Source organism: Adiantum capillus-veneris, chromosome 19 (assembly GCF_014529385.1).
Source record: "Adiantum capillus-veneris isolate H3 chromosome 19, ASM1452938v2, whole genome shotgun sequence".
NCBI lineage: Eukaryota > Viridiplantae > Streptophyta > Polypodiopsida > Polypodiales > Pteridaceae > Adiantum > Adiantum capillus-veneris.
In genome coordinates, this window is record NC_140949.1 from 28077697 (window position 1) to 28149785 (window position 72089).

A 72089-nucleotide genomic window follows, 5' to 3' on the forward strand; every position below is an offset into this window, starting at 1 on the left:
TTGTAGTCAAGTTACCCTACACCAAAGACCAGATCATTTTTTCAAGACTCACCACAAGGGAAGCACCCGAAGGAGTAGACGATGATTTGCCAAATGCATATCAGTTCTCTGTGGAAATGATTCCGAGATGGTCAAAAGATCTTGTATCCTTAACGAACATAGCACAAGTAGATTCCCAAACACCAATCCGTATTACACCATGATTAATTAAGTAATCTACCCTATATCAATTGCTAGATATCTAGAAGATTGTATTGCAAAAACAAAGATGGAATCCTACTTTTTGTGCATTAATCCTGAGGAGCAAGATGCCTACTTGAGTCCATTAGTAAGAAGATGGGGTGTAGGAGGGCCTCTTTATTTGCCATGAGCTTATGGAGGTGATTAACATTTTGACAAATAGGTATACGCCATGTGTGAAAAAATGGTGGGTGTGTAAGAGATGTGTAAGAGTGCTCAAAGGATGCACTTTCCCCCCAAAAAGGACGTGGAAAGTTTTATGATCTTCGTCCCTCCATAATCCCATGTACGATCTCCAATTTGAGCGGAGATCATAGATCTACAATCTACGCTTTGATCTCTTTCCATAGATATGCTACATGATATGGTTTTACCCGCTAGATTTTAAATTCCATTTTGTGGGGAAACTTTGAATTCAAATAAACTAGCCGTTTTGTCTGTTTGAATTCAAAAATTGTCCTTTAAATACTTTCTTAATACAAAAGGTTTGACTTCCTTAAATTTCCAAATAAAGAGGCCCTCTTAGACCCCATTCTCTTCTTAATGCAAGCACATACCACGATAGTAGGTCTGCATTTTGCACGAGATCAATCCTTATGCGATCTAACTTGGTTGGGAGTTCCATGGTCTACCATGAAGAGAGACGTTCATCATACAAGAATGATTTCTCTCAATATAAAGAAAGAGCCACCATACCCCATGCCACCTTATTTTAGATTTTAGTGACACCACAGTGGAGTAGATATTTGGTGGACTATTTGACTAAAAGAATATTCCCAAAAGACATGAGTAAAAAATGAAGAAGGGCAATAGATGAAGCAGCCAACTATACAATGATTGGGAATCAACTCTATTGATGAGGGAAAGACCAACGACTTAGACTTTGTGCAAATGAAGATGAGTATCAACCTATCTTAGAACAAGCACATGCAAGTCTAGCAGGGGGTCACTTTTGTTATGAAACCACAATCAAAGCTATATTGATGGCATATATCTGGTGGCCAACTTTTTTTGCCAATGCAAAAAAAATTGTTCGAGAATGTGATTCATCTTAAAAATCAAAGATACCAACACAAATTGATAGCACGACATTGCGACCTATGATGGGAGCATGCACATTTGGACTTTGTGGGTCTGATACAACCACCGGCATACAAAACTCACGTGCAATATATTATTGTGGCCAAGGATTACTTAACCAAATGGGTTGAGGTGTGAGCCACTAGGAAGAATGACGCATATTCACTAGATATGGGCTTCCTATTGACCTTGTAAGTGATCGGGGATCGCATTTGCTCTCGGGGGGTTCACTATGTGTAAAACTACTATATCACGTGCGTTCAAGACATGTTTGTAAAACCCCTTATTTGTGAATTTTGTTAGGAATAGAATGTACCTTTTTCTTTTAAAATCTGTGAGTTTTTTTCAAATTTGAAAAAATAATGCCCTTATGTATATATATTTATGTAAGTTTCAAGAACTTTAAATACCCTTCTGTTGAACTCACGTGATAGGTTACATTTTTATTAGGTGACCTCCCCGGGCATTTGCTCAATGAGGTGATAGAACACTTGCTAAATGAGTTCATGGTAATACATAACAAATCCTCAGCCTATCATTCTCAAGAAAATGGTGAAGCAGAACATACAAATAAGATCTTAAGTTTGATGGTGACCAAAATTGTAAGTTCAAGGAGAATGGATTGGGAAATGCATCGTCATTTTGCCTTGTGGGCTTATCGAGTTTCATTCAAATCTACTTTGGACACGAATCCTTTTAATTTGGTCTATGGATTGGATACAATACTTCCAATGGAGTCCTTATTACCCACTCTTAGAGTTTCACAAGAGTTGGAGTGTAAAGGACATGAGTTGTTGGAATGACTTGAAGACTTAGAATGCCTAGATCTGGTGATGAACAATGGCACGGATTAGAAATTACAAGGGTAATTAATGTGTGTCATGCTAAGATGAAGAGGGCATATGTATGAATCTCTCCACAAGTCTTAGGTTGACGAGTGTAGCCCTCATATTTCTATGTAGTAATAACAATAATGTGTGTCATGCTAAGATGAAGAGGGCATATGTATGAATCTCTCCACAAGTCTTAGGTTGACGAGTGTAGCCCTCATATTTCTATGTTGTAATAACAATAATGTGTGTCATGCTAAGATGAAGAGGGCATATGTATGAATCTCTCCACAAGTCTTAGGTTGACGAGTGTAGCCCTCATCTTTCTACGTAGTAATAACAAAAATGTGACCTGATCTAATCCCTGATAAAGTGTGTGGAACTCACAACACAACTATTAAAAAACAGCCTTACAAAGGCTTAGGTACATGCTAGACATTGTATGTATCTACATCCAAGACAACATCAATTCATCTAGTGATAAACAATGACGTGTCTATGGATTCTAAAGCACAAGGGTAGCTAGTGCGTCACACAAATATAAAGAGGGCATGAAGTATGCATCTCTCTACTCCATGTTTCACAAGCACTCTTGTGTTTCTATGTAGTACGAATGATGATGTGTCTTGATCTAAAATTGAGAATTTTATAGGTGATTGTGAAGTGAGAGGTGTAGCATCATGCCTACCGCACTCCACGAGTCGGCCACTAAGTTCTGTAAGGTGTGATCTTTGTCTTAAAGTACTATAGTTTGAGTCAAGGAGAGGAAAGGTGGATTTATCCCACATGCAATGGTGCAAAGATGTAGAGCTACTTAAAGCTCATTTCATGAATGAAGAAACCACATTTATTTTGCATTACATCTCTCTTGTTTATGGTGAGCTTGTTATGGCTTAGCAGCAACTCAAGATCGTGTTTATACGTCCAAGTTGATTGTGTGCACGATGTTTCTCTTTCATCCACCCTAGCTAGCACGATCCCACTCCCTTCAAGTGGTATCAGAGAATGGGTATGTTAGCGAGGTTCACTATTATGCATTTGTGTATTAATATGATTAGCATTCTTGGATCATCACTAGCTACTCTCCTATTGCATATCTCATGCCAAATTAGTGTTCCATTGGCTAGCATGATCATGTTCTTGAGTTAAAGACTCTTGGGCCACTACTTATTGGCTAATTGGAAGCCTAATTAGCATTATATTTCATTAATTTGCCATTAGGAACTTGCACTTGCAATCAACAGTTGTTCCTCACTTTAGCAATGGCGTTTTGCAATTCGTGTGTGTGCATAGTCCGGCTTGAGAGTTTCAATCAAGCCCATCTACACCAACTTTGAGTTGAGCTTTGTCAATTAATTCTTTGAACAAACCTCAAGCTTGCCAAGATCCATTCTTTGTTTTTCTTGCACTTCTGAAGCTAAAAAAATTGTGTCTGTGTGTATGTGTGTGCATGTGTGTACCTAAAGCTCAAAAAATTGTGTCTGTGTGTATGTGTGTGCGTGTGTGTACCTAAAGGCATTTAATGCGCATTGCATCCTTGTGAAAAAAGAGCTCCAACTAGATCTAAGGAAAGTCCTACCCGTGGTGGAAATATCCCTTTTTTAGGGTTGACCATTCCCTTTTTGAGGGGCCACACACAAAGGATACCCCAAGTTGGCTACCACTTGGCAGACGTAGGCAGGCCCTATTAATTGTATTGGAGTCTTCCTACACAGGTCCGCGATCGGACAAAACCGATCGAACGCACCTGTAGAAATTCAGCTCCTGGGGCCAGTTGGTTCCGATCGACTACAACAATTGGCCACACCAAATGAACGCCATCACCGTCCGCTCCCCGTCGACTGTCATATGTGCCAAGTCTTTGCAGTTGGCGCTCCCACGTGGTCTCTGGTCATGGCCTCGTTCATCTAAAGTCCCTAAACCTTTTAGGAGACGTTTCCACAACACCTTCAAGAATGTTTTTGGAGACACTTGTGGTCAAGGGAGAGTACCCACTGCCAGAAGAATCAAGCGGCCTACAAAGGGCTGATTCTCGCCTATAGACAGAGCTAAAAGTGCACTCAAATTCCCCACAACATCTGATGCCACTTTTTTGGTTCAGAATCAGCGCTATGTTTTGTTTAGATTATGCTCACACCAATCAAGGCAATCAAAGCCCAAGGCCTTTAAAGACCACTCCCACTAAACTACAACAAATCCATAAAGGCTTCAAGTTGGTTTGGAACATTGAAGCACTTCCACATCAAGCCTTTTCCATTTGTGAAGAGGTACAAGTACTAACACAAGCTATGGGTGCACAAAATCAAGCCAAGGATGAGCATGCATTAGGAATCATAATCATTGCACTACATGACCCTTATTGATGATTGTGATACCTTATTAGCTACATGGAAGCACTAGAAAAAAAAATTGGAGCTAGGAAAAAAAGAGCAAAGTGAGCTTAAAGAAAGATCTATACAATTTTCAAATGGAACATAACGAAGATATTGCAAGCTTGGTCAATTGACTCAAAAGCATGACCACACAACTAGCTTATGTAAATAGTACTAGAGAAGGACAAAATCGCAGTTCTTCTAGCAACCTTACCACCTAGCTTTGACCACATACTGACCATCATTGAGTAAAAGGGTCCAACGCCAGATTTTCAAGATGTCATCAACTCGTTAATGTCTGAGGAGAAGAAGCAAGGGAGGAATGCTACTTCAAGGGGAGGAGCTTTTGCAGTTAGCTCTAGTAACAAAACTTGTTTCAAATGTGGCCTAGATTACTAGAATATGAGTCAAGGAGAGGAAAGGTGGATTTATCTTACATGCAGTGATGCAAGGTTGTAGATCTACTTAAAGATCATTTCATGAATGAATAAAACAAGTCTATTTTGCATTACATCTCTCTTGTTTATGGTGAGCTTGTGATGGCTTAGCAACAACTCAAGGTCATGTTTATGAGTCCAAGTTAATTAATCTTTGAACCTAATTTTCTTGAGTAATAATCTGACCAACAAACGCTCACTTGTGTGCACGATGTTTCTCTTTCATCCACCCTAGCTAGCACGATCCCATTTCCTTTAAATACTAACTCATCTTTGTGATGAGAGATAAACTATTGTACCACACGAGTGAGAATCTAAATTTGTCATAAAACCCTTCCTTGAAGTGAGCCATGTGGCTTCACAGCATGGGAAAAGAGGCTAAATTCTACTCACTTCTGGAGTGAGCCGTACGGCTCCACACCACGAAGTGGCCTTTAGCTTGCAAGCCAACTTTGTGGTGAGAGAGAAAATGCTACACTACATGAGTTTGGCACAACACAAAAAAATGAGTTAGTACAGATAATAAAGTGAAAAAATATACCTGAATAGTGCTCTGTCTATCGATGGTCACATTGTAGCTAAGTGACCTCTCCAACTGGTAGTCTCTTAAGATCTTACAATGCAAGAGGCAGTTCGATCAAAATTGATGACTGTTCGTTTTATAAGTAATTTCTTCAATCGAAGAATTTTTAGATTGACTATTCTTTTATTGAAATCTTCTTTGATCAAAAAATATTTTGATTGAAAAAGAAAATATAGGTATTTGAACATTATTGGGGATTATGAGGTATAATAGCACTTTATACATATAACTTTTTTAAAATGGGAATATAAATGCAACCTAGAGCATGCCATGGGGAACAAGGCAAGTGCCAATTCTTGATGAAAGGCTCCAAAGCATCCCATTTCAGATCCATAAATTTTGGAATGGGTGTGTCCATCACTATAAGAGGAAAGGCTAACTCTTGCTTGTAACATCAATTATATAAGATCATCTATATCCCAGCAATCCACCAACCAAAACTTTGTTTTGTAGTTGACGTAACACCTTGAGGGAGAACCTTTTTTGTCACTAATTGAAGTGGAAACCATCTTCAACCTGCTACCACCTATTACTTTGGAGGAGGGGGAGACAGAGGAGAGAGACATCGATGACTCAAGTCCCACAGCCACAAGTCTTAGCGAGGATGATTGTCATGATGATGATGATGACCAGATGGAGGATGACAAATTCGAATATGATGAAGCCAACACATCCACAAACGACAATTCTATTTCTCTCTTTATTGATTTAGGATCCATGGGCTTAGAATTGGATGATGTTTCTTGTCATAATAATCAATATCTAATTCTCCTAAATGATTTTCTCATATTAAACTGATCATTTAATGTGGGGAAGTGCCAAGGGAGAAAAAGCTAGAATATTGGTTAAGTTAGCAGACCGGCCACAGTAGGGATCCAAAGGAGGGAAAATAGGGATCCAAAGGGGGGGCCATCTGCAAAAGAGCCATGTGAAACAATGGGCTAAAAAGACCCTAAGGTTCAGCCCATTAAGACTTCCAAAATGCTAAGGTTCCAAAATTCAAAGGTTGTGTCCAAAGGTCAACCTTAGGGAAAATTGGATGCTTAGTGTGTGTGCCCAAAAAGTCTTCCTGCATCCCTACATGGGAGGGGGCGAGCCCCAAAGCTAGGGGATGAGAGAGAAAACCACACACACACACACAGGCTCCCTTTACACAAAGGGAATGAGGGACACATGTCAGCTCCCTAGGCCAGATGCCCACAAGGTGTGCCCAATTCCTATTGGAAGACCCTTGAAGTGGACCAATGAGAATTAAGCTAGAGTAAATCTAGTTTAATTAATTTAAAAAACATTTAATAAACGAAACCAATAAGAATTAAGTGTCCTAGAAGACTATTGGGCAGTCTCCCAAGGGGTCCAATGAGCATTCAGGAGCCCCATGGCTTGCCTGATTCCTATTGGCCAGGAGGCAAAGGGGTCCAATGAGAGTTTAGTTTAATTATTTAATTACCTAAAGCTCTCACAAAAGGGGAAAGGAGGACACATGTCAGAAGGCTATCACTTATGCTGCTTAATCCCTATTGGCTTGACCTGGGGAGGTCCAATGAGGCAAAACCCAGCCTAACTTAGCAGCTAGGGCTCGCCCAAGAGAGAGAGGGGGCTGATTTTTGCTTGGCATTCACTCTCAGACTCTCACACTTGACCATGTGTGAAGGGAAAAATACTCTATCTCCTCCCAAGCTTTAATGGAGAGCTCATCACCTACTCCAAGCTTGTGAGATAGAAGCCTACATCAACACTCTCTTGGCATGTCGATGCAAATCCAACCAAGAGCCAAGCTTCAATGCATGCTCATCTTCTCTACCAAGCTAATTACTAAGCTAAGCTATGCTAATATGAGTGATTATGTGAGGAGATGTACTTCTTTCTCGTAAGATACTTCTTTTTCCTCTCAATCTACTCTCATACCCTGCTAGCTCTCACCATCTTCGAAGGTGTGTGAGGTCTTGGGTCTGAGAACGGGGATAATTCAAGTTGTGTTTGATTAAGTGTTTTGCTTGGTGTATGAAGCTTCCATCTTCATTACACTAGCTAGTCTTGAAGGAACACAAAGAATTGTATTGTACAATGTCTCTCTTGAAGGGAGAAACCATAATACAAAGCCTTTTGGAGGGGGGACCGGCTCCATGCAAATCCGGTCCTCAACTGTTGTCAATAGTTTAATTACTCTCTCTTTTGAAAGTATTGTCGATGCTATCTAACTAGGTGTTATGCTTTTTGTTGCTCTCTCCACCCAAGCACTCTTGTAATTCTCATTAGGAATCAACTCTAATGAAATACCCACTATGTTCATGCTAAATTCCGCTACACAAAAGATTTTAGGCCATTAAATGTTACATTGGTATCAGAGCTCAAGGTTTCTCTTTTCTTGCTCAAGAAGGGAGGTCCTCAAGCTAGCTACAAATGGTTGGTATTATTAATTGCCTGTGAGTAAGTAGAATAGGGATTTTTCAGCCTTTCAGTGCGCCTGCCTTTGTGCAGTTAACGGGGCATCACCGTCGAGAGCTATGGTCTTAATAGTGGAGTCCTACGGGGCTTGCCTACGGCTTAACCACTATTGAGCTATTAGAAGCTTGACAGGAGCCGGTGCTGTTTTGGTGTCGAAAGACCCTCTCTTCTATTCCTTGCAATTAATGGTATTCGAGCCGCGGGTACAGTAGCTTGAGTGCTTTTTCTAAAGGGGTAAAGAGGAGTAGCAACTAGGGCTTGAAGTGCCAAAGTACACCTAAAAAGTTTACACCTAAAAATTGTTAGAATGGCTGACAATATTAAAGAGAGTGAAATTAATGTTGATAACTTTGATTTTGCTCATGAGCAAGCTACTAATGATGCTTCAATGCTTGTTAATTATCTTGTTTCTAGGCTTCAACAAGCCATGGGCAATCCATCTCTCCAAAGTGAAGTGCAACGGCAGCTCCGTGCTCACGGGATTCTCCAAGCTCATCACCATGACGAGAGAACACCTAGGAAGCCTCCTTGTGAGACTACCAAAAGAGGTCTCTCTCCGATTCGGGAAGAAGAAGAGAATCCATATGAAGGGCTCAAGAACTTACTTCTTGATGATGCATCTCCTTCCCAAAGGAGAACTCAAGAGCCTCCACCGAAGGAACGAGAAAGAAGCGAGTCTCCCGCCACCTCGGCGGAGATGGCTCCACGAAGACGGCGGGCTAAACGCTCTCCATCACCACCAAAGCGGAGAAGACCATCACACTCTTCTCCACGCCATAATTCAAAGAGGGATGATAAAAAGCAAGAGAAGAAAAAGGCGAGAAAGAGGACACCCTCTTCTCCATCTTCTTCATCCTCTTCCTCTTATGAAAGCTATGGTGAAGACGACAAAGATCAAGACAAGAAAAAGGCGAGAAAGAGGTCACCCTCTTCTCCACCTTCTTCAAATTCTTCATCTTCTGAAGAAAGTGATGGTGCAACTTTTGAACCATCAAAAAGAAGAGGCCATAGAAAATCCTATGCCGCATGGAAGAGGTCGTCCAAGCTGAAGAAATTCAAAGAGGGGGGAAGAGCATCTCTTTCCTTACCTATGATGGCACCTTCGGTGCTACAGACAAAGTTTTGGCCTTTATCCAGCAATTCGATGCGGCGTTTGGAGATGAGGGCTTCACGGAGTCCTCTAAGCTACGCCATGTAGCTATGCACTTTCAAAAGTCCGCCAGACAATGGTGGTCTAGCCTACGAGCCAACGGTGAAGCTCCACGAACATGGAAGGCTTTAAGAGCTTCCATTATGAAGCAGTTTTTGGCCACCGATGCCAAAGACAAAGTACTCACCGAATGGCGAAGCTTAAAGCTCTCTCCCAATGAATCCATCCACAAATATGTAGACAAGTTTTGGGACCTACAACTCAAAGCCACTGTCTTCAAAAAGTTGGATTTTGGAGAGCAAAAGCAACAATTTTGTGCGGGCTTAACCGAAGAAATGGCGGAGTATGTCAACTCCCAAAGGCCACGTACCATATCGGCGGTAATACACCATACTATGGTGGCCTCGCGAATCAATTTCCAAACGGGGGGTAAAAGAAATAATAAGCCCCCGGAAAACAAAAGTTCCAATGAGCCTAAGGGGAAGGACAATGTCCAAAAGTCTCCTAAGGGCAATCCAACAAAGCTAAAGAGAAGGGAGTTTACAAAGGAAAGAATAAACTCTCTCCTGAAGAGCTTGAGCGTTATCGTAAAGATAACCGGTGTTTCAAGTGCGGCGAACAAGGGCATGCGTACCGCGCTTGTCCCCAAAAGAACAACCGCCAAGATCCTCCTAGAGCTTCTTTGGTTGAAATCCAAGAGGAGGAGATTCACCAAACTCACCACAAAGGATCTCCTCTATGCCATGCTTGGGGAAAGGTAAGAGAACATGATGCTTTTATTCTCTTTGACCCTGGTTCTACTCACAATTTTATATCTATGGAGTTAGCCACCAAGCTAGGCATACAATCCTACGAGATGGGAGATATCCTACCCGCAGACAGTGCCTTCAAGGGGCAAGAAGCTTCAGTCACTCCCTTAATCGGGAAATTGAGGCTTCATGTCCAAGGCTATGTGGACAAAGAGGATTTCTTTATCTCTCCTCTCAAGCATGAGGATGTAATCCTAGGGGCACCATGGTTTGACCGTGTGGCTGCCCATGTTAAATTTCCTGAAAGGAGAATCTCCTTTAAGTTCAGGGAAAAGGACATGTATATAGATGCTAGGGAAATGGGTAACACCATCCCCATTGTACATACACCAGCTTTCAACAAGTCAATAAAGAGCTCTATTTCCGTGTACATGATTTTTGTTAAAGATTCTCAAAATGAACCTAATGCTTTAGCAAAAGAAAATAAAAGCAACCAAAAGGAATTAGAGTTATCCAATTTTCTCAAGGGGTTTCAAGATGTCTTTATTGACGACATCCCTTGTGAGCTACCTCCTAAACGAGGTAATGACGACCATGCAATTGAACTTCTTCCAGGAAGTTCACCGCCTAACAAACCTCCTTATAGAGTTTCTCAAGCTCAACAAGAGGAGATTATGCGGCAAGTGCATGAGTTAATTGAGAAGGGCATGGTTAGGCCTAGCTCATCTCCATTTTGCTCACCTGTGCTATTAGTGCAAAAGAAAGACGGCACATATCGTATGTGTGTCGACTATAGAGCACTAAATAGGATCACTATCAAGAATAGGTTTCCCGTTCCACGGGTAGAAGACCTATTTGATAAGCTACAAGGATCGACCTACTTCAGTAGGATTGACCTAAAAAGTGGCTATCATCAAATAAGGATAGTTGATCAAGACATTGTAAAGACCGCATTTCGTACTACATTTGGTCTTTACGAATACATTGTCATGCCTTTTGGCTTGACTAATGCACCAGCCACATTTAACCGCTTGATGGAGAAGCTGTTCAGGCCTCATCGAACCTTCACTGGAGTGTTCTTTGATGATATTATCATCTACTCTAATTCATTGGAGGAACACAAGCAACACCTCCAGGTAATATTTCAAGTTTTAAGAGAGAATAAACTTTATGTTAATCGAAAGAAAAGTGAATTTTTCTTGCAAGAGATTCAATATTTAGGTCACATTATCTCTCAAGATGGAATCCAAATGGATCCATCCAAGTTAGAGGTAATAAAAGGATGGCCTAAACCAAGGAATCTTCATGAACTAAGAAGCTTTATAGGTATGTGTGCATACTATAGACGCTTCATAGAAAAGTTCTCACAAATTGCGGGACCATTACATGACCTAACAAAGAAAAATGTTAGGTATACGTGGTCTGCTAAGAAGAACAATGCTTTCGAAAAGCTTAAAGAAAAGCTTATCTCTCAACCTGTGCTTACACTACCGGATCTCTCAAAACCATTTGAGGTCCAATGTGATGCTTGTGGTGATTGCCTTGGGGCTGTTTTGCTCCAAGAAGGGCACGCCATAGGCTATGAGAGTCGAAGGCTCGACCCTGTTGAGCAAGCTCTAGGCATATACGAAAAAGAACTCCTTGCAGTTCTACATGCCTTAGACTCATGAAAGCACTATTTATTGGGGACTCCTTTTATTCTGCGAACGGATCACCAAAGTCTTAAGTACTTCATGACGCAGACCAAGCTCTCCGACAAACAAATGAGGTGGGCAAATTTCCTTTCGCAATTTCATTTTCATATTGCTCACATTGCTGGCAAGCATAATCAAGTAGCCGATGCACTCTCAAGACGACCGAGAGTGAATGCGGTTTCCATAGCAACTCACAATGATCTATCTTCAATGATAGATGAGTATGCTATTGATCCCGATTTTAGAGATGTGATTTCAGCCCTTGCATTAGGGAAGAAAGAAGAACCATTTACTTTACAAGATGGTTATCTTCTCTATGGCAATAGACTATGCGTTACTAACTCACTACGTGAGAAAGTAATGTATGAATCTCATGCTCCCCCATATGCGGGGCATAGAGGGATTCAGTCTACCCTAAAGGGAATTGAAACATATTTCTATTGGCCTACCATGAAAGTGAACATACATGAGTATGTTTCCAAATGTGTGGTATGTCAAAAGACAAAATTTGATAGAGGGAAGCAACTTGGATTGCTTCAACCCTTGCCAATCCCTAATTCACCGTGGGAGAGCATATCCATGGATTTTATCTTTGGATTGCCTAAGTCTATCCATGGGAATACGGGAATATGGACGATAGTAGACAGGTTCAGTAAACAAGCTCATTTTATACCTGTCAAAAAGACTATCAAAGCCCATCAAATGGCAACCCTCTTCATTTCACAAATTTTCAAGTACCATGGCTTGCCAATGTCCATAGTGTCGGATAGAGATCCTAGAATGACCAGTAATTTCTGGAAGGGTCTCTTTGAGAATTTAGGAACAAGGCTAAACTTCTCTTCGGCCTATCATCCACAAACTGATGGCCAAAGTGAAATAGCTAACCTAACTATTCTCGATCTACTAAAAGCCTATGTAACGGAAGTAGATCAAAGATCCCAATGGGAGAAGTACTTACCCTTAGTAGAGTATGCTTACAATAACACTGTACATACTTCTACAGGAAAAGCACCTTTCGAGGTAATTGAGGGAAGATCAAAAAGTCCCTTGCTACTTAAGGTACATGGGAAGATCTTCGCTGCAGATGAGTATAGCCGAGACCTACAAGAATCTTTCCAAAAGATTAAGGATGCTATCTCTATCTCACAGCAAAGGCAAAAGGCTGCTGCTGACAAGCACAGAAGAGCCCAAGCCTTTAAAGAAAACGATTGGGTCTTGTTAAAGTTTCCCAAGGCTCGATTAAGGCACACGACGGGCAAGAATCCTACGGGCCACCAAAAGTACTATGCTAAACTAGCAAAAAGGTACTATGGTCCCTTCCAGATTCTTAGGCCAATCAATGAGATGGCCTATCAACTTAAGTTGCCCAATCATTGGCTCATACACAATGCTTTTCATGTGAGCCTCTTGAAGCCTTACAAAGGAGAGCCACCTCAAGAACCAACTATTGAAGACCCACCGGAGATCGAGGACCACGAGGAGGTGCTGCAGCCCGAGTCCATTCTCCGACATGAAGACAAGGTATTAAGAGGCGGTAAGACTATCAGACGATATCTTATTAAGTTTAAGAATTATCCTTTTGAAGATGCTAGATGGATGCAAGGCATACAATTAAAGGATAACCTAAACCTTGTCAATGCTTACAATGCTTCCCAAGAGTAAGCAAATGTACAAAATGTTAAAAATGAACAAAAATTTTTGTCTTATAAGACTCTCTTTTTCTTGATTTGTGCACAAAAATGAAGTAGTATGCATGCTTAGATCAAGTTTGCGGAGACGACGTCTCCCAACACCAAGTAGAGCTTGTCACTCTACTATGGAAGATTGATAAGACTAATGTGCAGACATGCTTGCGGCAGCCTCAGGCTCTCAAGCGCCAAATGGACTAGTCATCCATTATGGAATGATGTCGTAGGGTAACATAGGGATCCTCTACCCGCTAAGAAAAGGACTCATGCATATGCTTTATCTTCTCTACACCATAGTCGAGGACGACTATGATTTCAAGAGAGAGGTAATGTCATAATAATCAATATCTAATTCTCCTAAATGATTTTCTCATATTAAACTGATCATTTAATGTGGGGAAGTGCCAAGGGAGAAAAAGCTAGAATATTGGTTAAGTTAGCAGACCGGCCACAGTAGGGATCCAAAGGAGGGAAAATAGGGATCCAAAGGGGGGGCCATCTGCAAAAGAGCCATGTGAAACAATGGGCTAAAAAGACCCTAAGGTTCAGCCCATTAAGACTTCCAAAATGCTAAGGTTCCAAAATTCAAAGGTTGTGTCCAAAGGTCAACCTTAGGGAAAATTGGATGCTTAGTGTGTGTGCCCAAAAAGTCTTCCTGCATCCCTACATGGGAGGGGGCGAGCCCCAAAGCTAGGGGATGAGAGAGAAAACCACACACACACACACAGGCTCCCTTTACACAAAGGGAATGAGGGACACATGTCAGCTCCCTAGGCCAGATGCCCACAAGGTGTGCCCAATTCCTATTGGAAGACCCTTGAAGTGGACCAATGAGAATTAAGCTAGAGTAAATCTAGTTTAATTAATTTAAAAAACATTTAATAAAAGAAACCAATAAGAATTAAGTGTCCTAGAAGACTATTGGGCAGTCTCCCAAGGGGTCCAATGAGCATTCAGGAGCCCCATGGCTTGCCTGATTCCTATTGGCCAGGAGGCAAAGGGGTCCAATGAGAGTTTAGTTTAATTATTTAATTACCTAAAGCTCTCACAAAAGGGGAAAGGAGGACACATGTCAGAAGGCTATCACTTATGCTGCTTAATCCCTATTGGCTTGACCTGGGGAGGTCCAATGAGGCAAAACCCAGCCTAACTTAGCAGCTAGGGCTCGCCCAAGAGAGAGAGGGGGCTGATTTTTGCTTGGCATTCACTCTCAGACTCTCACACTTGACCATGTGTGAAGGGAAAAATACTCTATCTCCTCCCAAGCTTTAATGGAGAGCTCATCACCTACTCCAAGCTTGTGAGATAGAAGCCTACATCAACACTCTCTTGGCATGTCGATGCAAATCCAACCAAGAGCCAAGCTTCAATGCATGCTCATCTTCTCTACCAAGCTAATTACTAAGCTAAGCTATGCTAATATGAGTGATTATGTGAGGAGATGTACTTCTTTCTCGTAAGATACTTCTTTTTCCTCTCAATCTACTCTCATACCCTGCTAGCTCTCACCATCTTCGAAGGTGTGTGAGGTCTTGGGTCTGAGAACGGGGATAATTCAAGTTGTGTTTGATTAAGTGTTTTGCTTGGTGTATGAAGCTTCCATCTTCATTACACTAGCTAGTCTTGAAGGAACACAAAGAATTGTATTGTACAATGTCTCTCTTGAAGGGAGAAACCATAATACAAAGCCTTTTGGAGGGGGGACCGGCTCCATGCAAATCCGGTCCTCAACTGTTGTCAATAGTTTAATTACTCTCTCTTTTGAAAGTATTGTCGATGCTATCTAACTAGGTGTTATGCTTTTTGTTGCTCTCTCCACCCAAGCACTCTTGTAATTCTCATTAGGAATCAACTCTAATGAAATACCCACTATGTTCATGCTAAATTCCGCTACACAAAAGATTTTAGGCCATTAAATGTTACATTTCTTGTAGAGATCTTTTAGAAGAGGATTCATAAATATTTAGTATAGTTTAAGTTGTGAAAATTTATTTTTGTGCCGTTCATTTCCTCTCTCTCTCTCTCTCTCTCTCTCTCTCTCTCTCTCTCTCTAATTTTGTGAAGAATCCTAAATTAGGTTAATCAAGTGAGTGATTAATTTAATTGATAACAAAATATATTTAAAAATTTGAAACAATATTTATTTATGAAAAGTAACGAATGCTTTGCATTTTTTAAACGAGCATTGATATTATAAAGTGTTATGGGTGCAAGTGGAGCTAGCGTTTTGTTTTGTGCACATTGTTTTGCAAGATAGCGCTTGAAGAAACTAGCATAGGTGGTACCATCTAGTAAAATATGGGCACACTTCACTCTATCATCCCCATGCCTCGACAAAAGATGTCGTCCATGATTGGCTTCTCATCTGTGACAGTGCTTGCTTTACATGGAGGCGCCTGCATAACTTTAGCACCTAAAGAAACTAGCGTAGGTGCTACCATCTGGTAAAATGTGGGTACACTTCACTCTATCATCCCCTTGTTTCAACAAAATATATCATCCATGTTTGACTTCTCATCTCTCACAGTGCTTGTTTTACATGGAGGCTAAGGTGGAGCAAGCTTTTTGTAGTTTCATGTTAGCTATTGTTTTATGTTTAAATATAATTTTTCTCATATTATTGAAATTTTATATAGTGTTCTTTAATTTGTTTTCACAAGAAAAGTAGAGGGAAACACCAAAAAAAATTGAATATTTAAGTGAGCAATATGGTTATTGAAATTTTATATTGTGTTCTTTAATTTGTTTTCACAAGTAAAGTAGAGGAAAACACCATAATTTGAATGTTAAAGTGAGTAATCTGGGTTATTGAAGTTTTGTACTATGTTCTTTAATTTGTTTTCACAAGCAAAGTAGAGGGAAACACCAAAAATTGAATGTTTAAGTGCCTAATTTGGGCTAAGCAATGAATGCGATAATATCAAAGGCTATAATAGCGGTAATAGACACGGTAAAAAATGCAATAATATTTGAAATACCCCCCCCCCCCCCCTCTCTCTTCCCTGTCCAACCCATTTTGGACTCTCTCTCTCTCTACAAAACGCAGTAAAAAGCGTGGTAAACGTACTATTGAGATTTTTGCAGTGTATGCTCCTTAGGATGCACACCTTGATATGTAAAGTCGATCTCATTTTCTATAGCTTCGGTAGGAAGTACACTTTGGTCTACAATGTGGCAATTATAGTGTGTGCGTGATCATGTAGCCAAAGCGAGACATTTGAAAGTGGACCATACTAGATAGTAGAATGCATAATCTCTTCATTTGTGTGAAACTCAGGGGTCCATGGTATGACATACATGAATGACAATGCACCCCATACTCCTCCTTTTATTACCATATCCTGGACCGGCTGCTTCAATGCACAAACAACTTTGCCCATCACGGTAAAGTGTTGCAACTCATTCCTATTTTTGAGCATTGCAACTACCCAATTCCATAACCCTTGGGTTGTCATTCATTTGCCCATGAATTTTAGCACTATTGCTTTTGCACAACAAGACTACAAGCTTTGTAGAGAACGTGGTAATTAAAATCGTCTTGAAGAAAGCAACATCATCATCCTTACCTTGATTGAATACATTTACACCGTAAAATAACTCTTTTGTCATAGTGCACTCGCCAAAGGGGGTTGGCATGAAGGATTTCTCATGAACCGTGACATAAGAGCAATTGTTGGTGCCATATTTATGACCTTCCCAGACAAAAACAACGTCAGGTTCCATGTTAGGAGGCTCTATCCTCTGGTGCTCACCCTCTCAAATCAAGTCAAGCTCTACCAAGAGCAAATCAAGACTTGCCATCAACCATTGTATGTAGCCTCCGGATATCTTTTATACACAAAATAATCAGTTGTTGAAAAGCGATACTAATTGATGATAACTCCTTGTTGAGAAGCGATAATAATCTTTTGTTGCTTCATGAGGCCCGTGTCAATGGGTCACGACCCTTGCAGGTGCAGTGATGAACCATGACTCGCAAGCACTCACCAGGTCAATCCATCCCTCGCACCCCCCCCCCCCCCCCCCCACACACACACACCCAAAGTCCAAAATCTCAATCCTTAGCTCTGCAACGTGGGGGCGAACTCTCCACAGAAAACACACAGCAGATACTCTTGGCTTGTAGACAGACACACACTCTACTTGCACACAGAAGATACTCCCTCAAGAACCCTGCTTAGAGGGCGTCCACACGGTGAATTTCACAGTCTAGTGAAACTATCCCTCTTCGCATTCCCACTTAAACATCACATGGAAAGGTAAAAGGGCTTTTAAAAATAGTGATGAACTTGCCTTTCTCATCAAACATAGGGCTAAAATCTAGGAAACTACTCCAAGTATTTGAAATTTTTCATAATTGAAAAAGTATCCCAAACTCACCATTTCTCATTGTGAGAAGGTCCTCTTAGTCAACTTCAAACACACCCTGTGATGCCATCTTGATTCTAGTCCTACCATGTGTTTCTTAAACAAGAGATGATTATCATTGTGTTACCCCTAATAGGTTTCAAAATAGGACTTCCAAGCTCTTGACCAGTTTTCCCTGATAAGCTTGCAAAAGTAACTTTTTAATCCAAATGGCATTTCCTTCTTGCTTGTTTTTGGCCTGCCCCAAAGGGGGGAGGCCCTAGTGATGGTTCCCTTTTTGCTAATGAAAAAGAGAAGATTATTTTTAAAAAAATATAACATTTTAACTTACCCAAAATTAGAGAATCTCCTATTGGTAGATGGAAATGGAATGAAGTAAGTATCTATGCTTAAAGCTCACTTCCTTCACTTATGTTTTGCTACATCCCGAAGAGCATCCCTAATAACTCCCTATGCATAAAGGGATTGATTACAAGTATAAATGCACTATTTCCAAAAAAGAATTTTGAAAGCAAGGAATCGAAAGAAATCCCCTTTAGAGTTATTCTCTCGCTCTCTCTCACGAAGCTTCTGTGAGTGTAGACTCAACGAGCTCTCTCTCTCTCTCTCTCTCTCTCTCTCTCTCTCTGACATGCATGCATTGTGCCCTTGCTCTTTGCCTTGTGATTGTGAATGCACTATGTTTGTAGTCTCTCTCTCTCTCTCTCTCTCTCTCTCTCTCTCTCTCTCTCTCTCTCTCTCTCCGTAGGTGCGCACTGCGTAAGGAGAAGCCGGATAAAGTGCCGCTTGAATCTGCTCAGGTTTAAGCTTGCCCTACTCTAATAAGATCTAATATGTATGTTTTAACAACACTAGTGATCTGGCTTGTAAGGGCCTTCCACAACAACATTTTTGTACGCAACATGATCCTCGGATAGTTTGATCAGCTCGGTACCAAGCTTGGCAAAATGTAGAGCAACAACCTTCTCATCTAGATGCTTGGAAAAAACACATATTTGCTTGGCATATTCGCCAAACTTCCTTTCATTCCATAGCTCCAATTGAGCAATCACCTAATTTGTGAAGGAGCATGACATCAACACATCTCAAATTATAGAAAGTTAGATGAGGTTATTGTAGAAGTATTATATCTCTTATACAAATGACTTCATTGTACTCGTAAATTATGATTGTCTAGACTAGTCTATGCCAGTGTCCAAGTTTATGTAGTGAATCGTGCGCCTCAATTACCTTGCGTTAAGCCCTTCCACTATTTCAACACCATCCTTGGCTTTTCTTGACAACATAAGTATGTATGCATGGATGCAAGCATGTGGGTCATTTTGCAAGAGGATACCTTATTTTTAGTGGATGTTGAGGTCTATGGATAACTATTATCTTAGTAACATTGTTGTATTTTGAAACAGGCATGTTTTCAGTTAAGGTCTATGATGTCTACCTCGACAACTTTAAAGGTGACACAATAAGTTTTCACAGCCTAGAACTTAGTGACTTGGGAAAATAGGTGCCCCATTTATCCTTCAGTCCAACTAACAACTCAGTATCTAGGAAATTTTCTCATCTTCAAGTTGAAAGCAAATGGTACCATGCATGTATGTTCAAAGAGGGGTGCACATGTGTGTGCGCTTTGCGTAGCTTCGATCAATTACTGTTGATGCATGTGCCTAAAGTGTCTATGGTCTAAAGAGTAATGCCATCATTATTGGTCTTTCCCAATCTTAATTGTTGTGTTTGTTTTAAATGGATGGTGATAGCATGTCTGATGTTGATTGGAAAAATTTTGGGTTTAAAACAAGGGAAACAGACTAGATGTTCATCATGAAATGTGACATGGATGGAGAATGGCATAAGGGGCATCTAGAGACTTTTGGTGTCCTAGAAGTAAGCCCATCTGTTGAAGTGCTGAATTATGGACAAGTAAGTGTTGGGGTGTCTAGTTGCACATCTCAATTTCATCAATCTCCCTCTTCCAACACAATGATTCCCATCTTTGTTTCAAGGATGATCCAACACAATGATGCCCGTCTTTGTTTCAAAGAGGATCCAACAATCAGTTTGATGCTTGATGGTCTTCACACTTGGTCAAATCATGCATATCTATCTCATTATCAAAATGATCAACGTTGCAGACAATAGCGTTTTTCTTAATCTTTCTGATGTGGCTAACCATAATAATATCCTTATTTCCAGTAGTGGTTACAAAAATATCTACAACCATTGACCACATCCTCTAATTTCAAGACATGTAGACCCCCCCATGAGAGCTTGCAATCTTAGTGACTACTACTTGACCTCCATCAACCTTCATGGATGTAGCACAACCTTTACCAACATCAACATACCCACAGACAGCAACCACCTTCCCACCAATCATGACAGCTATAGCCCTCAAAGACGACCAGGCAGGGAATGATGACAACCATAAAGATTGTCAAACTTTCTTTTGGTCACTGAGTGATTCACATTAATTGTAGGGAATAGAGTTCTATTATCTTGCATCTAGTAAAGGTGGTGCACTTCAGTGGTCTCTTCAAAAGTACCCACAAGTGTGTCCATTTTGTGGTACTTCTTGGGGTCTTTCTTAATGGCATCTCAAATAATTGTGAGGACTATTTGAAACTCCTGGTTCCCAGTGGAGGGATCCGGCATGGTGTCATACTTTGCATTAGCTTCCTTTACCTTCATGCCCTCATAGATATGGACAGTGGCATCACTACCATAATCAACAATCAGATCTGTTCCACCACTAGGACCCCAGTCCAAGGCCCTCTCAGTTCACCACCAGTATTCTTGAAGATTATCTCCCTTCCAAGAAAAAAAAAATGCAGTATCATGAGAAATGGCCTCAATAGCATAATCTTGAGTAGAGAAGATGGTGTAAGAACATTGTTACCGGGTTGCCATGACGGACGTCTGCAGCATAACTCTTTTGTACTAACATAATGTCGATATGCAAGGGAGCGACTCGGGATGGTGCACGAAGACTTTGAGAGTGTCAATCTCACCAAAGTGAACTCAGGGCTACTCGTTCTATGACAAAAGCAAATCAACCACTTCCTAGTCAGACAATCAGTATGCGTCCAATCTCACCACTCTAGGTCATCACGCCTTTTCGGCATCCAAACAAAATTCGGAACGCAACAAAACTTAAGGAGAGGTATCACAACACTTAAGGGCTCAATCTTACCAAGTTATGTCACCATCTTGGAAGGTACATAAATCACAATCCATCACAAAAAATGTGCAAAAAACTGAAACAAGAGTACTTGGAAAGGTCCTCCTTAATCATAGAAACATTTATCCATGGTCAAAACATAAAAAAACAACCATTTTAACCTCCAAATCACTGCATTTAGCTCATAAACAATGCGTCGCGAACCACAACAAAATTGAAAATGATCACTCTTAGATTGTAGAGCAAGAGATAAGGAATGCAATGTGCTATTCAGAAACGAATTCTGATTACAAGTTCAGGAGAAAAGAAGATTACAATTTGTAGCACTAAGAGGCCTCCACAGTGCATGTTTTCTATTCTTCAAGCTAATGATAATTCTCCCCTCAAAACTAAGGGTTTTGACTTTAAAAGTGAAGGGGGCTTTCCCACGGCCATCCGGCCTCTTACAAGGGTGTAGACTTAGAGAAGTAGAGAGGGTATTGTCTAATTACATCACGGTTACAACTCATCCTAGGATCAATTACATGGCTTCTTCAAAAAAATAGAGTGTTTATAGGGTTTGGTGTGCATATGCCTATATATGCCTGTATCCATCAAACATTCCCACCTTCCTATTCATTGCACGTCCTCGTGCAAGTTGTCTTTGAGCGAGTCTACTATCTTCTTTGGAGCGTTGCAGTAAGATTTCTGAGTTTTTGAGCTCTTGTTTCAATCTCGACTTTGGTGGCCAGCTCTCTGAAGGGATTATTACTTAGGGGACTTTGGTAGGTGATGTGGCAGGCTGGCAGATCTTTTGTCATTGAATTGAATATGGAAGAGTCCACTTTGAAGAAGCCTGTCATGAAAGCCTCTTCAAAGGTCTGCATGTAATGAGAGGGCAGAAGCATGACTCTTGCATACAATCCCATGATGACATTCCTACTTGGGATTTATGTCTCCATATTCTAGCAAACGCCCCCGTACCTTCGACAAAAACTTGCCAGGGATGCTCTGTTGCTTCGATATCATGAAAAGTTGTAATGCATGTGATGAGCATTTTGGAAATCTTTACTAGCATCTGACAGGCGAGATCTAGGATCTCCTTCATGTTGATTACTCCTTTTAGAGTTTTAACCATGTATGGCTCAGATGGTGGGGTGTTATTAAGAGGTTTTGTGATTAGCGAGTAGTTTAGCATTGTCGGTCTTTTGCTTTGCCAAAAATAAAAATTGTCCCAGAATCATCGTCTATTGATGGGATAGTAAGTGGGATCAATCCTGAGATACTGGGGAGCGTTCCTGTAATAGATTTCATTGGTTGGTTGCTGATCAAACCAATTTTTCTACCAGAGGGTTTGATTGTCTATGATGGTCTGAATATGAAGGGCTGTAACAGGACCCTCTCTATAGTCCCCTCTGCTGTTTGGTACAAGCTCGAGGAGCATCTTTTGCTGCCATAATTTAACTTCTCGCCGCATCAATGGCAGTGTGATCATCTTGTGCCCGTGATTCTTTACTACCTCATCTAGAGTGATCATGAGGAGGGCAACCAATTCCAGCACCTTCAGTTCATATTGCATATAAGCTTTGTGTGAAGAGTCCTTAACATCTGAGATCCAGCGCTGAAGATCATCCCTTGTTGACTCCGAAGTGGATGCCGTGGCAAGATCTGTAGATTCATCCGTTCCTTTTTCCGTGCTGGTAGTGGACACCTATGTTTGATGAGCTTCAAATGTTCCTTGTTTAAATTCTTCTGCTTGCTCAAAGTCCCTTGGGGCCTACTGATATTTTTTCTGATCTGCTCTTAGAGCTGCTAAAATCCCCTCTTGCCTCGGCCAATTGCCTTTTTAAATCTTCGATTTCCTCATCCTTGGCCTGTTATAGGGCCCTATGACCAGTCGTCCTGATTTGTCTGTCATATTTCTCTTGATTCAGGGCTTCTTTCAACTCTTTGATTTCTTGACTCTAAGAGGTAGATCTTGTAGTCGTCATTGAGGAGGAGGGGGTCTCTTGTATGGCCAGTAGCTGAGCCAGAGATCTACTAACCACCGGATACCAGCCTTGTAGCTTCTCATTTTGTTCTCTTTCTCTGGTTAGCTCCTCCTCAAGGTGTTGCTGCTCGACCTCCCGGGGGATTCACCATGGTAAACTTACCACACCACGTAAGTGCAAGAGAGGGGGGTTTTTTTACAAGTTACATAAGCATATAAGTTAGGGGTAGGCCCCCATTAATTTATCTCCCAAGCTTAAAAATATGGGGGGGGGGGGGGGGGGGGGATGAGAAAAGAGAAAAAAGAGAGGAAGTTTTTGTGTTTCAAAATCATGGCTTCCAAAAAGAGTCTACCCTCGAACTTGCGAGTCAATCGCTACAAAGATACATGCAAGAACTAACACTGCTTTGTATCAATTGCTTGTTTTGTGATTATAGCTCATTTGAGAGGGATGAAAGCTCTAAAGAGTTTGTATAGATGCAATTTACACGGAGAACCTAACACAACTTAATAACCATGTTTTTTTGGAGAAATTTAGATGGGTCAAAATTGGACGAGTAGCTAGAGTGCAGGTTGAATGGGCACATAGCTTGAAAGTCAAACTACGACACATTGAGTGCACATCTAGCTATCATCATAAGTGGTTCCTTAGTACGTTGCCATTCACTATGCTACACGCTCTTTGACTAGTTTTACTCAGTTAGATCATGTGAGACCTAAATTTTATATGTAAGACAAGGGTATGATAGTTTTTTGCATTGATTGTTGTATAAGCGTGGAAAGGGGGGTCACTTTCCCTTATATGAGTTGTATATATGGGTTTTGTCAAAGTTGTTTGCTCGCAGGTGGCATCCCATTTTGTATATAGAGTGAATCCCCTGGGCTCGACCTGAAATGAAAAGCGTGGCTCGTTAAATTGTTGCACTTCCTTGTAATAGCAGGCTACATTCTCCTGTTCTCTTTGCAACTCCGATTGTGCCTAGAGTTGTGCCTTCTCTAGTGCTTCTATTTGTTGCTTTAGCTGCAAGGACTCTGTTGTTGTTTTAGATGCTTCCTTCTTGGTATCTTCTAACTCCAGCTCTCGGAGATTGTAAAGAGCCCTTTGACATTGAAACTGTAGCTTTATCTACTCTAAGTGAGCATCAATGTCAAAGGATTGGACTATCTCTACTCCTTCCTCCATGGTCGCTTGTGAGCGTGGTGATCTTGGCCTATGCTATCCTTTTTGGCCCTGATCCGATTGTTCAGCCGCCTCAGCTTGCTTTTCTCTTTGTTTCGAATCTTTTAGAGCAGAAGAAGTTGTGGCGGGCTTTCTTTGTGCGTACTCCGTTTCTTGATTTGTTTTGTGTTTCGTCTGCTTTTCCTCCACTCCTTGTTTTGGAAAGCCTGTAATTTTTCCTTCCTCTTTTTTCGAAGTCTCTGGAAGTACCTCAGCGTCCTTGGGAGAACCAAGGTCTTGACCTTGCTGTTCCTGTGTATCGTGTTGTTCCTCTCCTTGCAAGTGACTTTCCACTTTTTTTTCTTTGATTAGATTCAACCGATGATTCGAGATCATCGATGCGTATCTTCTTTGATTCTTCTTTTTTCCTTTTCTCCATCTTTCGCTTGAGTTCATTGTGAATGCACTGCCGCATGGCGCTGGCAATATCGCGTTTTTCTTTAGCTTCCTACCTCTTTTGTTGCTTGATCCTTTCTAAAGCTGTTGTTTGCCTGCGTAGCAACGGAATATTTTTTCCTTCATCCTCTTCTTTCTCATCATCCGCTTCTGTTCCTTGGGTTTGTTTCTGATCTTGCTTTTGTTGGCAGAGCCTTTCCCTCAATGCCTAAGCTTCTTCCATTGTTCTCCTGGCATGGTAATGGGAATAGCCTCTGTCACATGCAAAACTTTCTTTCATAATCATGTATATCCAAATGTGTATGGGCCATCATGCTCCTCCTCCAAAGACTCATACTCCGAAGGAGTGTCTTTTGGGTGGGACCCTTCTTCCTGTCTACTCCAAGCATCTGACTCGGTCTTCTCGCTATCAAAATCCTTTAATGGTGTGCTTTGCCTTATCTGTTTGACTTTTGGTTTTGGCCTTGTAGAAGGTCCTGCCACTGGTCTTACATCTCTTTTAGATCTCTGGATCAGATCTATCTGCGCTTCTGCGGGTGATAGATCCTTGATCATCCGTAGTGCCTGATAGGCTATACGTGTGAGCATTGGTCCCCCGTTCATGTAAGCTTTACTTCTTTGATTCTCTTTTAGGTTTGCTTCCACAATAGTGTCAAGAACATAGCTTTCAAAGTCACGACTGACCACCCTACCTTCAGCCAATCCTATTGCCATTACCACGGCCATGTGCAACAAAGGTTCGGTATATCTAGGTGGCTTCTGCACCTTGAAATGCTACGATATAAGGGGCAATGGCAGTTTAGTTTATGAGTAGACCAGGTTTTGATACGTGGAGCTTGTGGCCTCATTGCTTCAAAAAGGCTTTTTCATTGTCTATTCCCTTCGTCTTTTGCAAGAGATTGTTCGTCCCTTGCGGCAAGTGGAGGGCTTCATTGATAATTTTCGTTGTGATCTTTACCTTGACGACTGCCCCATCCTTGTCAATCCTTGTCCATTAGAGTTGCTTCCCCATTGTACTGAATTGAACTTATGATCTCGTGAGCTCGTTTGAAGTCCGTACCCCAAGGAGACAGTCGTAAGAAGTTGTCTAGCTGTAGGCACCTACCCCCTGCTTGCACTTCTGGCTTTTGGTGCAAAGTCCACATTTCCTGTGGAAGCCTTTACAATTTCTCCGTCTACTTCTTGAAACTTTCCAATGAAGATGTTCGCTGGTATTGCTTCAAGTACCTGTTTGATGATGTAAGCTTTCTCATTGGATGAGATATCGGTTATCTCATAGGGTGCCACGTTCCACTCCCTTTGTGCTTTCCTTTGAGGCATCCTGCTATCAACTCTAGCATTGAAAATAGGTTTGAGCCAATGATTAGAACTGCTAGAAAGTGTAAACTCGACCATAAAATGAAAGATGAGCATAACTTTGTCAAAACTACTCCAAATTTCACCAAATTTCACCAGTGCATCTAAGATTACTATAGGCACAGGAATGTAATGTAACAGATGAATTTTGACAAAAAGGAACATGGATCGCAATCCTTGTTGGGATGATTTTTGAAATTCTAACTTTGGGAAGTTATTCCTAGGCATATGGGGATGCTACTGAGCAATTTTCTCTGGATTTAGGGTTGAAGGTACATGGATCGCGATCCATGTTGGGCAACATTTTGGAAATTTGATGATACCATTTGGTAGGGTTCACCTAGATTATGCCTTGGTCCAAAAAAATTGAGATTTGGATCAATGGTTTGACACTTGGGCTAAATTTTAAAAACCTTTTGCAGACTTAAAGGTTTTTGGCATTTTGAAGTGGATTTTGGGATTCAAATGGCTTGAAACTCCATGGCTTGGCTTTCTTGAACATACTGAATCATATGGCATGGTTTTTATTTATATTGGGCAAAAAGGTACATGGATCGTGATCCATGTTGGACAAAATTTTGATACAGTTCTTATGCACAGTTTTTCCTATAGGATTTCCTAGTACACTGGTGAAATATTTTCAACTTTGGACATGTTTTTCCTTAGTTTGCCCCCCTTTTCTAGTTTATGACCATGTTTTTTTTGTTTTGACCATATTTGTTTTTGGCAACCATTGTTGGACTGATGTTTTGCCTGAGATCTATCTTTGTTTTGATTTCTAATGATTTTGGTCTATAGTTCATAGCTTTGCATAGCTCCTTAGAAAATTCTACCAGACATTGAATCCTTTTGAGACGACACAGTGAATCCTGCAATTTTCACCATTTTGCAAGTAAACCTTTGCTTAGTTTTGATTCTACCACCATCCTTAGGTTACATTTTCTTGTTGATAGACTTCGAGGAGAGTGTGAAGTCTCCCAATTGACTTTAGCATTAATTTGAAAACTTGTCAGGACTCTGTCTTTAGCCTTTCTTTATGGGTCTTGCTGGAATCCCAACATTTGACCTCATGAGTTTTTCTTTGGTATCCCACCTTTTTTTCCTGTAAAAATGACCAAAAGACCATTTGCAGACTGAAAGTAGCAATCCTAGAGGATTTGATGATCTTAAGAGAACTTCTTGTGATCATTTTGCAGCACCAGTACTATTTGTACATTGTCCAGCTACTGAGCCACTTTTACCCTGATTTTGGCAAAAAGGAACATGGATGACGATCCATATTGGGGTGCATTTTGAAAAACCAGTGATAGGATTTTGTTCCTTCCCAACTGTGGGTTCTCTTGAACAATTTTCTTTGATTTTAGGGTTTGGGGAACATGGATCATGATCCATGTTCCACCACTTTTCTCTGTACCCTGTCTAATCTTGTGAGCGAATTGGGGTCTACTGGTGAAATATTTTTGGTTTTTGATGGATTTTGGACTTCCTCAATGGCCCTGTTAGTTTGCCAATTTTGTGACTTTGTACTACTCTGATCTGTTGTTTTGGCATTGTTGATGCAGTATGGGACATACACACATGCTCTTGCAAGGTTACTCATCATACCTGTCAAATCTAGTGTAGTAAGATCCACCGAGGTGCTCACAGCGGGCAGAAACAACTCCGAAAACTATATGCTCATGTCTCTCTCTCTCTCTCTCTCTCTCTCTCTCTCTCTCTCTCTCTCTCTCTCTCTCTCTCTCTCTCTCTCTCTCTCTCTCTCTCTCTCTCCGAATGCAAATGAGCTTATGTTGCCCGATTTGACTATATGTTCATAGTCTACCCGGAATGCCCCATTTGTACTTAACTTCATTGATCATATCTTGTTGTTCATATCACCTGCTATTCAAACCGTTCGTCATTCTGACACTCGCTTTACAAATGGCATTTGATATGTAGTTTTGATCCTTCAAAAGTTGGCTCAAAATTCATCTTGTGTCAAATCTTTCCATATTTGCCATGTTCGAAGTCCTTGATTTGAAGTTTGGACGTTTGCTTTCAAAAGTCAATTCCGACTTTCCTGGCTTGACTTATCAATTTTTGTTTGATTATCTGTCGTTTTTCTTTTTTGTAAAAGAAATTTATTTAGAATGAGTATTAGTCGGCCAAAAATTAGCCAGAATTAGTGTCACCTCCCTTATATACATACTCTTATTTTGGTATTAGATGGTGACGGTATGGCTTATGATTATGCCAACTAAGAGTTTGTCAAGCTCTGAAAAGATTGTTTTTTAAAGAAAAAGAAAGGAAACAAAACGAAAAGAAGTAAGATGATAATAATAATATATACAAATGATAATCCTGCCACATTTTTCCCCCTTCCTAGAGTGACTCGTCCTCGACGTGTCAGAGTGCTTGGGAACAAAGCACGTGTCTATGCATAGCCGTATAGTGTAGCTCTAGGATGCTGATGGAAGATATGCATGGGGAAACAAAATGTTGTGCAAGAGAGAGATGCTGAATAATATGTTCAATGGCTGTTGGTGGAGAGGGTGCCTTGAAGCTGCGTGGGCCGAACAATAGTAATTGGAGAAGACGTGCTCTGTGTTTCACTGTGACATGCAAAAGTTTTGATGCCGATGGTTGGATTGTTTTTTGGCTTTGTTTTGGTCGCCACTGAAATTTCTTGGGTTTGCAGTCTCTAGAAGAGGAATGGTGCTGGCAAGTTTGTTTTTGTTGCCATACCCACTTGGTAGTGTTTGGTTGTCGAAGATAGTGGTCTATTGGCTTAGGTCGTGTGACAACAACGGTGGGCAATTTGTGGAGGAGGCAATGTAGACTAACATGTATTGGTTTGTCATTTTGGTATCCACAATTGCCTAGGCTTGGTTTCCATGACCGAATTTTTAACCCCGATATTTTCTTGACCATGGTTGTGGAATATCGTTGAGAGGGTGCATGTGGTGATGGTAGAGGTTCCCATAAATGGTCCGTTTGTACAAATGGTGTGGTGAAAGATTGGCCCTCGTGTTTGAGGAGTAAGGTATTCTCCTCCCAGTTTGGCGTGGCTTGATAAGTGCGCATCCACGGCACTCCTAGAATAACTTCTTTGTTAAGATGTTGATCTTCTACCACATGAAATTGATGTGGATAAACTGCTCCAGCAATGGTGATTGGTAAATTTATGTGGCCCAGACTGTCCATAATGCCTTTGTTTGCTACTTTGAACCCCATAGTGTTGGGCATTAGAGGTTCCCGCGTGATTTTTTTTAAAATGGAGTAGTTAACCACATTATCTCTAGCCATGTGTCCACTAAGGCTCTTTCGGTGATGCCATTGGCAAGTTGTAAATGAATGCGTAGATCCATTCTCCTAACCATGTATCTGTCGTTTGTATGGATGTTATCGAAGCAATCTCAACATTCTGTTGTGCTTTCCTCTGGAAGTTTGCTTACTGTTCTGCTTGTTCTCGAATGTTCTGTGCTTGATGTCGGTGCTGAGCTGCTGCATATAGTGTTGCGAGTTCTTCTGGTGTTAGCAAAAAAAGATATTTCTTTAATCTACAGCCACTCGTCCAGTTAGGCATCTCCTCTCTTGCTAATGTTGCAAGCTTGATGGCACCACTTTGCGATATATCATGTATTACAAAAGGCCCCATTCCTCGCTTTTTGAGTTTTTTGGAGTGCTGTTTGAGGGTATACATGAGAACGTAATCCCCTTTTTGGAATTCCTTTCCAATTACGTGTTGATCATGGAAATCTTTCATTTGTTTTTTGTGAGCATATATCCCAGCTATCGCTCTAACTCTGGTTCCATCTAATTGCTCCAGGCTGTCTAATCTCTTTGATAGCTCATGGCCCGTCCATCCTAATTGCGCTGCCACTCTTCGGGTTTTGATTAGGAATTCCAGTGGTAGGATTGCATTAATCCCAAATACCAAGTTAAAGGGAGTCGTTCCAATGGAGTCGTTCCAATGGAGTCGTTCCATAAGGCTGTGTGTAGCTTTTGATCCCAATCATTTCTTGAGTCGCTGACTATTTTGGTGAGTACGGTGCATAGGATCTTGTTTGTACTCTCTGCCTTCCCATTAGCTTGCGGATGATAGGGTGCCGATTTGTGATGGACCACCATGAATTCATCAAGGAGGCTTTCAATAACGACGTTTAAAAGGTGTGTTCCCCTATCACTCACTATTTTGATTGGTAGTCCATATCTTGTAAAGAATTTTTTGAAAAGGAGCTGAGTGTTCTTGCATCATTTTTTGGGGTTGCTTTTGCTTCCGCCCATTTCGTCACGTAGTCTGTTGCTACGATGATGTATTGTGCATGAGTACTATATCCTGGAGGTATAATGGGACCAATCAAGTCAATGCCCCATTTGGCACAAGCACGTACACCCATCATGGGCCTCAGTGGAATTTCATCTCTCCTTTGGGGCGGTTTTGTGCATTGACATTCATCACAACGTTTGACATATGTCTTTGCATCCATAAACAGGGTTTGCCACCATATGCCTGAGTGTAGCACGAGTCTTGCCGTTTTATCAGCCGAGAAATGGCCCCCTGGATGTCCTAAGTGTGCTTGATCTAGGATAACGTAATATTCGATTTCTGTAGCACACAACTGTAGTTGTTTTTCCTTTCCCCGCCTATATAGTTGGTAGGCAATGAGCAAATACTTTTTGGCCTCTTCTGCTACATTTTTCATTCTTGCTTTGCCCCATTCCTCTGGAAAGGTCTGATTTTTTAAGTACTCAACTATGTGAGCGCTCCATTTAGGTGCTTGTACTACTCGAAACAGGGTGGAATGTTCCATTGGTGGTTGTTTGTACAACTACCGCAGGATTTTACATATGTATGGACACTGTGTTCTATGTTTGGCCAGTAGACTCCTAGTCTCTATAGCCGTTGTTCAGTCTGTGTTTCACCATTGTGAAATCCCGTATTTTTTATATGAGCCTGTTTGAGGTAGTAGGTGGTATCTTCGGGTTGTACGCATAGTCGCAATATCTCATCCTTACCGTGTTTGTACAGTCATCCTGCTAAAATCTAGAGATTCCATGTTTGATGGATAATTGATGGTTGTCTTTCTATCTGCATTGAGCCAATTGTGAGTAGATGAATGACCTCTTCACTCCATCTCGACACAATTTTGATGTTAAATAGATGTGAATCAGGAAGGTCATCATCGACACCCTCCGGTTCTTCCCCATGAAATAGTTGTGAAAGATGATCTGCTCTTTTGTGTGTGGTCCCCTCAACAAACAATTCTTCCAGTGTTGCAAGGTTTGTTTACTCGATATAGCAGTGCTTGATGATCCACAAAGAAGACAAAATGTTTGCTAAAAGGTAGTGTCTAAATTTCTTGACAGCATAGATCATTCCCAGACCTTCTCTTTCCATAGTGGTATAATTTCTCTCTACGCTGTTTAGTTGCCAAGTAGAGTAGCAAATGGGAAAATCCATTTTCTTCTCTCGTGGTTGGGCTAATATGCACCCGATGGCATAGGCTGATGCATCCACATGGACATGAAATATTTTGCTCCAGTCAGGCGCTTGTAAAATTGGAGCCGAAACTAATTGCTGCTTAAACTTTTGGAAAGCCTGATCACATTCCTCCGTCCATTCAAGCTTAGCAATGAGGGCGTATAACGGCTTAGCTATTACCACGTACATATATATGAAACGCCTGTAGTACCCGCAATGCCCCATTAATGCTTGTACTTCTTTCATCTGCGTTGGTCTCGGAAGTGCATCAATTATTTGTACCTTTTCTTGATTAGTTGAAATTCCGTTTTTGGACACAATGTGGCCCAAAATTCTACATTGTCTTACCATGAAGATGCATTTTTTCGGGTTTAAGAAAATACGATACATTTTGCATTTTTCAAAGATGATACGTTCTACGTGGCTCATTAGTCTTTGAAATGTAGCCAGGGCATCGATCACGCCGGAAGGCATTACCCTATAGGCAAATATAACCCACTCTGTTGCAAAAGCTATCTTATATTGATCTTCCGCTTTAATCGTCATGTTTGTAGCCTGAGAATCCATCCAAGAAACTATTGTCCTCTTTCCCTGCTACCTTCTCAATAACATAATCTGTTATTGGTAGTGGATAGTTATCCCTGATGGTGGCTGTATTTACCTGTTTGAGGTTTACACAGACACACAGTTTGCCGTTCTTTTTGGGTACCACCATAATTGGGGACACCCAATCGGTGTATTCAATCTCGTAGATAAACTCGGCGTCCTTCAGTTTGTCTATCTCCTCCTTCAAAATTTCTCGGAAAAAGTTTTATTGTACGTGTAAGGACGTTGTCTGCGGGGTCTGGCATCACTCTTAAGGGGAATCGTGTGGTGACAGATCTCAGGATCTATCCCCTTTAGATCTTTGTATGACCATGCAAAGACATCTTTGTACCATCTGAGCATATCGACTAGAAGTTGCTCTTCTTTGTCAGTCTGGTCTGTGGCAATGTATGTCGTTTTAGGCTCCTCAGCTGGTTCTGCTAAGTCGATGCATTTTACGTTTTCAGGCCCATCATATGAAATTCCTGGTTCCTTCTCGTTTGGGTTTTTGCACCACGATTATCCTATCCTGAATGGTATACTTCTTATAGTGAGAAGGTGCATCAAATTTATCATCATTCGATTCCTCATCAATTTCCATTTCTGTTGTCTAAACTTCCTTCAAGGCTCGCTTCAACTCACTGCATTTGTTTTTGCGCTCCATTTTGGACAACTTAGTCAATTTTCTGGTATTACTCCCTTTTCCTGGTTTTTGTGTTGCCTTCTTCAATTTTGTTTTGGTTGAGTCAAGTTTCATGTATTTCTTTGATATCCTGTCCTTGAGGCAGTCAGCCGCTTCTACTAATCTTAAGTACTACGTTTCTTCACTTAATAGAGGATCACCCGTTGATCCTTCCGTTTGATGCTCTGACTCAAGCTATTAGATAGCTCATCATCCGCATTATCCTCTAGAATCTTATCAGTAGAGTCTTGAAAATCTTTTTCCTCCATTTGGTCAAGATCTCTTACAGAGATTTCATCCACTATGCGTCGGCACTTGGCAACCTCGTCCCAATCAGGGACTTCCCCCTCTGACTTAGGAGTTAGGCTAACACCCATCATCTGAATGGAATGGTATCATACCCTTCCTCATCATAGAATTCCGTGAGGGTCACCTCGTTTACACAAACATCAAGAGTGGCTAGTATTTGTTGCCATCCAAAGGTTCGAACATCTCTTCTGGGAAAGGCTCTGGTATATATGCCTCGTATTGAGCAGTCCTATCAGAGTGTAATTTTCCCTTTTTAGACTTCCACCTTTTGAAACTTCTTCTGCCCACTGGTGAGCTTTGTTTTGTAGCCATGCCGGTATTCCTCCTTCTTGGTCAATTGTGGAGTGAAAGTCTTCTCTTGGGGTTCTTTCTACGTCTCTATAGTTATGATCCATAAAACTAATTTTCGTAGTGACATCCTTGTTCCTTAGATATATTCATAACCCCAATCTTGCACCCTTTTGAGCTGACGCATGAATGGTCTTCCCAATATGATGTCAAAATTGTTGCTCTCATCAAAATTCATAATAGCAAAAGTGTGTTCATATGCAATGCCGCAAGAGGTTACCACAATCTGCTCTAAGATGCCATGGATCTTTCTAGATACCCATCTGCCAATTGAAGTTTCATTATCGTCTCTCGAAGAGCAGGTTTTCCCCATTTTCTACATTGCTTTGGTATCTATGGCTATTCCCGCACCACTATCCAATATTGCTATCAACTTGAACTCTTTGTACTCCACCTGTAGGGTAGTATTTCCTTCTTCACCTTCACAATAATCCCCTACTTTGTTACTGGTACTGGATCATGTTTAGTTTGTTTTGAGGGTTGCGTCTTAGTGTGTTTGGAGAAGCCTCGGGTGAAAGAATTACCAGCCCCATTTTTTCCCGACCTCATCTCAAAGATGCGGTCTAATATGCAGTAACTCTGACATAGTCAATGTACAATGGATAGGTATGACATCAGCTCGTGAAGAGATGTAGTATCTATCACCTTAGGATTGGCTTTCCATTAAGATGGTACTTTCCTTACCTCCAACCGAGTTTCATGGGCTACCAATAAATGAAGGCAAAGTCTTCAACAACTACGGTTTACTGTTTTTTGATATCGTTGTACCTGCATCACCATATAGTGATCTAATGTCGTTTGGATAGAGCTCATGTTCCAGGTGGATTTCTGGGATAGGAGCTGACACAAGTGTGGCACTTCCATATTTTCTATTCCTGATCTGTTCCCATAGCTCTTGAGGCCATTGTTCTTCTACCTCCAGAGTTGGCAGTGGTACTTGAGAATACGTTCCATCTATTGTATTGGCTACCACCCTCGTATACAATGGTGTTTCGTCTACAGGATTTGGTAGGTTATTCTTTTCAATTCCCCGCCCCTCTAACTCCTGAATCTTTTCTCGGATTAGTACCTGAGTTTTTGGAGCCGTAGGAACTGATGGTTCCATAAGCGCTTGAGCGGCTTGGATGAGCTCCTTGCACATCTTTAGCCTCTCTTTCTCATATCCTGGATGAGGGTACATTAACCACCTATCCTCTTGGGTTTGGTTAGGCTTTAGCCTTGCCTTGTAAGCTGTCAGAATTGTGTCCAAAGGTTCGAAAACCTTGTCTACCAAGATCGACCCTCCTGATGGTGGATCCGATGTTTTTTTTATCTTGTTGTTGCCCTTAAGATCTCTTTCCCTTTGAAGTTGTTCCTCTGTTTTCAGTAATTTGGTTTCCAATGCCGTTTTTTTCTTTTTTCTTTTGTCTTTCATCTTGTCTCATTTTGCCTTCTAGGATTTCCTAGGGGTTCGAGCAGACAAATTTTCTATCTCTGTTTGGTTGGCTGGGACGTTCCTTGCTGCCTCATGTGCTTGAGCTCTAGTGATTGCATTTATCAAAATGTTCGGTTCTATTTCTGATCCACTTGAGCTTGGCACAATCCCCATTTTATTCATGATTGATTTTTCTTTGTTTTCAAGGTTTTTTGGACAGTGTGGAATGAGATGGTCAATCGTGCATCCATCACAGAATCCAAAAAATTTCAACCGTTCTCCTTTGTTTGGACAAACTCTAGCCCAATGATCACTGCCACATTCATAGCATGGTCCTACAGGTGGTGGAGAAGCCTATGGATCCCCCATCGCTTGTCTTGTTCAGGAGGGTAGCCTCTAGGTTTGTAGCCCTAATTTGCCATGAACATGAGCATATTCTCATCAACCAAGTAATGGTTTTTATTTGTCTATGCTATGTATAAGGGCTTGGACATATCTTCAAGAATTATCCATGGATTATGTCTCTCTGGAGCATATACATTCCGATCAAATCTCCTCTCATAATTATTGTTTGAATCTCCCCGGTATGAGACTACTTGGACCATACTCTAATCAGAAGGCGGTTCTATGGGTTGAGGAATCCTTACCATAGCCCTATTTTCTTGGGGTAAGCGAGGTTGATGTCCCAACATAGGTTGAGATTTTCTTGCTTTAAGATTGCGTTATTTGGCCCTACTTGGTACCTTGGAGGGGGCGGAAGTTTTTGTCCTCCATGTGGTCCGTATTGTCTCTCTCTAACATAGTTCCAATTATAGAAACATTCGTGAGTTTCATGGTTGGTCCATTTTTGTTCTGTAGCACACCATTTCAATATTTTCTGTGCGTTTACTCCTCGCCTTTGTTGAAGGTTTCACCACTGGGTTGGATGATCTCCTCCACAAGTATCACATTTTTGGGTGGGCGGTTGTCGTGTGTTTGGGTTCGTCATGTTTCCTTGGTTTATCCTCCTGATCACTTCCTCGATCATTTGATCGACGTCCGACACAGTTGGGTTTTGCCCTCCCAATTTTGTCATGGACTTACTAGTGTTTGAAGAGGTGCTACTCATCCCCTAATCTGTGTCTTCACTCACCTCCCCATATGCCTTACAGTTATCTATAGGATACAACACCTCTTTTGTGACTTGCTCAAAAGTTACACATCCCTTGAAGTGCAAGTCCTTTTTGAGAGTGTCATTTCGCAATCCTTGTATGACAGATAGTCTTTCATCCTAAGGTAGTTCTCGAGCAGGCATCTTTCTATGTACTGCTTGAAATGAAGCGATGCTTCCTTCACTTTCTCCTTTTCCTTTTGCCTAAATGCATAGATCTGGGAAACAATGTTATGCTTGATCCCTCTTTTTGAGAATTCCTTAGCGAATTCACGGAGAAGTTGCTCAATACTTGGTAATTCCAAGTTGTTTAATGGTTGGAACCAAGTCAAGGCAGTACCTTCTAATGTCAACCCAAAATCTTCATATTGAGTGTAGAAATCAGTTACCCGTTCTGCTCTCAACACTTGTTTGAAGATTGACACATGGATATACGGCTCTCCAAATCCATTATGCTTTTTGGGTACGCATTTTTGCCACCTGAGATGGTCACATACGTCTGGTTTTTGCAACCATTCTAATAACTCCTAGTCCGCCTGGTGTGACTTCTCTAGGTTCATAATCTCCTCTTGGTACCAACAGTGGTATCCTATCTGCTATACGTTCAGCAAGTCGATCTTGTGTAATAGTCGGAGGGATTCCAGTGGTGTAAGTAATGTCAGGAATAGTACTGTCCCTATGTGTGCTTCATGGAAGCCCTAGAAGCCATGGATCCTAAAGGTTCGGTTTTTGGGACTCGTTCATGTCCATAAGAATCCTCCACCCTGGTTCTCAAGGGGCTCATGGCTATAGGCTTAGGTCTGGTGTGAGTAATCGTGGTTTTTACCTCTTTCAAATTTACATAGTATTGGTGGAGTGGTCCTCCAAAATATGTATATCTCTCTAATTCCTTACGATCCATTGGAGAGTACTTTTGGCCATACTTGTCCATTATGACCACCTGAATACTTTTGCCATCCGTGTACGTGTAAAAATACATTTTTTTTTGTCTATCAAATTTTTGATGCGAGGCTTGTTACATCTCTAATAGAGTGTTTGTTCTCCATTTTTGAACTTATAAAGTCCTAGATATGTGCTATCTGTGTTAAGGCGCTCTGTCTCATTGGTGCATCTGAGTACCACGTTTTATTTCTCCATTTTGGGTGGTTCATCGGCCACCTCATTACCTGTTAATTATGGAGCCTGATTTACCCTTGTAATTTTCTGTGGTAAAAGCGCACATTTGTAAGGCCCCCATTATGAGGATAAGCCATCGTGCGTAAAGGAAAATCACTCACCGGAATATTCCTTTTTGCTGGAATATTATGGCCGGACGGCGGCCGGAAAGTGGTCGGAAAACAACCATCGGTTGGCCGGTGGCCGATGGTCCGAAGTCAATGGCCGGTGGCCGAATTCAAAAGCGGATTTGTCTACACAAGGGCGGCCACACATGGGCGGATTGGAGGGTCCAATTTGGACTTATTCACACAAGGGCGGCTACACATGGCTGCCTCTCATAAGAGAGGGCAGCCCTTTTGGCCTATAAAAGGAAGCCATTTCTACACACATTTCATAGTGTGAAGTTGATGCAACAAGGTGAATGTGAGGTGGTGAGAGTGAAGCAAGGCGGGAGCTCCATTAAGGGTATAATCCCTTTGTAAACTACTTCTTGTTTTGAAGTACTAAAGCCATTGAGTGGCTGCTTTCCCATGGATGTAGCTCACATTGGGTGAACCACGTATATCGTGTGTACTCTCTCTCTCTCTCTCTACTCTATAATCTCTTGTGTGTGAAATCTATCTCTCTCCATTAAGTAATCTACTCAAATATCTATTTAGGTACGTCTTATTTCCTAACAACTGGTATCAGAGCAAGGTTTGCTCGTAGCTAAATTATCTCCAGGAAAGGATTCCTTGAATTGAGTGGGAGTTATGGTGGAGGAAGGGAAGCTCAAGATTGAGAAGTTCAACGACAAAAACTACCAACATTGGAAGATGCAGATTGAAGACTATCTCTACCAGAAGGACCTCTATTTTCCACTAGGCGGTCTTGCGAAGAAGCCCGCAACAATGGCAGATAAAGCATGGATTGTCCTTGATCGAAAGGCACTGGGAACAATCCGGTTAAGCTTGGCGTCAACGGTGGCCTTCAATGTTTCGGAGATGAAGACCACGGAGGACTTGATGAAGTCACTTGATGACTTCTACGAGAAACCATCGGTATCCAATAAGGTATTTCTTATGAAGCGCTTGTTCAATCTAAGGATGACAGAGAATGGTTCAGTTGCATAATACCTAAATGACTTTAACACAAACATAAGTCAACTTCGATCAGTGAAAAGCAATTTCGATGACAAAGTGTGAGCTCTCCTTATACTATCATCTCTACCGGATAGTTGGGACAGCCTTGTGATGGCTCTAAGTAATTCTATCTCTGGCACAAATACTCTTAAGTTTGATGATGTTGTGGGTGTTCTCCTAAGCGAGGAAATGCGATGGAGAAGCACAGGATAATCATCAAGTGCTGCACTATCAGTGGAAACAAGAGGAATGCCTAAGGAGAGGTTCAAAAGCCAAAAGGGTCGTGATCGCTCAAGGCGGAGCAAGTCACGCACAAAGTCAGTTCTTGAATGTTGGAACTGCGGCAAGAAGGGCCGCGTCAAGAAGGATTGCTGGTCCAAGAAGAAGAAGGAGACAGAGTTTCAAGACAACAAGCCAACATCAGAGGCTAATGTGGCAGGTAAAGTAGAGCAAGATGCTCTAATTCTCTCATTAGACAATGTGTCCAATTCCTGGATATAGATTCCGGGGCTTCATTCCATGCGACACCACGCAAGAAACATTTCCAAGACTACACCAAAGGTAATTTTGGGTATGTATACTTGGGAGATGATGAAGCTTGTGAGATTCTCGGCAAAGGTACAGTTTCTGTCAAAACTGCTAACGGAAATGAATGGAAGCTTAAAGATGTTAGGCATGTTCCTTCTCTTCGCAAAAATTTGATCTCTACAGGACAATTGGACGATGAAGGTCACAACATTGCATTCGAAAACAAACGATCGAAGATCTCAAAGGTATCTTTGGTGGTTGCCAAGGGTGAAAAAGTCGGTACACTTTACTTGTGTACTGGTAGCACGCAACCTTCAGCTTGTGCAGCAACTACAGAAGTTGACAGTGCGGTGTGGCACTACTGACTTGGGCATATGAGTGCCAAAGGAATGCAAATCCTTCAAACAAAGAAGCTATTACCAGGTTTGAAAGAAGTGGACTTAGAGTTCTGTGAAGATTGTGTTTATGGTAAACAAAAGAGGATAAAATTTCAAAAATCAAGAAATGAAAGAAAAAATAAAAAACTTTAGTTGGTTGATTCTGATGTTTGGGGTCCTGCAAGTACACCATCACTTGGTGGCTCATTGTACTATGTAACATTCATAGACGATGCAACTAGAAAAACATGGGTTTATGTCATGAAGAATAAATCGATGTATTTTCCATATTTGAAAGGTGGAAAGAGAATGAAACAGGTACCAAGGTTAAATGCCTCAGATCCGACAATGGAGGTGAATATTGCAGCCAAGCTTTTGGAAGCTTTTGTGCTAGCAATGGCATTCAGAGGCAAAGGACAACCCCAAGGACACCTCAACAAAATGGGATTTCGGAAAGGATGAACAGGACAATCATGGAACGAGCACGAAGCATGCGGCTACATGCAGGCCTACCGCTTGAGCTTTGGGCGAAAGCTGTAAGTACGTCTGTATACTTAATCAATCGGTCACCCTCAACGGCATTGGATGGGGGAGATCCAGAAGAGGCATGGACAGGTAAACCGGTGAATTATGCATTTCTCAAAGTGTTTGGGTGTGAGTCTTTCATGCACATAGATAGAAGCCTAAGATCAAAGCTAGATGAAAAGTCCAAAAAGTGTTTCTTCATTGGCTATGGAGAAGGAGAATTTGGGTATCGCCTATGGAATCCTGAAGATGGTAAAATCTTAAGGAGTAGGGATGTAATTTTTAACGAACAAAATATGTACAAAGATTACTTGGAAAGAAAACAAACAAAAGAAAAAGGTGATGAGTACATGGAGCTTGAGGATGGTGAAGACTCAAGGACTGCAAACGGTGACAATGTGCAACAATGTCAACCAAATGAGGAGCCTCAACCTATTCCCCTAAGATCTACAAGAGCAAGTAGACCTCCAGAAAGGTTTTTCCCTTCCTTCAACCATCTCTTGATCTCAGATTCTGGAGAGCCGGAATCATACGAAGAAGCTATGCAACATGAATCCAAAGAAGAATGGACGAAGAGCATTCAAGTGGAGATGGACTCACTACATCGCAACCAAACATGGGAGTTGGTTGAGTTGCCTAAAGGTAAGTGGGCACTTCAAAACAAATGGGTGTACAAGCTAAAGGAAGAAGGAGGTGGGAAGAAAAGGTACAAGTCTAGGCTTGTGGTAAAAGGTTTTTCTGAAAAGAAAGGTATTGACTTCAATGAAATATTTTCTCCTGTTGTAAAAATGAACTCAATTAGGCTTGTCTTAAGCCTTGTGGCTGCTCATGATCTAAAGCAAATGGATGTAAATACGGCATTCCCTCACGGTGACTTAGAGGAGGAAATCTACATGCTTCAACCAAAGGGGTATGAAGTAAATGGTAAGGAGAAAATGGTTTGCAGATTAAAGAAGAGCTTGTATGGTTTAAAGCAAGCATCAAGACAATGGTACTTGAAGTTTGATCGATGGATGTTGGATCATGGATTCACAACATGCAACTCGGATCACTGTGTCTACACGAAGAATTTGGGAGATGGGAAATTCATCATCCTAATGTTGTATGTTGTTGATATGTTGATTGCAAGTGCTAACATGCAGGACATCAAAGACCTAAAAGAGGAGCTGTCCAAATATTTTTCAATGAAAGATTTAGGTGCTGCAAAGAGGATACATGGTATGAAAATATCAAGGGACAGGATGAAGAAGACAATAAAGCTATCTCAAGAAGATTACATCACGAAGGTACTAGAAAGGTTTGCAATGCAAAATGCAAAACCAGTTTCTACACCTTTGGCTGGTCATTTTAAACTAACGAAGGATATGTGTCCAAAGACACAAGAGGAGATAGCCTATATGTCTAAAGTTCCATATGATATAGCGGTAGGTTCTCTAATGTATGCTATGGTCTGGACAAGGCCAGACATTGCACATGCAGTGGGAGTTGTGAGTAGGTTCATGGACAACCCAGGTAAAGAGCATTGGCAAGCTGTGAAGTGGATACTTAGGTATCTAAAAGGGACAACAACAAATGCTTTGTATTTTGGAGGAACTGATATTTTTCTAGAAGGGTATGCTGATGCAGATATGGCAGGTGACAAAGATACTTGAAGGAGCACTACTAGCTATGTGTTCACGGTTGGAGGCACAACAGTAATCTGGGCTTCAAAGCTGGAGAAAGTGGTTTCACTTTCTACCACGGAAGCAGAGTATGTAGCAATGACGGAGGCAAGCAAAGAAATTTTGTGGCTTCACAGATTCTTAGAAGAGCTTGGATTCAAACAAGACAATTGTGTCTTGTACAGTGATAGCCAAAGCGCTATCCATCTTGCGAAGAACTCAGCCTTTCATTCAAGGAAAAAGCACATTGAGGTGAGATATCACTTCATACGCACTCTTTTGGAAGAGGGACAGCTAAAGCTAGGAAAGGTGCATACAAGTGAAAATCCTGCAGACATGTTTACAAAGGTGGTCAACAAGGAAAAGTTGAGCTTTTGCTCATCTTCAATCGGCATTCAAGGATAAGAAGCCAGAATGGAAAGCAGTCACAGGTTTGGTTTGGAGATCAGTCTCCAAGTGGGAGATTGTTAAGTATGGAGCCTGATTTACCCTTGTAATTTTCTGTGGTAAAAGCGCACATTTGTAAGGCCCCTGTTATGAGGAGAAGCCATCGTGCGTGAAGGAAAATCACTCACCGGAAACCAAATTTTTCACGAACAAGAATCAGGGGCAACTTTTTTTTTGCCGGAATATTATGGCCGGACGGCGGCCGAAAAGTGGTTGGAAAACAACCGGTCGGTTGGCCGGTGGCCGATAGTCCATGGCCGATGGCCGGTGGTCGGAAGTCAATGGTAGGTGGCCGGTGGTCGGAAGTCAATGGCCGGTGGCCGAATTCAAAAGCGGACTTGCCTTCTCAAGGGCGGCCACACATAGGCGGATTGAAGGGCCCGATTTGGACTTATTCGCACAAGGGCGGCTACACATGGCTATCTCTCATAAGAGAGGGCAACCCTTTTGGCCTATAAAAGGAGGCCATTTCTACACACATTTCATAGTGTGAAGTTGATGCAACAAGGTGAGTGTGAGGTGGTGAGAGTGAAGCAAGGCGGGAGCTCCATTAAGGGTATAATTCCTTTGTAAACTACTTCTTGTTTTGAAGTACTAAAGCCATTGAGTGGCTGCTTTCCCGTGGACGTAGCCCACATTGGGTGAACCACGTATATCGTGTTTACTCTCTCTCTCTCTCTCTCTACTCTATAATCTCGTGTATGTAAATCTGTCTCTCTCCATTAAGTAATCTACTCAATTATCTATTTAGCTACGTCTTATTTCCTAACAATTGGAAGATGCAAATTGAAGACTATCTCTAACAGAAGGACCTCTATTTGCCACTAGGCCGTCTTGCGAAGAAGCCCGCAACAATGGCGGATGAATCATGGATTTTCCTTGATCGAAAGGCACTGGGAACAATCCGGTTAAGCTTGGCGTCAACGGTGGCCTTCAATGTTTCGGACATGAAGACCACGGAGGACTTAATGAAGTCACTTGATGACTTCTACGAGAAACCATCGGCATCCAATAAGGTATTTCTTATGAAGCGCTTGTTGAATCTAAAGATGGCAGAGAATGGTTCAGTTGCAAAACACCTAAATAACTTTAACACAACACAAACATAAATCAACTTCAATCGGTGAAAATCAATTTTGATGATGAAGTGCGAGCTCTCCTTATACTATCATCTCTACCAGATAGTTGGGACATCCTTGTGATGGCTGTAAGTAATTCTATCTCTCGTACAAATACTCTTAAGTTTGATGATGTTGTGGATGTTCTCCTAAGCGAGGAAATGCGAAGGAGAAGCACAGGAGAATCATCAAGTGCTGCATTGTCAGTGGAAACAAGAGGAAGGCCTAAGGAGAGGTACAAAAGCCAAAAGGGTCGTGATAACTGAAGACAGAGCAAGTCACGCACAAAGTCAGTTCTTGAATGTAGGAATTGCGGCAAGAAGGGCCACATCAAGAAGGATTGCTGGTCCAAGAAGAAGAAGGAGACTGAGTCTCGAGACAACAAGCCAACATTGGAGGCCAATGTGGCAGGTAAAGTAGAGAAATATGCTCTAATTCTCTCATTAGACAATGTGTCTAATTCCTGGATAGTAGATTCTGGGGCTTCATTCCATGCGACACCACGCAAGAAACATTTCCAAGACTACACCAAAGGTAATTTTGGGTATGTATACTTGGGAGATGAGAAGCTTGTGAGATTGTCGGAAAAGGTACAGTTTCTGTCAAAACTGCTAATGAAAATGAATGGAAGCTTAAAGATGTTAGGCATGTTCCTTCTCTTCGCAAAAATTTGATCTCTACAGGACAATTGGACGATGAAGGTCACAACATTGCATTCGGAAACAAACGGTCGAAGATCTCAAAGGTATCTTTGGTGGTTGCCAAGGGAGAAAAGGTCGGTACACTTTACTTGTGTACTGTTAGCACGCAACCTTCAACTTGTGCAACAACTACAGAAGTTGACAGTGCGGTGTGTCACTACCGACTTGGACATATGAGTGCGAAAGGAATGCAAATCCTTTAAACAAAGAAGCTATTACCAGGTTTGAAAGAAGTTGACTTAGAGTTCTGTGAAGATTGTGTTTATGGTAAACAAAAGAGGGTAAAATTTCAAAAATCAGGAAATGAAAGGAAAAATAAAAAACTTGAGTTGGTTCATTCTGATGTTTGGGGTCCTGCAAGTACACCATCACTTGGTGGCTCATTGTACTATGTAACATTCATAGACAATGCGACGAGAAAAACATGGGTTTATGTCATGAAGAATAAATCCGATGTATTTTCCATATTTCAAAGGTGGCAAGCCTTTGTGGAGAATGAAATAGGTACCAAGGTTAAATGTCTCAGATCCGACAATGGAGGTGAATATTGCAGCCAAGCTTTTGAAAGCTTTTGTACTAGCAATGGAATTCGGAGGCAAAGGACAACCCCAAGGACACCTCAACAAATAGGGATTTCGGAAAGGATGAACAGGACAATCATGGAGCGAGCACGAAGCATGCGGCTACATGCAGGTGTACTGCTTGAGCTTTGGGCAGAAGCTGTAAGTACGTCTGTGTACTTAATAAATCGGTCACCCTCAACGACATTGGATGGGGGAGTTCCAGAAAGGGCATGGACAGGTAAACCGGTGAATTATGCATTTCTCAAAGTGTTTGGGTGTGAGGCTTTCATGCACATAAATAGAAGCCTAAGATCAAAGCTAGATGTAAAGTCTAAAAATTGTTTCTTCATTGGATATGGAGAAGGTGACTTTGGGTATCGCCTATGGAATCCTGAAGATGGTAAAATCTTAAGGAGTAGGGATCTAAATTTTAACGAACAGAATATGTACAAAGATTACTTGGAAAGAAAACAAACAAAAGAAACAGATGATGAGTACATGGAGCTTGAGGACGGTGAAGACTCAAGGACTGCAAACGGTGACAATGTGCAACAACGTCAACCAAATGAGGAGCCTCAACCTTTTCCCCGAAGATCTACAAGAGCAAGTAGACCTCCAGAAAGTTTTGTTCCTTCCTTCAACCATCTCTTGATCTCAGATTCTAGAGAGCCAGAATCATATGAAGAAGCTATGCAACATGAATCCAAAGAAGAATGGATGAACAACATGCAAGTGAAGATGGACTCACTACATCGCAACCAAACATGGGAGTTGCTTGAGTTGCCTAAAGGTAAGCAGGCACTTCAAAACAAATGGATGTACAAGCTGAAAGAAGAAGAAGGTGGGAAGAAAAGGTACAAGTCTAGACTTTTGGTAAAAGGATTTTCTCAAAAGAAAGGTATTGAGTTCAATGAAATATTTTCTCCTGTTGTAAAAATGAACTCAATTAGGCTTGTCTTAAGCCTTGTGGCTGCTCATGATCTAAATCTCTAGAAAATGGATGTAAATACGACATTCCCTCACGGTGACTTAGAGGAGGAAATCTACATGCTTCAACCAAAGGGGTATGAAGTAAAAGGTAAGCAGAAAATGGTTTGCAGATTAAAGAAGAGCTTGTATGGTTTAAAACAAGCATCAAGACAATGTTACTTGAAGTTTGATCGATGGATGTTGGATCATGGATTCACAAGATGCAACTCTAATCACTGCGTCTACACGAAGAATTTGGGAGATGGGAGTCAATGGCCGGTGGTCGGTGGCCGAATTCAAAAGCGGATCTGTCTACACAAGGGTGGCCACACATGAGCGGATTGGAAGGTCCGATTTGGACCTATTCACACAAGGGCGGCTACACATGGCTGCCTCTCATAAGAGAGGGCAGCCCTTTTGGCCTATAAAAGGAGTCCATTTCTACACACATTTCATAGTGTGAAGTTGATGCAACAAGGTGAGTGTGAGGTGGTGAGAGTGAAGCAAGGCGGGAGCTCCATTAAGGGTATAATCCCTTTATAAACTACTTCTTGTTTTGAAGTACTAAAGCCATTGAGTGGCTGCTTTGGATGTAGCCCACATTGGGTGAACCACGTATATCGTGTGTACTCTCTCTCTCTCTCTCTCTCTCTCTCTCTCTCTCTCTCTCTCTCTCTACTCTATAATCTCTTGTGTGTGAAATCTATCTCTCTCCATTAAGTAATCTACTCAAATATCTATTTAGCTACGTCTTATTTCCTAACATTATCTACCTTGTTCTTGGTGCCGACCATTCCCTATTTATCCACAATAAAAGGGTTATGAACCACCAGGTACATTATTCTCTCTCGGTCGAAATATCCATCCCCATCATAATCAACATTTACAAGGTGTCTGAACTCGCTCGGCTTATTTTCCAACTTAACGCAGTAGCGGTCCATTCCATCCTTATAGATTTGGCCTTAAAGCACATTTTCATATTGAAACTTCAAATACAACAATTTTACATCATATGCAGGCTGAGAAGGACCTGTACCCATCGAAGCTGTTCCCTTAGGATTTGACTTGTTATAATCTTCAATCATGAGGCTGTATAATCTGTCAAACAAAGTGTCAGAGAAACTCTCCTCTAAAATGGGTTCCAAAGGCGGCAGTGGTCTCTGATTCACACTTTCTTCCGTCGAGTGATTACTCCTTTGATCAAATATCCTGGGATTCCGTAATATACCTGCTGCTATTACCACGCCAGTTGCCGTAGATATTACCGCGCTTATTGCGGCTACACGTCAATTCAAAAATAAAGGTGCTAATTTGGGCCACCCAAATTTGGGTGGCCCAAATGAGCACCTTTAATTTTTACCTGCATAAAACAATGAAACATCAATTGTTTTTTGGAAGAGTATTAAAAATACCAAAGAATTGAGATTGAATTTACTTTACCTTGACAATTAAAAATGTAGAAGATCAACTATTTAAAAAAGTTACAATAAAAAGTAAATAGTTGTATATACATTGTGCCACATTGGGACTTTACAAAACTTTTGACAAAAAAAATTTCTATCTAATTCTCCTCTATCTCGTCGTCTTCTAGAGGCACGTATACTGGATCACTTTGACTCTACATAAATCCAAACCAAATTAAACAATTATCCACAGCTCATAACAATTGATACAAAATTACTTGTTTAAACTTACCGCTTGTAGTGGTCCAACCATCGCATCGAATTGCTCGCAAGAGATGTGGTTGTTTTTTAACAACCATCACCAAGTATCAAATTCTGTATGTCGATCCCGATACTTGACCATCTCTCTGGTTGGTCGAGAGAGAGTGATATTTTTCTAAGTTAGCAATAACAATACCAGATCATCAACTACAATCTTTATAATCACCGATCGACGTTAAAATTCAAATAATCTTATATATTTATCCTTCAAAACTCCCTTGCCTCCTGAGCTATAGTGCATGGGAATTTGTCTTGCGCGAGCCTCGTGTTGTTTTTTGTATGATGAGCCCATCACAGCTTGATTGCTCTTCTCTTGAATTGCCCACTCCCACTCCGCGTCTGCCATGTTGCCACCGCGGTAACACCTGTCTGGATCTCTGACCTGCTTGGCTGCTCCACGCTGCATACAGGACTGCTTGTTTTTTAGAAATGTCTTTATGTAGCCCTCCAACCATTGTTGTGAAAAACTTTGATCGAGGGCATTTGGAAATATAGCTAACAAAGGTCCTCAATGTATCGTGCATGATAGGGAAGTTGGTCTCTAAACTTTATAAAACAGTTCTTATACATTGAATGTATAGGAATTTGTAGATGACGTTGAAATGCCATGTCCTGTGCTGTGCCGAAATCCACCTCCCCGCCATATTTAACCCTGTAGTAGCGCCCATGCATGTCTGGCACGGGTGCATCAGTATCCTTGTGTCAGGGATGGCACGCTCTCAAAGTGGGGACTTCATTCCCCCGCCACTACCAAAACATGAGAAACCACAAGATCCACCGCCGCTTCGTCTCCCACGGCACTGGTTGCCCTGAGACAAGCATCGACGTGCGCTGCCAGAGGAAGTTCGTCGATGATGTTTTGGCAAAGCAGGAGTGGAATGGAGTGGCATAGGACCTTGTGATGCCTAGAACCCTGCGATGAAAGGGGAGTAGGGCCCTACGATAAAATAGGAGTAGGATGATAGGAAAGGAGAGTAGAGGGAGGTGCAGTCGGTGTGAGGCTCTGTAGGTAAGGAGTCCCTCCCTGACTCCCCCATGGTATAGTCTGCAGAGAAATGCCGTAGGTCGCAAGCTACTGCGGATTGTAGTGGCCAAACAAATCCTCCATCGAACGGAGGTACTGCTCTCGTAAAGAGATAGCCCATTGTAAGTCAGGATCTATGACCGTTGGAGGAACTTGAGAAGGGTAGGTGTTGCTAGGATGGCCATGCCTACAAATAACAAAAACAAAACCTATGACACTCATGGTTTAGAGTTAACTACGTAGGAACATTATTTATTTCTTTGCTTGTTCTCACCGACTCAAGACTCGGATCCACTGGAGGCGATGTCCACCCTGGGTGGGAGCCCCGGGGCGGTCACTTTTTAGAATGTGTATGCTATCACGTGATTTAACCAGAGAGGATTATTAAAAGATCAAAATGTATCAAAATTTATACATACAGAGAAGGATTGGGGTTTTTAAAATACGCACGTAGTGTAAATATAGCATGTATATTGCGGTATTATTAATAACCTCTTGAACACACATGATATAGGAAGCTTTTGATAAGTGACTGCCCCAGGGTGGGAGCCCACTTGAGATATGAACCAACCAAAAGAAGAGCTAGCTGGCTGCTCCTCACTAGTTAGTCTCTCATCTGACATCTACATTACAAAGAGCAATATAAGATTAAGCTTTCTACCCTACTTACTCATCTATAAATACGTACACAAGTATATTAGCACACAAACACAGAGATACATATACATACTAGTAGACCTAAGTAGAGGCTAGTAGTGCCAAAGGTCAACTGCACCTCTTTAGTTATCATCGTAGTCTTAATCGTGGTAGAACCAAAGATACATTGCGGTAACCCATGCATGAGTGGATCAATGACCGCAAATCCACGATTAAAAAAGGACTATACTCAATAGGAAGCGTCTAACCTTTGGATGCTATGCTCCCGTACTTAGTGCCTACATAGATGCAGAAAAAAATATATATGTTATGGTTGTAAGTGTAGCCATCGTTTTGTGTTGGATGCTCTTAGATTCAATGTTTAAGTGATCAATTGATTGTAACATTACAATTCTCTCCCAGAGGATATATATATTAGCACACTAACATGTAGATACATATAAATACTAGTTGACCTAAGTAGAGGCTAGTAGTGCCAAAGGTCAACTACACCTCTTTAGATAACATCGTAATCTCAACCGTGGTAAAACCAAAGGTACATTGTAGTAATCCATGCATGAGTGGATCAATGACCGCAACATTATGATTAAAAAAGGACTATACCCAAGAGGAAGCGTCTAACCTTCGGGTGCTATGCTAGGGTACTTAATGCCTACATACATGCATAAACAAATATATATATACACACATATATATGTTCAGATTGTAAATGTAGCCATCGTTTTGTGTTGGTTGCACCTAGATTCAACGTCTAAGTGATCAATTGATCGTAACATTACAATTCTACTAATGTAATGCAATAAGTAATTCTATTTCTCTCACTGAGTCTCTCTCTCTCTCTCTCTCTCTCTCTCTCTATCTATCTATCTATCCTTCTCACTCTCCCCTTCTTGGTCGTGCACTTGAACTACGAAGCAAAAGCTCCATCCCAGAGTCATGTCTGTGCCTCCATGTAAAGCAAGCACTTTGTTCAACAAAGTGTCCTCGCCTTGAAGGTAATCTTGGTGTTGTTTGCTCAAGTATCCCTTTGGTGCCCAATTTTCCTCTCTCCCTCTTTCCCTCTCTCCATATCTTTCCCTCTTTCCCTATCTCTCTATTCCTCTCTTTTCCTCTCTCTATCTCTCTCCATCTTTCCATCTCTTTATTTACTCTCTCTCTCTCTATCTATCTCTTTCACTCTCTCTCTCTTTTCCTCTATCCCTCTATCTCTCCCTCTTTTTCTCTCTCTCTCTCTCTCTCTCTCTCTCTCTCTCTCTCTCCCTCTCTCTCTTTCTCTCTCTCTCTCTCTCTCTCTCTCTCTCTCTCTCTCTCTCTCTCTCTCTATTTACTCTCTCTCTCTATCTCTCTCTCTCTCTCTCTCTATTTCTATCTATCTCTATCTCTCTCCCTCTTTCCCTCTCTCTCTCTTTCTCTCCCTCTTTCCCTCTCCCCCTCCTTCTCTCTATCTCTCCCTCTATCTCTCTGTCTTTCTCTCCCTCTTTCTCTTTCTCTCCCTATTTCTATCTATCTCTATCTCTCTCCCTCTCTCTCTCTTTTTCCTATCTCCCTATCCCTATCTCTCTTTCTTTACTATCCCTCTTTCTCTCTCTCTCTTTCTCTTTCTCTTTCCTCTCTCTCTCTCTCTCTCTCTCTCTCTACCCCTCTCTTTCCTTCTTTCTCTATGTCTATATCTTTCTCTTTCTCTCTCTCTCTATCTCTCCCTCTTTCTCTCTCTCTCTCTCTCTCTCTCTCTCTCTCTCTCTCTCTCTCTTTCTCTATCTCTCTCTCTCCGTTTATCTCCCTCTTTCTCTCATTCTCTCTTTATCCCTATCTCTCAACATTTATCTCTCTCTATTTATCTACCTCTATCCCTCTTTCTCTCTCACTCTCTTTATCTATTTCTCTCTCTATCTAACATTTCTATCTCTCTCTCTCTATTTCTATCTAACATTTTATCCAAACAATCATTTCCAAACGTGCCTAACAAATCAATCATTTCCAAACGTGTGTAGCAAAGCAACCATTTCCTAATGAATGAGGTATGTTATGGATTCTCTATTTTTTTGGGATTTATGCGTGTGTGTGTGTCTGTGTGTGTGTGTAGTAGTAGAAAACAAAAGGGAAAGAGGGGGGATGTGTTGTTGTGTTTACCTCTTTCTTTGTAGCACGGTTGAGCTTCGATTAGATTGAGATTCCATAGACGATGGCAAAATGCCCCCTTGCCGAAACTTGGACGAAACCCTCTTCGACGAAACTTGGGAAGCGTGGAGAAGAAGAGAGGGAGAAGGGAGAGGTGGGGGGGGGCGGGGGGGGGGGGGGGTTGTTGAAGGAGAGAGAGGGAAGGGAGATGGGGGGTGGGGGAAACTTGGGAGCGATGACGAAGAGCAAGAACGCAGGGTATGCTGCAAAAACATGGCATACTGTGCCTTCTTTCCTTTTTTAGGCACCAGTTATTACCGCGGATATTACCCTGGCTATTACCGTGTTTATTACCGCCCCTATTACCGCTTTTATTACTGTGGCCGATCATTTCAAACGGATACATGCAAATCCGAAGTTGCAGGGGGGCGAGGGGGTACAAACCACCCCCTCTACCCTTAGCTATACATTATTTCATTTTTTAGCCTTTTGAGTTTATTGATGAAGATTTTTAATTTTTTATGGATACTTTTAAATGTTTATTAATTGCATTTTTAAATTCTCTTTTAGTTAAAAAATAATTTTAATACTCATTGTCATTTAATCCCTTTGACTTCAACTATATGTAATTTTTCTAATAGAATTAAGTGCTTTTTTAATTATTTATTTTTTAGGACACATGACTAAATAAGCAACCTTTCGTGTCATCACGCCTTTTCAGCATCCAAACAAATCCGGAACGCAATGAAACTTAAGTAGAGGTATCTCAACACTTAAGGGCTCAATCCTACCAAGTTCTGTCACCATCTAGGAAGGTACATAAATCACGATCCATCACAAAAAATGTACTGAAAACTGAAACAGAAGTACTCAGAAAGGTCCTCCTTAAGCATAGAAACACTTATCCATGGTCAAAACATCAAAAAACAACCATTTTAACCTCCAAATCAATGCATTTAGATCACAAAAATGTGTCGCGAACCACAACAGAATTGAAAATGATCACACTTAAATTGTAGATAAAGACATAAGGAACACAATGTGCTATTCGGAAACAAATTTTGAGTACCAGTTCAGGAGAAAAAAGATTACAATTTGTAGCAGTAAGAGGCCTCCACAGTGCACGTTCTTTATTCTTCAAGCTAATGATAATTCTCTCCTCAAAACTAAGGGTTTTGACTTTAAAAGTTAAGGGGGCTTTCCCATGGCCATCCGGCCTCTTACAAGGGTGTAGACTTAGAGAAGTAGAGAGGGTATTGTATAATTACATCACGGTTACAACTCATTCTAGAATGAATTACATGGCTTTCTTTGAAAAAATAGAGTGTTTATAGGGTTTGGTGTGCATACGCCTTTATATGCATGTATCCACCAAACAAACACCAACGTACTTCAACACCAAGGGCATTAAGGGTCTCAATCAATACAGCAGTTTAAATGGTCATCTAAAGAGATGCAATAATTTGAGCTCCTTTTAGAGGCTAAGAGGGACCAAAACTCAGTTTATCTGAACAACCCCCCCTGCTTCTTCTTCTTCTTCTCCCCCTTGTGACGTACATAGTTCCTTTGCTTGTAGGTGGTATCTATTTTATGTATTTTGGATCCATATATAAGAGCTTGGCCCAATGGCCCACTGTGGGGGGAATAGGTTGTACAGTTCTTACAAGTTACCAAATTGAAGGTGGTCTTTTCTTCAAGTTTCTATGTTTATGATTCATGTGCTTGGAGGTGGTCTTTTCTTCAAGTTTCTATGTTTATGATTCATGTTCTTAGCAAGCAAGTACTCTTAATATGTTGGCAGGCTTTTTGTGCAACAATTTTGCTATTTTGAAATCCCCTTTTATTTGTTTTAATGTTTTCCCTATGATAGCTACACGGTACCTCTCTCTCTTCTCTTGATAGATTGGTGAGTTTACCCCTTTATGGCATGTTTAGCTTCCCTTATTAGTATGAGCCATGACATCTTTCATGAGTCGTTAGAGGAGTTTCGTATATGTCAAATTCCACAATAGAAGTAGAACTGGAGGGAAGCATTGTTAAGAGGTTTACAAAGATTTATAACGGTATGGTGCATGAAGAAGTTATTCCCTTTCACTTCACATGCCCATCAACTTCAAAAACATTCTCACAGATTCACATTTTGAGTTGAAGAAATGGTTGGAGAGAGTGGGCCTTATACACCAAAAAGAGCAAAAACTCCTACCTATCACACATTTTAAGATGCTTACACACATTGTTATCTCAGAGAGTCCAATATTTTGCTAATTTAAATACACTCTCCAATAATCACTATTACAAGAATCGGTAATCGATCCATAACTCTCTTCAAACTTGAGGTATCCTCATTATAACTAGGCTATGAACATATGTTACTTTTATGGATAATATAAATGATTATGTATACACATTTATTATACAAATTTCACATGGCGCCCTCTATATATAGAAACTTAATTTCACACATATCTATGTCAAAAAATATGTCATGGCCTATATATGTATAAGCATGTTGATCAATACTCAAACCTGTTGCTCATTCTATGAACAGATCTTGTCCACATGGAGAGAATGAGCTTGAATCCACTAGATGATAAGAGTGCCCAAGGCAACCTATTGTTTGTGGTTGACTAGAACTCTTTGGAGTTGGAGAGAGAGATAGATAGATAGATAGATAGTTCTATTATCTTCCTCAGAGGTCAAATATGACCTATGGGACCAAATGAACATGTCATGTCGTGTGAGTGGAGGTCATAAGTGACTCCCAAAGGCCAAAAATGGCTGAAATGAGCATCGCAATAAAGAGTCCACATCGTGGTTGGGAGTGGAAGGTATGTAGGGAGATCTCATGGTTGAATATATGGGAAAAAGAGGACCTAATGTGGTCAAAAGCTAAGCACTCAAATAGTGTGTGGTACTCACTTTCTCTCACTTGACAAGGGCATAAGGTGCAAAGTCAATGACACTCCTCGCCAGTGCCCGAATGTCCTGCCTCGCAGTGTAGAGAATGGGAGCTAAGACGAATGGAGGCAATGGTGCGGATCGCACTCAACGGGATGGGCTCAAGGATATAGGGATGGATTCGGTTACCTCGTTCGGAGAAGAAGAGAGATTTGTAGTTTGGGGCAACTTGTGTGGTGTAATGGCTGAAGCGAGAACCTCCGGATTTCTCCCAAGCCGTGATACATTGGCGTTGTAAGAAGGCCTCATTAACTTAAGAGTCGATCGACGCATCCTTGTGTGTGTGTGTGTGTGTGTGTGTGTGTGTGTGAGTGTGTGTGTGTGAGAGAGAGAGAGAGAGAGAGAGAGGCCATCTACCCACTCGTAGGCATCACCTACTATTGCAAAAATTAAATGAAACACTTTAATTTTTTCAAAAAATCTTATAGGTTTGCATCGCATTGCTAAGTGTCCTTGGTTGGATAAGGAAGTTTATAATTACAATCTATCTAGTGGTCTTCTTATACAGTTTCTTGAAACACTTTCCAAGGTGCACTAAAAAAAAGTTATCCCTTAAAAGGAAATTAGGGAAATTGTATTGACACTAAACAACTAGAGGGATTAGAGGGATCAACATTGCAAGAGGCAAAGAGGAGGGTTGGAAGCATCTTAATTAACGATGGTTGAAGGGAATGGGCCGGGCAACATCAATGAAACGACCAACAAGGTGGTTCTCATGAAACTGAAGTCGCAAATTTCTACACCACTAAATTTGTGATTGAGAAATAGCATGGAGCTTTGAGATATCATGCAGCTAAACTACATTGTCTTTGAAGAGTCAAAGTTAATTTGGAAAACATAATGTGGCCTAAGCACTATATTTTTTCCTCTTAAGTATTGGCAGGCCTCATGATTTTATCACTTGTTCTCATGTATTGATGTTCACACTTGCCATTGCTTGGGATACTTCCATATGGTCAGACGAGTGAGACTCCTGCCGCCTCCGGCGGCGGTGCCACCTTCAGTGGCAATAGAGAGAGAGAGAGAGAGAGAGAGAGAGAGAGAGAGATGCATATGAAATACATCATTGAGATACATTTGGCCCTCATCCATCATAGGTAAGTGACTATTCATGTGCTCTAAACACAGCAAGAGTGGTTTCTATATAGTCCACGTATTGGCACTACAGCTTGATGGTTGCACCTAGCATGGAGCCATCCATTTCTAAGACTTTCCATGATCTAAAGGTGTTTCCATTGCAACCTTTTGCAACGCTTGACATAAGGTGTCCAATTAATCTCTCTCTCTCTCTAAAACTTCGTCACTTCTTCTCCTTGTTCTTGCTTTATCCTAAGTTGGAAAGGGGTGGATAATCAAAGTAAAAAGAAAGTTGAAGAATGATTGAGTCGTTATTTCTACTTTCATTCGCATTAATATTAATACTTCGATCAACTGATTGTAAACATAGAAATTGAGAGAGTCCTTTGCAAAGAAACTGAACGTGCTTGCAAACTATAGCGTAACCCACATTCGCATTAATATTAATACTCCGATCAACTGATTGTAAACATAGAAATTGAGAGAGTCCTTTGCAAAGAAACTGAACGTGCTTGCAAACTATAGCGTAACCCACATATATTGAGTGGTTGTAAGAGAATGTTTTCAATGGCCTTGGCTGCGAATAGAGGAGGGCTACGAAGATGAGACTCTCTCTCTCTCTCTCTCTTGAGAGAAATCCGGAGGTTCTCGCTTTAGCCATTACACCACACACATTGCCCCAAACTACAAATCTCTCTTCTTCTCCGAACGAGGTAACCAAACCCATCCGTACTTCTTGAGCCCATCCCGTTGAGTGCGATCCGCACCATTGACTCCATTCGTCTTAGCTCCCATTCTCTACGCTGCGAGATAGGACGTTGGGGCACTGGCGAGGAGTGTCATCAACTTTGCACCTTATGCCCTCGTCAAGTGCGAGAGAGTGACTACCACACACTACTTGAGTGCTCATATTTTGACCACATTAGGTCCTTTTTTCCCCATATATTCAGCGATGAGCTCTCCCTACATACCTTCCTCTCCCAACCACGATGTGGACTCTCTATTGTGACGCTCATTTCTGCCATTTTTGAGCATCGAGAGTCTTTTATGACCTCCACTCACCACTTGACATGCTCATTTGGTCCCATAGGTCATATTTGACCTTCGAGGACGATAATAGAACTATCTATCTCTCTCTCTCTCTCTCTCTCTCAAGCTGGGTGTATAGGCACTATGTATAGATACCTAGCCATGGGAAAAGATAAGGCATTATGTATAGCTAGCTAGCCATGGGAAAAGAGAAGGCATTGAGATATCGGCCTCTGTGCCAATGTGGCAGAGAGTAATGTATACATGTAACGGTTACCGGCACCCTTTTATAAGGAATAACCCCCCCCCCCCCCCACCCCACCCCCAAAAAAACAAGAATTCGGGCCTGGACAAGCACATTGGTATGCTAGTGGTTTGATTCGAAACCACTCAACATGGGTGTGAGAGTTCGATACCTACAGGTGAATAAACTAAAATCTTTAATCAATTTTGTCGATTGAGCATATCACCCTTTGTGCAAATGAGGAGCCTTGTGAAAAAACTAAGTGCCGAAAAGTGACCTGCTGCACCGACCAGTAGGTCAACACTATCGCCACTTGGACGACTCTCAAGCGTGCGACATCCTTGAGAGTCCGTTATTTAGAGAGAGCCACATTGACAACCGTCATGGAACAAGGCTGCTATGCACTGCTGAAGAGCAGGTTTGATGGGGGCCGTCTAGCAAGTGCAGGGTCGAGAGAGAGAGTGTGCGAGAGGAAGGGTTGATGAGCGACAAAGTGTTGGCTCAAGCTCTAGAGCAAAAGGGGGTAATCCTCAGCAACTCCACATCGATAAATATATATAGCCTGGAGTTCAAGGAGCATTGAGAGAGAGACAGAGAGAGAGAGAGAGAGAGAGAGAGAGAGAGAGAGAGAGAGAGAGAGAGAGAGAGAGAGAGAGAGAGAGAGAGAGAGAGAGAGTTACTATGAGCCACCTCGCCTCATGAGCCTCAGTTCGGGGGGGGGGGGGGGAAGGATCCTAGAGCAATAAACCTTATATTGTATCCTATTTTTGTAAAGTAGAGACCTCATGGCAGTTAAAGTGTCTGCTGAATGCTTTGGTCATGGATTTAAAGCAATGGAGATAGTAGTTGATCATATAATGATCCATTACTCTCCAAAGAAGAAAACTAATTTTTACCAAAGCATTGTTGGAGGTTTTTTTATAGGCGCTACTATGAGGAAGCTTGGAGAACCCATGATCATACATCTAAGACTCAAGATGGCATACCCTTTCACCAGGTTTTTGTCAGATTCAAAATGATCTCAGCCAATGGTTCCGTAACCTACGCCTATTACAGTTATGAGTAAAATTGGGGTACTCGGATGCTCTACCTTGATTCCGAGTTAGGTTGTTGCTCTGTTTATGAAGCTTACAATAAAATCAATGCTTTAAAGAGCATTGTAGGCTCTGAAAAGATAGAGAATCACAAAGAGCCTTCTTTCAAGCGTCCGAGTGCGAAACACTCTTTCCCAATTTTCAAATGTAGATGGGACTGATCATGTAATGATCAAAAACAATTTCTTTTGATTGTAGCTATGTGAAGAGTAACTTGAGTTGATGGCAAATTTCCATGTAATTTCTCGCTATACCTCATAGCTTATTGTCTCTCCAGTATGGTTGTAGATAGTAAGCTAGAAAGAGATTGTCTGTTTTCATTGTTTTTTTCAATCAAGATTTATTTTAGTCTACATGGATTCAAATAAAAGAGCATTAAACCTTTTCTATTTAATTGTAAGGTTTTATATGCCCAACCACTATACTTTTTAGTAGACATTGAAATGGATATTGCTCATGTTATACCTTCTGTTATTGCAACCAATGGAGTGCCAACTCCTCAAATAGTGTCAGTATCTACATTACCTAATGATGAAGAGGATATATTATCGTCTCTTCCTATTTGTAATGTACGTGCGGCAAAAAGAGCAGCCCAAAATATCGAAAGGATTTTTAAAAGGCAGATAATCGACACCCTTGAGGAGATCAAAGCCTCCTACACTAGAGTTGAAACAATGCAAACCAATGTCTCTGGCATGATTGAAACGCTTGGCTCTATGTTGGATATTGAAAGGGGAATTCTGTGGAAATTGAGAGAAGAGGCAAAAGCAACGAATGTACAGAGATTGGAGAGTGAGGCATACATGCGAGAGAAACTTTCTAAAGTTGAAGAAACTCAACAAATGGTATTAGCATCTATTGAGAATCTGCACAAAGAGGTTTCAAGAAGTCAATGTGGACCAAAAGGTAGAAATCAAGATAATACTTTTCAACCAACTATACCAGAAGTCAGGAGTATTGTCAACAGGTTGGGTGCCTTGACAAAGGTCCAAGGTTAAAGCCTTTGAAAAATCCAAGTTACTTCAAATCAATTAAGTGCTTTAGCTAGATTGTGTCGACATAAGGTCAAGTTTCTCAATGTCCTAATCCATGCAACGCCACAAATATATAATGCTATGTTGTATCCTCATGAAACTTTGTTTTCAAGTATTTGTACACTAGAAATGCGTCTATTGTATTCAATTCTATGTAGAAGAGAGACTTTGATATTCCAATGTTTATCAATCGTTTGCCATGTTTCTTGTTGATTTATGTATAAGAATACATATATATTATTGTTAAGAAAAGTAGCTTATGGGACATATCTATTTGCATGTCAATTCTTAGATGGTATTTGGACCACGTATATTATCAGCTGGTCATGCACGACGCAGTCGATTATGTGATGAATCTTGAAGGACGAGACACCAAATAGCACGAGACAGAGCAATCCATTCACTTCAAAATACTATTGGTACTTTACTAGGGTTCATTAAAGGACAATTCTTACCTAATGTACATAGAAAAAACTCTAAATCAATGGATATTGATATGACTGAGAACATAACAGTTCGATGTAATGAGGAGACCATAAATCCTATTGTTATATTTGAAGAGGGAAACTATTCTAAAGTAACAAAGTATTGTTTGTCAACCCGATTTGATTACCCTACTTTGCCTCTTCTACATCACAATTCTTTAGCATTTTTTCTTTTCAAAAAGTGTGTGTTACACAACTTGGGAAGCGTAGATTTTGTTTGCTCTAAATGTGGAGCAAAGGCTTGGAAGGCTGAAGGAAAGACTATCCAAACATTTTTTGGCAAATATTGTTTCTCTGATGGAAGAGTTAGGCTACTTCCATTGAATGAACCACCAAATGAATTGAGAGATTTGATGAGTTCAACCTCAACAACAAGTCGACAGTTTTTACAGAATATTCGGGGATATAATAATGTATTGGCATTTGCATCTCTTGGTGCCCATATTGATAACGCTATTAATTATGGTGGGAGAGGTATGTACACTTTTAAGGTGCACAGCTTAGTTTATCATAATATTGGTTCTTTGGCACTAGTTGAAGGCTGCAATGAGGTCCCACGCTTTGCCCAATTATATTTTTTTGATACTGAATATGAGTTGAATAACAGATTGCATCATGTTCCAAATTTAGATTGCAGTGTTCTAGAGTGTTTACAATCCATGATGCACAGAATAAATCCCTATGCCAATGCTCTACGGTGTGCTGCTTCTATGTGTGGAGATGCTATTGCTCCCAATATTAGGATGGTTATTGCAGAGCACCGACGTAATGGTTGGAAATATCTTGCTCCAAGGGTTCTAAAGTTGCTACCATTGTGCTTGGAGAAGGGGATGATAGGAATATTGGCCATCACGACATTGTGTTGAATTTTCAACATCGAGGCTTGAAAAGAGTCTCCAGTATGCATAGAGCATATATGTCTTTATTTTATGTTTTGTTGTTTCCAAGTGGAGAAGATGGGTGGCATCCTTATTTAGAGACTAGCGATGGAAAAAAGGTGAGTCAAAAGCAATATTATAGTTTTTGCTTACAAATAAGAGAGGATACAGTGAAATGTTTTCTTCGAGGGGGAACGCTACTACAGTAATGTAATGTTGATTCATTTAGTACTATGGAGGAGTCACAACTATTGTGGATGAGAAATAATCAACGGACACTTTGTAATGAAGTGTACCAAGGATTGGTTGACATGGTTGAAGCTAGAGATGGCTTAGAGAGGGCTAAAGGTCAAAATGTTGACCGGAGAATTGTATTGCCTTCTTCTTTTGTTGGAGGTCCAAGGTATATGTGTCAATTATACCAAGATGCAATGGCAATTTTTCGTAGTGAAGGTAAACCAAATCTCTTCATTACATTCACATGTAACCCACGATGGAAGTAAATTGATGATGCTATACTACCTGGGGAAAATGTAGCCGATCGTCCTGATGTCATTGCACATGTGTTTTATCATAAGTTTCAAGATATGATGCATTATTCATCAAGCAAGCCTTATTTGGGGAGGTCATTAGGCATGTCTCGGTGATAGAGTTTTAGAAGCGAGGTCTCCCTCATACTCATATATTGTTGATACTCGCATCGGCCTGTAGATAGAAGTTACTATGATAAATTGGTTTGTGCTGAGCTCCCTGGTAAGAATGTGTTTCCAGAATTATTTGATATAGTGAGACATTGTAATGTTCATGGACCATGTGGTCCTTTGAACCCAAATTCTCCATGCATGGTTCATGGAAAATGTAGATTCAAGTTTCCACGTACAATTAGTACATCTACAGCTGTAAATGAAAGTGGATATCCAGTGTATCTAAGACGAGATGATGGAAGGTTTGTTCCATCAAAATATTACAATTTGGATAATTGTTGGGTTGTTCCTTATAGCCCTCTCTTATCATTGAGATACAAAGCCCATATTAATGTTGAGATTTTCTCAACAATCACTGCTGTAAAATACCTTTATAAGTATGTATATGAGGGACATGATTGGGGCCACTGTTGTTTTTCAATATTTTGAAGGATTTATTGATGAAATCAATAGTTATTGTTACCATATACATGTGGTACTGATGTGTGTGAACACACTAGGACCACCGGGGCATTTTTTCCCTCTTTAGGAGGTTTTTTCCCCCAAGCATTGTATATATGCCCATCACTCTAGGGCTATCTATCTTTCCATTGCACACTAAGTAACAAACTCTCTATTGTGTGCCTTGAGCTTCCTTCATCTTCTCCAAGCTGTGTGTGTTTCTCTGCAACCCTAATTCCAACAATTGGTATCACAACAGGTTGCATCCTCCCGGGCTTAGTCGCCAGCTGCTCCAGCACACGCCTGCTTGCTTTCTCCAATTTCAGTGAGCTTTGGCAAGCGTTCGCAGGTCGACAAAAAATTTGGGAAATCTCAAAGAGCTTGGTCTGCTTAGATTTTTTATTCGAGGTCATTTCGGCCTCCGTTTCCACTACAGGCAGTACTCCAACAGGCTATTTTGTCATTTTGTGCAAAATTTATGTCAGTGACATTTTCTGCATAACAGGTGCCTTACAATCTTCTACAGTTTGTGCTATATAGCACGTGTTGTTCCCACTTCATTTCTCCTCTTTTTGGGTAGTTTTCACATCAGGTGCAGTATTTACCATGGCTGACAACAACACATATGTGTTCAAGATGTTTACTGTTGAGGACAACTTGGATGGGGACAATTGCCCTATGTGGGCTTACATGATGCAACATGTTCTTGTGTCAAAGGGTGTCTCAAATATTGTGCAGGGCATTGATGTACGTCCTGGTTCTGAGGATGTGGGCGATGTTGAGGATGTTGTGGGTCTTGCTGCAAGGATTGCTACTATTAGAGTTGTTTTGCCTACGGCAGAACAAGCTCGTTGAGATGTAAAGGATGCACAGGCTCATGCATTGATTGCATTGTCTATGAAGCGCACCATTGTTCCTCACATCCGTTCAGCAAAATCTGCAAAACAGGCTTGGGATATTTTGGCTGCTCTTTATGGAAGTCGCAATGAGGCTAAAATTGCTTTGCTGCGTAAAGAGCTGGAGTTGAAGATTATGCATGAGGAAGATGATATGGACACTTTCCTTGCTAGTGTCAAGGATATCGATGAGCAACTTATTTCTACAGGTGAAGTCATTTTAGACAGTTCCCTTGTGCAAACTATTCTTGATGCCTTACCAGATTCTTACCAGACTTTTGCTAGTACTTGGAGACTTATGACCCAAGGAAATCCAAAAGTTGTCAAGTTTGATGCATTATGCACATTGTTGTTTCAAGGGTCACTTTCCAAAAAAAACAAGACTAGATAGCGGCAGATTCACATGTGTGGTATTTTGATAGTGGTGCTACAAAGCACATTACCCACATCGTAAATTGTTCACCTCTCTCGAGTCTGTCGCTCATGGGAATTCAGTTACTTGTGCCAACGATGCTTCTTATTCAGTTCAGGGAGTTGGAAAGATTGTGCTTATTGCTGCAAATGGTAGTTCCTTCACACTTGTTGATGCACTTTATGTACCTTGGATCAAGAACAATATTTTGTCTATATCTGCATTTGCTAGACTTGGACTTGTAGTCAAATTTGTGGATGACAGATGTACAGTTCATGATCTCAATTTTGGTGATGAAATTGTTGCATCTGGGCTTTTGTGCCGTGGGTTGTATAAGCTCACTTTGTATGACAAGTGTGGAAAATTTTTTGCAAATGCAGTTGTAGATTCAAGGGCTATTTCAGATGCAAAACTTTGGCATGCACATTTTGGTCATCTGAATTTTGCCAGTTTGCTACGTTTGCAGAAATCTGATATTTGCTTCTTTGCCGCCTCTTGAAGCACATGTCAAACATGTTTGTGAAGGCTGTATTTTGGGTAAGATGTAGCATTCGAAGTTTCCAAAGGATCGTTCAGTTAGGGCCACATGCAGGTTGTAGCTTGTGCATAGTGATGTTTGTGGGCCCATGCAAACTCCATCCTTGGGCAACTACCTGTACTTGGTGACTTTGATTGATGATTACTCCAGGCATGCATGGGTATTTCCGCTTAAAGCAAAGTTCAAAGTTTTTATGTGCTTCAAACAATTTTTGGCTATGGTTGAAAATGTATCAAAATGTACTATGGGCACCCTCCATTCCGATCAAGGGGGGAAGTATATGTCTCATGAATTTAACGCATATATGGCTAGTCATGGGATAAAACACCAATGTACAGTGCCTTATACACCTCAAAAAAATGGTGTTTCTGAGAGGAAAAACAGGTCACTTACGGAAATGGCATGATGTATGGTCAAAAGTCAAGCTTTGCCGCATTCTTTTTGGCTTGATCCCATCATGTGTGTCACTTATGTACTAAACAGGTGTCCTACAAAAGCTTTGCAGTCTATTACTCCATATGAAGCATGGCATGATGGAAAGCCTTCTATTGAGCACATGTATGTTTTTGGATGTTTGGCATATGCTTTGGTGCAACAAACACAACATAGAAAATTGGATGATAAGGTTGTCAAATGTATTTTTGTTCGTTATAGTGCTAAAATCAAAGGGTATAGGTTGTATCATCCACAAACAAAGCTTATTCTGGTTTCATGGGAGGTAGTGTTTGTGGAAGATTCTGTTTATCCCTTGTTGTCATGTATTAAAGACAGTATTGTAAGTTCACAAGACATTTATGACACTTTGTTGCCTCTTTTCAGTGGTGGAAATACGAATGTAAATTCGAGTGATGCAAATGTACAACCTATGGGGGTTTCCAAAAATGTTACAGATCAGCCTATTACTGATGCAGACGTACATGATGTACTTGATGAGGAAAGGGCTGAAAATGAGCAGGCTAGAGGTATGCCAAAATGGCTGGTGCACACTTTGCGTGAGAGTAAATTGGATGTACCTTTGTCTAGTTGTACTCGTTTAGGCTCTCACCATGCATATTATGCATCAGATTGTTATGCTTTGGCTGTGTGTAGCTTACATGATGTTGAGGAGCCTCTCTCTTTTGATGAAGCACATAATTCAAAAAATTGGATGGCTGCCATGCAATCAGAATATGATGCACTTATAGAAAATGACACATGGACTTTATGTGATTTGCCTCCTGGCAAAAAGGCCATTGGTACGAAGTGGGTTTACAAGTTGAAACGCAAGCCAGATGGTGAGATCAATTGCCATAAGGCTCGACTTGTTGCAAAGGGTTATGCACAGCAAAAAGGCATAGATTATGAAGACTTTTGCCCCTACTTGTTGTATGACTATTGTGCGTTTTCTATGTGCATTGGCAGCTCATTTTTGTTGGGATGTACATCAATCAGACATTGTTACTGCTTTCTTGAATGGTGACATATTTTAGGAAGTTTATGTAATGTAGCCTTGTGGTTTTTTCATAAAAGGACAAGCGGCGGACAAAGTGTGTAGATGTAAGAATTCTTTGTATGGGTTGAAGCAATCTCCTCATGCTTGGTATGAGAAAGCTGACACTCATTTGGTCAAACGAGGCTTTCATAATAGTCCAACAAAAAGCACATTGTATGTAAAGCGTGAGGGTGATGTACTTCTCATTGTGGTTCTTTATGTCGATGATTTGTTGATCACTGGACCAAATAAGAGACATATTACTGAATTTAAGGCTGATTTGAATGTTACTTTCAAAATGAAAGGTCTGGGGCTATCGCATCATTACTTGGGTATACAGTTTAAGTAGTGTGATGGTGGTATTGCCTTGTGTCAGAAAAGTTACATAGAGACATTGCTATGTAAGTTTGAACTTGGGGATTTCAAACCTATTGCCACTCCCATGGAAATAGGTTTGAAGTTGAGTCTACATGATGTTGGTGATCCTGCTGATGTCACTCTTTATCAAACTACTATTGGCTGCCTCATTTATGTATGCAATATGAGGCCGGATATTCAGTTGGCAGTCTCACAGGTGAGCAGATTTATGCATAGCCCAAGGTCTAAGCATTGGCAGGCTGTCAAGAGGATTTTCTGCTACCTTAGTGGCACTTTACATCTTGGCTTGTTTTATTCCAAGGGGGGATCATTGCTGCCAGACTTACATGCTTTCTCAAAATTAGATTGGGCTGGTTTTTTTGACACACGAGTGTCCACAACTGGTTTTTGTTTTCTACTTGGCAATTCATGTATATCATGGTTAAGCAAGAAGCAACCTACAATGGTCACTTCGAGTTTTGAGGCTGAGTACAGGGCAGTCTTCACAACTACGGTTGAGTGTATGGCTCACACGCCTTATGGTTGATTTGGGTGTTGGATAGGACACTGCCAACACTATCTACACTGACAGTCAAGGCATATTGGTAGTTGGAAGGGATCAATTTTTTATGCTCGCACAAGCACATTGAGGTGCATTACCACTATGTACGGGAGAGGCTCTCAACAGGAGAGATCATCTTGGCTTATGTGCCAACACAAGACAACCTTGCAGATCTTTTCACAAAGGCATTGTCTCGTGAGAAACTTGAAGCTTTTTGCAAAGCTTTGGTCTTACTTCCCTTTGTGTACTGATCATGTCATCAGGGCATGGCACTTCCCTTTACTCATGTGCCATCTCTTGTTCACCGCATCACTCCAGGGGGGATTTGTTACCATATACATGTGGTAGTGATGTGTGTGAACACACTAGGACCGCTGAGGCATTTTTTCCCCTGAGAATTGTATATATGCCCATCACTCTAGGGCTATCTATCTTTGCATTTCACACTAAGTAACACACTCTCTATTGTGTGCCTTGAGCTTCCTTCGTCTTCTCCAAGCTGTGTGTGTTTCTCTGCAACCCTAATTTCAACAGTTATCTCAATGCATGTTATGTTTCTCAATCCGAGGCTATGTGGAAAATATTTGGCTTTGACATGCACAATGAAAATCCATCTACTCAACGACTCCAACTACACCTTCCATCACAATATGGTTACATTCCAAGATTGTGATGATATATCATACTTACTGAATCATGAGCGAAATAAAAAAACTACCTTGACAGAATGGTTTTTTGCAAATCAAAACTATCCATAAGCAAATAGCCTCACATATGCAGATTTTCCAAGTGCTTGGGTTTGGAATAAAATAGAAAAGATATGGTCTCCAAGGCAACATGGATTTTTTTTGAAGAATGTATAATATTGTCCCAACTACTGGTGAAGTTTATTACCCGTGAATGCTACTTAATATTTGCAAGGGATGTAAATGCTTTGAAGACCTGCAGACATACGATGGTCACTTTTATACTACATATAAGGAGGCATGTATAGCTAGAGGATTATTGCAAGATGATGAAGAATGGTTACTTTGCCTCCAGAAGGCCTCTTTTTTTCAAAATGGAATGCAATTGAGACAGCTCTTTGCAATCAAATTGGTCTTTTGTGAGCCATTACATCCAAGTGCTCTATGGGACCAATTTTGTAACAAATTTTGTGAGGACTATGTTTATGCTTTAAGAATGTGTATTCCTAATGCAAGTGCACAACTTGATGTGGCAAAAAATGAAGCTTTGCTTCACATAGAATGCTTCCTACAAAAACATGGCAAGAGGCTTTCTGATTATATGTTTACTGCAATAGACCCAACAATGGCACGTTTAACTGGAACTGGTGCTATGGCTGAAGAGGCAATGTTCAATGTCAATGAGCAGTGTAATGTAGAAAATTGTATGGAGAGCTCATTAAATGAAGATCAACGAGATGCTTATCACCAAGCTCTCAAGCTATTGACACACATTCAGGAAAGATATTCTTCTTAGATGGACCCCGTGGCTTAGGAAAAATGTATTTGTATAACGCACTCATGTCACGAGTACGAGGAAGATGTGAAATTGCTCTTGCATGTGCATCATTTGGTATTGCAACTTTGCTTTTGAGTAATGGAACAACCACGCATTCTAGGTTTAAGATACCTTTGGAGCTTCATTCTGAATCAACTTGCAATATAAAGTTAAATAGTCAACTTGCTGAAGTTTTAAGGAAAGCAGCTCTAATTATATGGGATGAGGCTCCCATGACACATCGATATTCATTTGAGGCATTGGATAGATCCTTAAGGGATATTACATAGCAAGACACTTTGTTTGGTGGAAACTTTCTTTTGCTTGGGGGTGACTTTTGACAAATACTACCAGTTGTACAAAAAGGTAGTCATGCAGACATTGTAAATGCTTCACTTTGTCATTCTCATATATGGAAATATACAAATATACTGAGTCTTACCATAAACATGTGTATACGTGACTATGGAACAAATTTACTTCAACAAGGTTTTTCACACTCGGTGCTGGACATTGGCAATGGGAATTTGGATGATGGAGGAGACCATAGAGTCAAAATACCTTCAGACATGATGCTTCCAACTAATAGCTTGACAGACCTTCTCAACTTTATATATGGAGATTTGCATTGTGTACAAGATCATGCAAGCTTTTTCAAAGAACGAGCAATACTTGCTCCTCGGAACAAAAAGGTTGATTCAATCAATGACTATGCATTGCAAAATATTTATGGAGACTCAAAAGAGTATCTTAGTGCAGACTCAATTTGCATGTCTAAGGAAAAAAAACGTTTTTATACAGTGGAATACTTGAATAGCCTTATACTTGGTGGTGGTTTTTCACCTCATGATTTGGTCTTGAAAGTAAATGCTCCTATCATGCTATTGCAGAACTTAGATCCAAGACGTGGATTATGTAATGGAACCAGAATGATATGAAAACAATTCAATAGCAAGGTAATTGAGGCACAGATAATAATAGGATCAAATATTGGAGATAGAGTCTTTATCCCAAGGATAGATTTTGTTGCCCAAACTCATCAAGGACTGAAAAGTCGTCAACTTCGAGTCAAGCTAGCTTTTGCAATGACCATCAACAAAGCACAAGGACAAACACTGGGAATTCTTGGTCTATATCTTGTATCATCAGTCTTCTCTCATGGACAACTATATGTTGCAATGTCACATGTGCGAAGTGTAGCTGCTATGAGAATTGTCGTTAACACTAAAGACACTCAAGTGGAGTCATGCTATACTCCAAACATTGTATTCAAGGAAGTATTGAAACTAGAAAATTCATAATATCAAGTATAGTATTGACATATTGGCTTTCACTTATATCAAAGTATTTTCCACAAATGGATCCTCGATGCAGTGCATCGTACATAATGGGTCATATCACTGAATTTATTCGAGGTATTTCTCTTTTTCTTTTCTAGGTGACCTATTATTTTCTTAAGAAGAATGATTTACACATTGAATTATTTTATTGAAGATCCACCGCAGTGGAAGGGAAGAGTTCCAGCTATGTTTTTGGTGATCTTATTGTTGGGATTCAAGCCAACTGGCCAGACATCCCACTTACTAACCCATCTTATGTTTTTGGTGATCTTATTGTTGGGATTCAGGCCAACTCGCCAGACATCCCACTTACTACTAACCCATCTACTAACATAACCATTATACACTTATTCTTTAATACAATAGAATAAGGAGCTGCAAAACAGGATAACATTGTTGTGCGCTCCACCCAAAGCAGGTCTCTCTCTCTCTCTGCTCTCGCAGTTGCACTCGCACACACTTCCCGCGGCACCTTCACCTAGTATCAGAGCAGGGTTTGTGCTTGCTGTTTTTGCGTCCGCACGCGCGCACTTTCAAAAGTGTAAACAGGTTTTCGATTTCAGCAACGGCAAATTCAGCGTTCCGAGAGCATTTCCATCAGGTGTCCTAGAGTTTTACCCCCCTTTCAAAGTTTTTCATGCAGTCGAAAGCTTCATCCAAGCTACACTTCAGGAGTTGTATTTTTCAACTCCACTTTTGCTACAACTACAGGTACAGGTACAAGACACAGGTGCAAGTTGTTTAGATACTATTTGGGATGGTATATAGCCGTTTTATGGATATTATGTGCTATTGAGACGGTGTTTATGGGCTGATTTGAAGCACTATTCAGCATCGACATTGTCTCGGGTTTTTCAGGCATCCATCTCCTCACAGGTTCTTGCATACATACAGGACATCCAGGTCTCTTACAGGTTGCAGTGTTTAGCATCAACACAGATTTTAGTGGGAGTATTAGATGCACATATGCATTGTTTTGGCACTTTTCATAGTGCTTGAGCTCTTTTGAGAGCAATTTTACTCCCCGCAAAGATTTGTTTACTGCTTGCACATTTTGTTTGGTTCCTGTTTGAGCGTGTATACTGCACCTTGCAGTATTGTTGACAGTGGATGTACGTTGAGTTGCGAAAACTGCCATATGTATTGTTTGAGGATAGATCAAACGAGCGTCCACCTGGACGAGCACGTAGCCGGACACCACATTTGTACTCTATTAATTGTCCGAGCTAGTGTAGTGATACTCTATGTAAATCCTAATTCTAGAGTAGCAGGTCAATTCCCTGAATTGTAATTCTGTCATGACAATTGTAAAGGTCCGTGTGAGCCGGCCACTGGCCATTTAGAAAGCCCTAGGTATAAATGTCAATAACCTTAACACTAGGTTGGTAATGGGACACTTTTATGTCCTGGGACACTTTTATGTCCTGTTAAGTGACCATTTTCCTTGAATTATGTCAAGAGTTTCAAAATGGATTTTGAGGTGCTATCTATCTAGAAAGTTGTCTCATGAGCTGAAAAAAACTCGACATTTTTTTGGAATATCAATTCCATCTTTAACATTGTCCTTGCACAACATTTCACAACCTAAACTGTGTGAAAAAACGGGTCCTGCTTTTGGCTTTTTTCAACTTTTTGCAACTATACCACTCTAGAATTCATGTTTGTGAGGTCTATAATGCTAGAGAACTATCTTTAGTAGTCTTCAACATGTCCTGATGCTTCTAGGGAGAAATAAATACTAAAGTTGTAAGCTATGACCAAATTACAAAAATTGTCAAATCCTGTTTTTAGCCAATTTTAGCTCTTCTATGATTTTTTTGGTGAATTTCATGATATCCAAATGCATTTTTTATTTTCTATGTCTCATACTGTAACATAAATCTAATATTCCTTGAGTTTTGGGGCACCTAATACTCTATTTTGCATAGTACACAACGATGGTTGATTTTTTCAATTAGAGAAGAAAACGAAACATTCTAGTATATCAAGTATAGCTTTTTCAATATTGTTAGTTTCTTGTGACAACTACATGCATTTTGTAGGTAGTAACCATATCTAGTCATAAGGATCAAATTTGGCTAGATATTAAATAGTTTCTATGGGATTCTACAACTCATAATGTTGAACCCAGTTTTTTCATGTTTGCTGTATTTAACACTTCATCTTTGTCCCCAAGATTCCCCTTGGTAAGAAATGTATTATTCTTTTGACATGCTCCATGGATCCTTATGAACATAAAGGACAATATGGAACTAAAAAAACATGCATATATTATTTGTATTGAGCGTGGCTATAGAAACTTTGATGATAGGTTTGCAGAATGGTAAAAATTCAACTTTTTTGTACCTATTTATTTTGGCAAAACAAAAAATAGTGAGTGAGAAGCAATCATATGTTCTGATCACCAACCCATTGAAGTTAACTAGGGAATTTATCTCAAGTCCTACAAAAATCCCTAATCTTATTTTTATGCAACAAATCGTAAGAAATGACTGTTTTGATGAAAATGCACTGGTCCATCAACTTTGGAGGCTTGGTGTGACCAAAAGATGAGAAATTTTACAAGTTTCTTATTTTTTCCATGTGTAGTAGGCCTTGAACTATAACCTCATGAAAGGATTTTACAAAATGAGTGGATCTACTATGGTTTTGGAGGTTTTTTTTTAAAACCTTGAAAGGACACTTTTATGTTCTGTTAGGTTACCAACCTAGTGTTAATGTGAAAGGAGGCTTATCTTTAGAAGAAGTGGGAGCTCAAAAAACGTAGGCTCAAGCTACGAGCTACTCCAAACTTGTAATCGACGCAACTAATGATTTGGTAATCTGTTTTCAATTCTGAAATTACATTGTGTTCCTCTTTCTTTGCTCTTTCATTCTAGTGTAAGCATTGTCAGTTTTGTTGTGGTTCCGACTACATGTCTGTGAGCTATAATTTCAGATTTGAGTGCTTAAATTGTTGTTTATAGTCGTTTTGACCATAGGAGAGTGTTCCTAGACCATAGGGAGACCTTTCTGGCATGTTCTGTTGCAGTTTTCAGGACCTATTTCGTGATGGATCGTGATTTTGGTACCTTGTCGGATTGCGTCCAAATTTGCTAGGATAGTGCCCCTAGGTGTCCTAGACCTCCTCCTAAAGTTTCATTGCATTTCGAGTCCGTTCAAGTGCCAAAATGGCGTGATGACCTAGAGTTGTGAGAAAGGACATAGGCATATTTCCCAGTGTTGGTTTGTTTGTAGAGTTGTTGTGTTTGCTTGTTAAGATTCACTTCGTGACATTGACGATCTCATAGAGTCTCTGTGCCCCATCCAAGTCACTTTCCCTGAGTATTGACATTATGTTAGTGCCAGAAAGCTATGCTTCAGATGTCCGTGACGGCGACCCGCTAACATTGGCGCCGTTCCCGGGGATATGATCCTTAGATGGTGAGTAACCTAGTGCGTTTTTAGAGCGTTCTTTTTCTAAGATTTGTCTCTCCATTCCATTTACACCTTAGCAGTGAAGCAGCTAGACACAAGGTTTAGTGCTTGATAGAGTCTAGAAATCGAGGACTTGCTAGATCTATTCTTGAGAGGTAAAGAGCATTGTGAGTGAGATAGCCAAAAGCATTTCATTCTCCAATTTTCTCTTTGTTTTCAGAGTGTTGTACCATTTTTCGTTTCGACTTTATTTTGTACCGTTGTGCTTGTTTTTGTTTCATGTTTCATTTCAGTACTTAGGAGTAGGGTAAGTAGAAACTACCACCATCAAATTTGGGCTAAAAGATTGAGAGAAAAAAGGGTGAAAACCATATTTTGGCCGAAATGACCATAACTCTGAAAATTTGAAAATTTGATGGTAGAGATCTCAAAAGTGATCCAAATTCAAAAATTTGTGGATCAAGGGTATTAGCAAACTCTCTAGAAGTAACCTGGAAAGTCTGGCAAGAATCTGTGGAGGAACATGGATCGCGATCCATGTACCCCAGAGACCATTTTGGTGAAAAGTGACCAATTACAGTGAGCATCAGTGGGAAACTGCTCTGATCAAGTTTGCTTGAAAGAAAAACTCAAAAATCACTTCAAAATTGGTTGTTAGGGCAAAAATAGTAAAAGAGGCATTGCAGACACAAAATTGAGCAAATCTTGAGATTTTGGGATCCAAATTCAAAAAGGGGCGAGATTGGCTTCTATAGGGCATAAAGAACCAACATAACAAAATTCATGAAAAAATGCTGTCAGACATGGATCGCGATCCATGAACCTTTTTGGCATTTGGGGCTAATATTTGACAAGTACATTCCTGATATCATTTGGAACAACTTTGCCAAAAGGGACCATGTCAAAAAATTGAAAAAAGTTGGTCAAAATAGCCAAATACAGAAACTAGTCAAAAACCGTAGGGCAAACAGAAAAACTCACTTTTGAGTAGGAAAAATTTGTCCAAATTCAACAAGATTTGGGGAAGAGTATCACCATAACATGAACTTCAAGCTGACCAAGTTTCATGTCAAAATGTGGTCAAACATGGATCGCGATCCATGTACCTCATGAAAAAATTTTGAATTTTTTTTTGGCTGATATTTGAGCAATGGATAGCTGACACATAGACAAACACTTTTCCCAAAAGAACCATATGCAAAAAACTTGTAAAAAGTGGTCAAAAGAGCCAAAAACAGTTCATTGTCAAAAC

General features: G+C 40.7%; 1 protein-coding gene and 1 pseudogene across 1 annotated transcript; one reads left to right on the top strand and one right to left on the bottom strand.

Annotated features, from left to right (window-relative positions):
* Positions 1 to 18490: 18490 nt before the first annotated feature.
* LOC147433752 (adenosylhomocysteinase 1-like) lies at positions 18491 to 51956 on the bottom strand (annotated as a pseudogene).
* A 14573-nt stretch (positions 51957 to 66529) lies between these two features.
* Positions 66530 to 67018, top strand: LOC147433753 (uncharacterized). The gene has a single exon (XM_086489540.1). It carries the CDS (start codon positions 66530 to 66532, stop codon positions 67016 to 67018), a length of 489 nt encoding a protein of 162 aa, XP_086345666.1.
* Positions 67019 to 72089: the final 5071 nt, after the last annotated feature.

What these genes read in the sequence shown, in the direction of transcription:
- LOC147433753 (XM_086489540.1), top strand. Translation starts at nt 66,530, where the DNA reads ATGTGTATACGTGACTATGGAACAAATTTACTTCAACAAGGTTTTTCA.